This window comes from Zea mays, chromosome 6, assembly GCF_902167145.1.
Source record: "Zea mays cultivar B73 chromosome 6, Zm-B73-REFERENCE-NAM-5.0, whole genome shotgun sequence".
NCBI lineage: Eukaryota > Viridiplantae > Streptophyta > Magnoliopsida > Poales > Poaceae > Zea > Zea mays.
In genome coordinates, this window is record NC_050101.1 from 152,107,795 (window position 1) to 152,178,735 (window position 70,941).

Sequence of the window (70,941 nt, forward strand, 5' to 3'; positions counted from 1 at the left end):
TTTAAGGTTTCCACAAAATCTGCACGTACTTAGACCACATTTAATTGTTTGATGTGGTTCAAGAAAAAGAACCGCCCAAGCCTATCAAGTTCAAGGCTTCTACAAAATCCATACGTACATAGATCACAATTCATTGTTTGATGTAGTTCAAGCAAAAGAACCCTCCAAGCCTACCTACCAATTGCCCTCACACTCCTTGACCTCACACTCCTGGGAACTTTTCACTGATGAAATTGCGAGCCCAGATTAACTTGTGGTCGAATGGCAACTTGTTGAAGGCTCTAGCAATGTGAGGGTGCGCCACCAGATAATTGAAATACAGAGATATGTGGGTCTGCTCAAAACCTGCAAAGTTTTGCAAATTGTCAAAAAAATATGTTACAACATCTGAAGTTAAGAACAAAGCACACACACACCTGGAAGGTTTATCAAACTGTCAAAAAGATCATCTGGCACATCAGTGTCCCCTGTGGCAACCTTCTCAATAGCATTGGATAAGGTATCCCCGACACTTTTGAATGCAGCAATCAACCCCTCCTCTTCACTATCACATTTTTTTGTCTTCTTCCTGGTCTTGCTTGTAGAAGATGTTGTGGCATTATCATCACAAGTGGACATCCTTTTAGTGAAAGCATGTGCCATCACCTCTTCATTTTCAACTTCATCATCTTCGCCTAAAGCTGCACTAGAATCCTTTGCAAACTTACCTGTGGCCATGGTGTTTCCAAATATTATTTGCATCTCAGCGAAGTGTTCAAGAGGCTTGTTTAAACAATCAGCATCATTCTTGTGATCCTACATTTGGATTATTATAAATTTGCATTATGTGTACATAAGTCTGAAAGTTGAGATATGTGTAATAGGAAGATGAGAGAGTTGCCAAGAAGCAGTAACAAAGGAACAACCTGAGTACAGTGACTTATGTGTACATGAGTCTAAAATCTTACTGTCAATGATTGCTATGAAATCTAAAATCTTACATAAGTTATGTGCACATAACTGAAATCTAAAATTAATAGGTAGATTGAACACATATTGCAGGTAGCAGATTATAAAAAAACTATCTTCATCCCTGCAGATTATAAAAAATCTGATACCAGATTATATACCAACTACTACAAGTAGCAGATTATAAAAAACTAGATAGCATATTACACACATATTGCAGATTGAACACATATTGTAGGTAGAAGAAATAATACCTTAACATAGCCATTATAGTGCTCTTCATCCAGAGTAATAGTAAAACTATCTTCATCCCAGCCTGTACCACTCACTTTTCTTATCCTATTTATCTTGGCAAACTTTCTGGACCAAGTTTTCAGATGATTTTTAATCTGCTCGCCATTGAGGACAGTTTGGAATTTTTCATTGATAGCTTTTGCACAACTGTTGTAGTGAACTTTCTTAAAACCAGACGATGTCCTTTCGCCACTTGACACCACATTGGTAAGGTAGGACAACATGAAAGAGGACATTGCTGATGTCCAGGTAGCATGCCCATTAGTGAAGCCTTGTCCTTCAGCTTCCATTTCTTCCCTACAAGTTTCAGGATCATACAAATCAGCAAACAATACTTCTTTACAATAACATAGCAACATTAAAATTAGCAAACAATACTTCCTTACAATGACATAGCAACATTAAAATCAGCAACCAATATGCCCTTACAATAACATAGCATCCTTATAAATAGTTCTTACAAATAAAAGATAGTAGCCAATACATCCTTGCAATAACATAGCATCCTTACAAATGGTTCTTACAAATATCACAAGATACTAGTTTCCATTGTAGTTCTGATGGTCTGTCCACATCTGGTCTGCAATTCCTTGCCTCAAAGCACCATAGCAGCATGCTCACTTGCTTGGCCAACTAAAGATGTAGCATGGCTGTGACTAGGCCAATTAGAATCTTGTATAATAAACTCATCACTCCCATCTTGTATGACCCAATTATGAATGATACAACAAGCAACAACAATATCAACTTGTGTTGGAAAAGGGAAGAAAGGAGATGCATCATCTAAAATCTTGAATCTTCTCTTCAATGACCCGAATGCACGCTCAACTGTGACACGAAGAGATGAGTGCCTTAGATTAAACAACTCTTTCTCGTTCTATACGGGATTATTGCCCCATTCGTTTAAATGGTATCTCACACCACGGAAAGGAGGCAAGAATCCCGGTTTTGCTCCATATCCCGCATCAACTAGGTAGAATTTACCTAAAATATAATGATAATATATATATTATGGTCATAATTCCATAAACATTGTCATTTACAAGCAAATAAGTGAAACTATTACCTTGTGGAACGCGAAGGCCATTCACACGTTCTAAAGCATCTCGTAATACATTAGCATCATGAGCTGTTCCCTCCCAACCAGCCAACACATAAGTGAAGCGTAGATCAAAATCTACAGCCGCCATTACATTTTGAGTCGCATAGGACTTCCTACCACGAAAGGCATGCTCCATATCTCTAGGAACAGTGGCTCTTACATGTGTACCATCAATAGCTCCAATACAATCCTAGTTTAAGGGCAATACAAGCATGAAACATTAGGGCCGTTTGTGCAACATGAATATAGACCTAAAAACAAAAGAGTGATGAGTTTCACACCTTAAAATACGGATCCCATCTGTAGTTCCCTGCTATTTTGGTTGGAGTGTCCAATGAAGGTGGCCTAATTAGTTCCCCACGTAGCTCACCAATTGCACGAAGAACTTTATTGAGACATCGACTAACTGTTTCCCCAGATCTACCAAAATTCGTGCCTATCAACCTATTTCTAAGGTTATGACCAACTGTATTTAGAAACATGGCCACTTGTTGTTCAACACACATATGGATAGTGTCTTGAAGTAAACCACGCTCTCTAAAATGTTTAGTTAGGTGAAAGAAACAAGCCCTTTTCATTCTAATCATGTTTATACATGTTGTGTCATCCCTCCAAATCTTTGTGTTGAGATATTCAATTCTAGTTCTATCCCTTTCATGCATTGGTGCATAGGTAATCCCAGTCCTCCTTGCATTTTGTTTTCTTTTTCTAGAATGAATAATCATAGCCATCATTGACAGTAATTTATATGCAGCAGCAACACAAACTATAACCTTGGTCTTCTTATCCATATACATGTAAGCATCAAATCCAAAAAAAACATATGGCATGTCATGATCAATCTGGAATCATATCAATATTTGGGGAAATAATCTCAAGCAAACAACAATAATGTAGAATTGATATATAGGTGTACAATCAAGTGTTCATGCAAACTGTCCATAATAACAAAATATAAGTGTTAGGGATCTACGATTTAACAAAAGATAAATCATAGATATGGTACGATTTATCAAAATATAAGTGTGTGTGTTGAGCCATGTATAGGTGCTCATCCAACCTGTTTTTCACCATGCTAGTCGTGGCTTTTATGTTTATCAACACAAACTATAGATAGGCGAAGGTTCTTTTATGTTTTTATGCTCTCACAGTCATACAGAGGAAAAATAGCTCTCTTCTTTGTTGTCTTTTTCAGCCATGTACGAAGCTTTTGATAGAGCTGTTTTGCGAAACAAAAAAATTCCCCCCCAAAAATTCCCTTTTTCTCTCATCGTTATAGCCATCCATCACTGAGACCATCTGCATAGTGGAGCACATGATGTTGTTTTCTACCCGTTGAGCGCCATCACGAAATGATTTCTACCCATTGTTAAAATTTGATGGGTTGGCCAGGGCTAGCTCTCCTTGACCGAAATGGAGTCCAGCAGCCACTCACGTCTCATGGTCACGTACGCCGCGATGAAGGAAGCTGCTGTCAGCAACACTGGCGGCGCCCAGGCACCCATCCACGCCGCCGCCGCCTACCACCCATCCATCCCGGCCTAGCCAACGCTTCGCTCAACCACGTACCAGATCTCCACTAAACTGGACGAGATCTCCACGCACGGGGATGAAGAGGAGATCAGAGGGGAAGAGGAGAGTAAACGGGAAAGGGAACTCACCGCTCGTGAGGAACTTGTCCGCTCTGCACCTGGAGTTTGCTGCTCGCCGGCCAGTGGGGTGAAGGAGGCGGATCTGAGGATGAGGACGAGAAGGGCTCGTGAGGGGCTTGTCCCGCGGAGGATGAAATTATCCGCCCGATTCGGAGGGATGAATAGGGACAGCGTTTCAGTGATATTATTTTTCTAGGGATGGTCCCGTCTCAACCTTGACTCCCAACCAAACAGTCTAGTGTGTGGGATCATCCTGTCCCATCCCGTCCTGACCCGCAACCAAACACACACTAAGTTCCCGTCACGGGGTGGCAGAGCATGCAGGCCCACGGTACAGGACCTGGCTGAGCGGCTACACGGGCTCCGGACCATCCTATGGAACGGGATCCCGTTCTCTAGAGTCGGCCCCCAGGCTGTCGGACCTCCCTACTTTCGTGTCAGGGGCCCTAAACTGCAAGTCTGGCTGCTCAATTCAGATGTCGCCATGTCAGACAGATGGAAACCGTACGGGTGGATTAGCTAAAAAGTACTATCTGAAAGACTGCAAGGTAGGACCATGGAGCAGCAAGATGGAACTATCACAAGAGCATGGCTGAGGGGATAGTTTCTCTTTATAACTTGTCATGCATGTGTGCAGACCAATACACCGGGTTCATGGGAGCAGACCCCACCGGGTTGTCGTACACGTATGCGTTATCTAGTTACAAAAAAGGGAAACAGATTTGACCCCTTAGTCTTGCTCTATGGATAGAACTTACAGAGATGTTCGACATCAGGGTAAGGTACTCCTCCAGTCGTAGCTAGATGGTTGCCCCTGGGTCGGTGCATTACCATCACCTCGAAGGGTCCTTCTCAGCTGGGGGAGAGTTGCGGAGCCCTTCTTGGCATGGTACTTGCCATGGAGCTAGGTCCTGACCTAGGGTTCCCACATGCCTTTGACACGGGAGCCCTCGTCTCTGGCTGTGGCCACTTATGCATGTACCTGTCTGCAGCCCGGACCCGTGGGGAATCCGGAAGGGCCTCCGGAGGAAGGCGTGCTTCAGCTCCGTAGACCGGGGAACGCAGGGTCCCTCTGGGGTCCGTCTAGTTGTCTTCACCGAAGTAGGAACCTCTGGTGAAGATATCCTTCAGGTCCCCCTCGGGCGACTGATACCCGAGGTCCCACTCAGCCACGACCACCTCGCCGTCGTCCACCTTTTCCTTGTCGAGCCGGCGGCGAGACGGAGAGCCGTCTTTGGAAGACTGCTCGCACCGCTTGCTGACGCGTTTTGCGAGGTCAATGATCTCGCGACACTCTGTGGTGCTGTGGCGACCGTTCTGATGCATGGGGCATGAACCGCTACTACCCTTCTGTGGCCACGGCTGCGACCACCAGTGCAGTGGAACGCGGCTTCTGGTAGTCACGGTCCTTCTTCTTCTTCTTTCCGTCCCGGAGGACGGCCCCCGAGCCACCCGACTGGGCAGCTCCAGTTTGTGGGGGCGAGTGCCATGCACGGCCCTCGGTGGCTCTGGCGCACTTGTCGGCCAGAGCGAAGAGCGTGGGGACAGTTTCCACGTCATGTGTGGCCAACTTCTCCAACATTTTTTCATCACGTACTCCCTGTCGGAAGGCCGTGATGATAGAAGCATCAGAAATACAAGGTATCGTACCTCACACCTTGGTGAAGCGGGAGATGAACTTCCGGAGGGTCTCCCCGGGCTCCTGCCTCACTGCATGGAGGTGGGCCTCCACACCGTGCTGCTGGTAAGCACTGGCGAAGTTCGCCATGAACCGCGCGCAGAGTTCCTCCCAGGAGTAGACTGATCCCGGGGTGAGGTTCATGAGCCAGGTCCGAGCAGGTCCAGACAAGGCCACATGAAAATATGTTGCCATCACAACGGTGTTTCCACCTGCTGCCGTGATGGCGGTAACGTACACCTGCAGGAACTCTGACGGGTTCGTCGTTCTGTCGTATTTTTCCGGTAGGTGCGACAGGAACTTGGGTGGCCAGGATGCCGCGCGGAGATGGTCCGCAAGAGCGGCGCAGCCCACACTGGCCAAAGGGACACCCGTTTGGGACCGGGTGCCCATTGGTGTCTGCGGTGCAACCGCAGCGAAGTCTTGATCGAGGTTGCGGCCATCGATGTTCTGGCGGCGCTCGCGGGCCCTTTCCAAGGAGACCCGGGCATCCTCTCCCGCACGCCTGCGGTTGAGCTCTGCCCGGAGGTCGTTGGTCTGTGTGCCCCTTACTGAGGGCGAGCGCACAGATGTTGACGCCTCGTGCTAGCGCCGGGATGATCGTGTCTTTGATCTGGTCGAGGTAGAATGCGCCATCCCGAGCAGTCAGTCGACATCGTCCGCTATTGCTTCATAGCTCCTGGTGAAGCCGTGGAGCTTAGAGGGTGTTGCAACAATTCCCTGGTCGCCGATAATGCCCCCGGGGACGCCCTTGATGGAGTCTGGGACGTTTGCGCTGCTATGTGCTGCCGCGCGGCGTGCACAGCAGGAGTACCTGGTACTGGGCGACCGAGAACCTGCGGTGTGGAGGAAGCAGCTTCTCCCTCCACCGTAAAGTCTACCGAAGTTTCGGCGCGGTGCTCAATGATCTGCACCATCATGCTTGGGCTAGGGATCAAGCAAAAACCTAATGCCTAGTCCCCTACCTGGCGCGCCAAATGTCGGAGAGTAGATCTCCGGCCAGGTGGCGGAGTGCACCCGCCCTAAATCCTGAGATGAGGACGGGCTTAGGCGTTTTGCTTGATCGTTGGGATGAACGGGAAGAACTCAAGAACACACAAGGATTTAGAGTGGTTCGGGCCGCCGGAGCATAATACCCTACTCCACTGTGAGATATATTGCTTGTGAGCTTGTATGAGCTTGCGAGTCTAAGGTGTGACCTGAGATTGCGTGTGTGTGTAACGTCACCTGCCTCCCCTTTTATAGCTGAAGGGGCATGCACAAAGGTACTAGGCCCTGACATGTGGGCCTAGGGACATAAAGAATATGGCGCTTGGAGCCACTAATGCCTGATGTCGAGACAATCTTCTTGTGCCCTGACGCGCGCGATCTTCGTATCCTCGGCGTGCAGGGGAAGCTTCTTGTAGAAGGGAAGACGAGTACAGCGCGCCGCTCGGCACGGGTGCACTATTTGCCAGTAGGCTGAACAGACGTGCCGTCTGCTGGGCGGGTCTGACACCGTCTGCCAGCAGATGGGACATGGCACATTTAATGTCGAGAGGGCACGTCGTCCGTTAGCGTGGTGGCAGGCGGCGCGTCCTCTCCGCAATAAATGCAAAGGCTGCATGGCTGTAAGGACCTTGCATCAGGCTCGGTCTGCTGGCTTATGTCACGAGCCACATGCCACGCGGCAGCAGCGGGCCTTCGCCTGAGCAGGAAGCGTAGGGCAAGGCCTGGACACGTGTCGGCATCGGACCCCTACCCATGTCGGGGTCCTCCTCGTCTCGGGACCTTGCCAAGACCCGGACCTTACTGGGGGGAGCCTGGAGCTTATTTCGAGGGTCCCGACATGTCCTTCTGGGAGCTCTGGACCCGTTCGTACAGGGGTCCTGTGTCCCTCGGAGGTCCGGACCCATCGATGCGCCTCGGGATTTATTATCTTTCCTTGTCACGTGGTGCCCCTGGTCCTGCCCATGGGAGCCGCTCTCCGTATGACCTGGAGGTACGGGTGCAGCGCCTTCATACCATAGAAGAGGGTACCCCTGATTCAGGGTACCGACATTCACCTTAGGGCCATAAAAAGAATCTTGAGATATTTAGTTCTTACACCTAAGTTTGGTCTTTGGTACCCCAAGGGATCCACTTTTGATTTAATAGGTTATTCAGATGCTGATTGGGCAGGGTGTAAAATTGATATAAAGATCACATTAGGGACTTGTCAGTTCTTGGGAAGATCCCTAGTGTCTTGGGCTTCAAAGAAACAAAATTACGTAGCTCTTTCAACCGCCAAAGCCGAGTACATTGCCGCAGGCCATTGTTGCGCGCAATTGCTTTGGATGAGGCAAACCCTTAGGGACTATGGTTACAAGTTAACCAAAGTCCCTCTCCTATGTGATAATGAGAGTGCAATCCGCATGGCGGATAATCCCGTTGAGCACAGCCGCACTAAGCACATAGCCATTCGGTATCACTTTTTGAGGGATCACCAACAAAGGGGGGATATCGAGATAGCCTATGTGAGCACCAAAGAACAATTAGCCGATATCTTTACCAAGCCATTAGATGAGAAAACTTTTACCAAACTTAGGCATGAGCTAAACATTCTTGATTCTAGGAATTTTGATTGATATTTTGCACACATAGCACATTTATGTACCTTTGATCATCTCTCTTTCATGTGCTATGACTAATGTGGTCTTCAAATGTATTTCATGCTAAGTCCTAGATTGAAAGGGAAATGGAGTTCTTCGGCGAAGACAAGGCTTCCACTCCACTCCATCGAATTATTTCATCCTTCGCCGTCACTCCACATTGCTCTCCAATTTGGTATAATCTTCACTCACATATTGTTTGCCAAAGGGGGAGAGAAAGTAAAAAGGGCTTATATCTCACTCACAAGTATCCGTTTTTGGCGATTCATGCCAAAGGGGGAGAAAGTATTAGCCCAAAGCAAAAGGACCGCACCACCACCAATTTCAAAAATGTAGTCTTTCAATTTGTATTAAAGAAGTTTTTTCAATTGATATCTTATTTTTGATATAATTTCAAATTGGTATGACCTCTTTCAAAATTAATATCTAAAACCCTCTTGAACACTAAGAGGAGAATTTCATTGAGGGAGAGTTTTGTTTAGTCAAAGGAAAAGCATTTGAAACAGGGAGAGAAAATTTCAAATCTTGAAAATACTTCTCAAAATCTTATTCATATACCTTTGACTATTTGCAAAAGTCTTTGAAAAAGAATTTCCAAAACATCTGCAAAAACAAAACAAGTGGTACAAGCGTGGTCCAAAATGTTAAAATAAATAAAGCAATCCATGCATATCCTATGAATGTATAAATTGGTTTTAATTCCAAGTAACATTTGCACTTACCTTATGCAAACTAGTTCAATTATGCACTTATATACTTGCTTTGGTTTGTGTTGGCATCAATCACCAAAAAGTGGGAGATTGAAAGGGAAATAGGCTAAAACCTTTTCCTAATTGATTTTGGTGGTTGAATTGCCCAACACAAATAATTGAACTAACTAGTTTGCTCTAGATTATAAGTTCTACAGGTGCTAAAGGTTCAACACAAACCAATAAAAAGTCCAAGAAAGGGTTCAAATAAAAAGAGAAAAAGACAACCGAAGGCTGCCTTGGTCTGGCGCACCGGACTGTCCGGTGCACCAGGGAGAATCACTCCGAACTTGCCACCTTCGAGTTTCTGGGATTGCCTCTCCGCTATAATTCACCGGACTGTCCGGTGTGCCAAGCGGAGTAACGGCTACAACGCCAACAGTCGTCTGCAAAAGGTGAACAGTGAGCTACAGTGCGCGGACTGCGCGCGCAGAAGTCAGAGTAGGCACAGATGGCACACTAGACGGTGAATAGGACCTGTCCGGTGGCCCCACATGTCAGAGCTCCAACGGTCGAACCCTAACGGTTGGGTGATGTGGCTGGCGCACCGGACAGTGTCCGGTGGTGCACCGGACTGTCCGGTGCGCCCGTCGACAGCATACTTCACCAACGACCATTTTGGTGGTTGGGGCTATAAATACCCCCAACCACCACACTTCATTGGATCCAAGTTTTCAGCCAACACATTCAATACAAGAGCTAATGCATTCAATACAAGACACAAATAGAGTGAATCAAAATCTCTCCAAGTCCCAAATTCCACTCAAAGCAATAGAGACTAGAAGAGAGAGTTTTGCCGTGTTCTTTTGAGCTCTTGCGCTTGGATCGCTTTTCTTCTTCCCCATTTCTTGTTCCTAAGATCTTTGTAATCAAAGCAAGATACACCAATTGTGTGGTGGTCCTTGTGGGGACTAAGTGTCCCAATTGATTGAGAAGAGAAGCTCACTCGGTCTAGGTGACCGTTTGAGAGAGGGAAAGGGTTGAAAGAGATCCGGTCTTTGTGACCACCTCAACGGGAAGTAGGTTTGCAAGAACCGAACCTCGGTAAAACAAATCACTGTGTCATCCACCTTATTTGCTTGTGATTTGTTTTTCGCCCTCTCTTTCGGACTCGACTTTATTTCTAACGCTAACCCCGGCTTGTAGTTGTGCTTAAAGTTTATAAATTTCAGATTTGCCTATTCACCCCCTCTAGGCGACTTTCAGCTGAGCAGAGGAAGAAGGTCCCTGAAAAGGAGGAGGAGCATATGAAGAGGGGTGATGATCACCTGGAACAACACCAGGGGTAGGAGCAGACTGGAAAGAACCATCATCAACTAACTCTTCTTCTTCATCCTATGGGGTAATACATGGCACTCCATATTCTTGTTGATGCCACTCATTCAAGTTCTCTAGGTATGCATGCACTGGAGCATTGTGCTTGCGATGAGGCATGTTATATCCCATGAGTTGCAAACCACCTCACACGGTTATCATGCTCACGAGCTTCATGACGTTGCGGAAGGGAGAGAGAGAGAGGGAGAGAGAGAGAGATGGCAGTCCACAGGGAAGGCGGATCCGCGACGGTGCTCAAGCTCTGGTGCGAAATCACACACCACCCAACAACCTCCCTCACACTGTAGGATTCACTGTAGTGTTAGGCAGAAGATGGTAGCCATGATAAATTGGATGACGATAACCCAATCGGGGTTAGGCACCCAAGCCTTAGCGAAAGTAGGATGCGTGAGCTCGAGGGAGGGGGAGCGAGAGTCAGTGTCATACGAAGAGGAGCAATCAATGAGGTTGTTGAGGCATCAAGGAAGGTGACACGTCTAGTCGCCGCAGCAGTCATGGTAGTAGGGGAGGGGCTAGTGATGTAGAGCACAAGGCAGGGGCATTGGGGGAACGAGGTGCACATGATGTAGGACCCCAAGTGCTGGGAGATACTTTGATGTCAAGCATCGAAGGCAAGGTAGGGAGTTGTGGCGGGGTTGGGGAGATATGATCTGAGACATTCCTCGGGGGTGACAGGGAACTCAGAGGAGAAGCATTATTATCGAGCAGGAAGAAGGATTGGAGATGACAAAGGAGTAGGGGAACCCTATTTGGGTGAGAACGAGGAGGGCATGGAGTGAGGACACGAGAAATTGGCATCTTGCAGTAAATCTTGTGGTGACCATAGTCGTGGCTCCGAGGACAGCATACAGGATCGCGACAAGCGCAAACCGGATGATCTAAGGCCAGACAACAAAACACCGACGAGAAAGACGAAGAGGAGTTGGGATGTGTTTTGTGTGCTAAGGTTGTTTTGACTTGGGGGTGACGAGGGCTTTTAAAAATGGTGAATGAGGCGAGGGGGCATGGGACTGGCATCCAGAAACGACGTCCGTCGCGCACGGTTATATGGTTGTCACATCAGAGCGTGAATGCGGGATATTATCCAAGTAAGCGAATGCCAATCAATCTGTAGGGGAGGTGCCTCAAGCTAGTAGCTAGCTGTAGCGACGGAAGAGCAAGGAGACCCTCTAGCAACCATGGGGGTGGTAGGTGATGAGGAGTTACTGTGGAGAGCGGTAGGGGTGGGGGTTGAAATCACAAGTTTTACTAAAGAAGAACGGTGAACCGAGGATGGCGATGGTGCGTGCAACATTGTCGTCCTAGACGCGGACGTGGAAGAGAGATGGTTTAGGTCGAGAAACTTAGAGGCGATTGCTACCATTGGAGAGAAGATTATCCACTGCGAACGAGACGAGTTCCGTCGAAGTGCAGGGGAGCCCGACAACGGGGTGATCCAAAGGGAAACTAAAGCGGCAGGGGAGGGGACCGCATCAGGAGTTGGAAAGGAGAAGCAGTGGAGAAAAATCTTGCTGAGAAGTGGCTTATCAGATCTGGAAATGACGAGATAGTCAATCGTTAACGTGGGCGCTTGCTGGCGAGTTGATTCGACGGAGACGCGGGACATTGGTTTTGGCAAATGGCAGCGGCGATGTCTGGTGAGGGAGATTGGTTGGGCTATACTAGGCGGCGGTAGGTGAAGAGGAGGTGGTAGAAGCGGAGGCACGGGCGACGGTGGCGATGGTTGTTACCGCCGTGTCGCCAGCCTTAGAGGGAACAAACTCATGAGAAAGGTCCAATCTTCAAGGAGTGGATTGCTACTTACATAGGATCAAATTACATATAGAGGATCAACCTGAAGAAGAGTAATATGAGAACATTAGATCTAAGATGGATGATTGCGATTAAATGCCAGTCTTATGTAAGTACATAAAATGCTCTCATCGGGCGATTTTTTTTGGCTAACTAAAGATAAAGAGCTAGGTTATCTCTCTAGAGCGCATGTAAGATGAAAATATACTAAAAATGTTTTTTACAGAACTCTTTAAATATTAATTTAGAGAATGAGATTATAAGAGGCTCTTGCTAATTTATACTTAGACCATCCAGTGTTTTGCCAATCTGAACATGCTCTAATTAATAACTAGTTAGTTGCCCGTGCGTTGCTACGATTTCTATATGTATCATAGAGCTAAATCTTGTTTAAACATAGTTCTGTGCAGACAGAAAACGATTAATTAAGTCTGTTCAGACACTGGATTCACATTCAGAAATCCCTCCACATACAAACAGAGGGACAATACAAGTTGAGACATGTAGGTAAGGTTCACTCATTTACAGAACTACAATAGATGTAGGATAACAAAGAGCACTAAAGAGACCTTAAACATAGCACATGCATTTATGATCTGCACATGTCAAACTTTCTCTAGTGTTGATATCATATCATCGTCATTGTCTCTCAGTCTCTTAAAAAAGAAAATTTTGTGCGTGGAAAAAATGTGATAAAATGTGTGAGAACAGGAAATATGTCAAGCATCAACCAATAAGAGGGAAAACTGGAGAATACATAATAACTATCTTGACAGACTTAACTCATATGGATAAATAATAACATTCCAGTATCAAATTTATTTCTACAAAGATTTTATGTAGGTTTACCAGTTTTTGCTTCTTCACTTTTTGGGAGGGAAATAGGCTTTTTTCTCGATGTTGAAACATGGTTTTGTCTTTGGTCACTTGGGCTCATTTCATTAGAATTATATGGATCATCATTGGCAGTAATACCGATGCAACCCTGCTCCTTGGTGGCTTGGTATAAGGCTTCAAAATATCTGAAGTAAGCAAATCTGCTAGCCTCTCAAAGTGAGCCTGAGACCTGCAGACCTCAAAGTGGTGAATAGCTATGTGGTAATCATGTAAGAGTGCTATTATGTTTTATTTCAGACCTCAAAGTGAGCCTAAGAGTGTCATTATGTTTTATTTCAGACCTCAAAGTGGTAAATAGCTATCTTATAACATATATGAGAAATTCCACAACAATAAAGTTTCATCACAATCATTATAGTTAAGGGAGAAATATAACGAAAAAAGAGGGGAAATTCAAATCATAGAGTATCTAAACAAAATAGATCACAACCATGATCAATTGACGAATAAAATAAACTGATGGAATCCATGCATTATCACAGCGTGGTCACAACGTTTACCATGCCACCGTGTACGTAGTGCAAGCCTATCTACATATGGTTTTTAATAAGAGCCACATCTAAGCAACCAAATTAGTCAAATCAACAGTCAAGCGAGAGCGCGGAGACAGAGGTTCACACGCCTAGCAGAATCCTCCACAAAGAAAATAATCCTATAACAAAACCCCTCTAACATCCAGGCAGGATAAGACATGATAAAAGATAGTACCTCATAATACATATTATCAATATCCATCTGCATGTCTGTATGCCAATCATAGGAGGAAAAAGCACCCAAATATAGGCTTAGCCTCTAGTATTAGCAATTGCTACAAGAAAGTTTATTCAAGTTTCAAGGCAAAAGAAATGTGATAACAAATTTCTGGAGCAAAGAATAAAAAAGGCTAACAACATGATTAGCGACACATGCTCCTTCTGCTCCTGCTAATTGCCCCTCTAGTCATTCAGCTGCATGGATGGAACAAATATTAACCTTCATTAAAATTACGGACAACAGCAGCACACAATTATTTAGTTAACAATAATTTACAAGTAGCTAAAATTACTCATGTTCCCTAGTCTTGGGGGTATATGTCTAGTGAGTTTGTTGCCACATAAATAGCTGAAACAAAAAGTAATCAAACGATTAATAAAAGAAAAGAAGAGAACCTTGGGGAAAGAATGGTTGACTAAATGGTTGACACTGTTGCATGTTAGTCTAAATTGGAAATAATGGTCGACACTGAGGTTGATTGCTCTGAATTTGAAAGAATGGTTGACACTGCTGCTTCTTGGTCTAAAGTGGAAACAATGGTCGGCAGTGAGGCTGCTTGCTCTGAATTTGTAAGAATGGTCGACACTGCCGCTGCTTGGTTTGAGTTAGAATGATTGACTGAAATTGTTGCTGCTTTGTCTAAATTTAAATGAATGGTTCACAGCTGCTGCTGCAGTTTTGTGTCCAGGTGAATTGTCTGGTTTGTGTCGACTGAATGTTGATTGCAGCAGCAGCAGCAGGTGATTCATAGTGAGGAAGCAGTGAATTGGTGAAATATCTGTGGATGAAATTCAGTCAGCAGCAGTGCAAAGATGTGGGAAATAGAAAGAAGGCCACTAAGAGGAGCTGGGCAGAAAGGTAACCACATTTCTCATGAAACTCTTTACAAATCTATAGAGTTGTGAACATAAATCTTTTCAACCTCACGTTATGGTACATATGTATAGAGTAATTGTTGCAGAGAACACACGGTATATAAAAAATCTAGCAGACTGAAGTTAAATGTGAACAAGTCCAAATACCAATGGATGCTTTGATGGTCTGGTTCCCTTCAGACACAATTTGCGGTGTGATTAAACAAGATAATAACAAATTGATAAGTACTTCGCTTAATATTGAAAACAATCAAAATAAAAAACAAATTATCAGTACACAGCTCACCCGAGATCTTCAAAAAGAAGTATTTACAATAGAAGTATGAAGAATTGAGTTGGTATGCTTTCCTGCAGTTTGCCATTTGGTCCTGCAGATTCCATGAGCTACGAGTTCTGTCCTCCTCTCCCTCCTAATCTTTCTCTGAAATGGTATGAAGCAAGAGCATTTACTGCTGCCAGGCACCTCTCAACAACATTGCTATCCTGCACCAGACAAGTAAGTCTGAACTATATCAACTTAAAGAATAAAAATCCGCACTTGAGGATAGTTCAATTTATAAGAATGTTAGAAGTGAATGGGGTATGTGGGTGTCGGGCGAGCTGGTTAGTTCTTGACTGAATAAATAAAAATACACTTGGCTAAACAAATGGCGTATTTGAACACAGAAGAAGTTGCGGTAAATCAAGGACGACGACAGCAACCATGTTTGGATTGTCATGGTCTTGCCCTGAGTGTTCCCTACATCTGTGCAATGAGATGGGTACCAGTGTCGGGCAAGCTGGACCCGGTCCCACCACGGCGACACAACGCAGTCGGCGGTGAAGAAGTTGCGCTAGATTGGGGTTGCTGCGTCTTGAGTATTGAGGCACCGCGATGTGGCGGGGAGCAGCCGGGACGGGTTTTGGCATACCGGGGAAGGGAGAGGATCCGGGGTGGATTTTGGGGGACGCGGGTAGCTCGGGCGCATGCCATGGGTCGCGGGCGAGGTCAGATCTGGCCGCTGCAGTGATTACAGCGAGGAGCCGGGCTGGTATTGGGGGACGTGGGCGCACCTCTGATTGTGCTGACGAGTAGCCGAGGTCTGCGGTGATTGGGGGACATGGTGAAGCCGCCGCGGTGATTGCGATGGAGACAACGGAGGTGCGGTGGGGAAGGGCGGGGGCACGGTGAAGCGGGTGTGGACGCCCACAGTAGGTTCATATAGAGTAGTAGAGATGCACAATTGGTAGCAAAAAACCGTGGTCGTTGTGTTATATTCGGGTGTTACCAATTACCATCTGTTCTCCTTAAAAAGCGTTTATTACATTTACTAGGTATATGCCCGTGCGTTGCAACGGAGACATATAATACATAAGTCCCCGTTGCAACGCATGGGCACTCACCTAGTGAGAAGAATGAAGGCAAAAGCATCAGGTATCTTGCTGCCAGGAACACCGTCAGGGAGAATAGCAGATGGAGTTGTTGACAAGGGGGTCTCTCGGTCGTCGATGTTCCGCGCGGCCACTCGCCCTTCTCTATCTTCCGCCGCCAGGAAGAAGCGAGGGAGAAACAACCCCAAACGTACGCACGGCGAACCGAAACCATTTCTCCAGAATATATGAGGTATTTCAAGATTGAATACCAAGATTGCCGAAGCAGTATATGAGGTATTCCAAAACAAAAACAAAAATATACCACGGCTCTCAAAAAATCCAGAGTCAACACCGGAGTTATGCCAGCCAAACATCCCGTTTATGAATTATACTAAGTTGTACAGTAATGTCATCTCCCATTTTTCAGTTTGCATGATCCCTTTATCTCAAATGCTTGTGGAATAGAACTATGGATCCATGAGAAATCAGACGGTCCCAATTAATACCACGAAATTCGCATGTTCATCATGTTGAAAACAACGGTAGAGACGTCAAGTTGCGTGCATCGTGCACTCTGATTCGTATGAACTATGCATTTTCCTATGGACAAGGAATCTGAGTATTTAAGAACTCACGCCTGCTGTACATGTACCCATTTATTTGGCTTTTCTACTTTCCACACGCCGGAGCATCCCACACGCGAGATGCTTTGTGGCATGCCTTGAATTTGAATATACTTCAGGCTCCATCCACGGAGACGCTTACCTGTGAAGTGATCAGACACAATGATTAATATATGATACCCAACAGTACCATGGTAAGCATGGTGCCCTTAATATAGCGTGCACCATATTATTTTCTCAACTGGAGCTGAATCTGAAAATTTTGGCCATTGTTTTTAAAACTGTCCAAAGTAGGGTTCAAATGGTTGATATCTTGTGCATTGAAATAAACAAGCAGTGGTAACTAATAATAAATCTGCTCTGAGACATTCCAACGTTTAAACTGGTGCCACGGATGCTGACCCGTCCACCCCCACTGCAGCCTTTGTCAGGCAAGTGAGCGCCGAGCGCTGACCTTTAGCTGAAAATCACTGCCCGCCTGCTTCCATGCTCTTCTCCTCTCCTCCCTCTCCCTCCAACACCATTCAAAAAGACCTCTTCATCACTTCTCCAACCACATCTCCTGCAGATAAAAAACCAAGTGATAAGACAAACAAATCTTTTTTTCAACCACCAATAAGCATCCTATTAAGGACCTCGCAAACCCAGATATTCCTGAATGACTGGCTAATTCAGCAGCCGCACCTTAGACTATTTTTTCTGGCATCAAGCTTCTAAGTAGATGAGCGACGTAGAAAGATGGAGCGCAAGTTTGGAGTACCAAATTAAAAAAAGGATTAGACTTTAGAGCTTACGCTATCTAATTTTCTTTCTTAGTTTTCTAACTTATCTTCTTCCTCAAATTTTTTTTTGTTCAGACTTCAGAGGAGCTTCTGTAACGTTCAGGCTGCGCAAGGCTATATGTGTCTGAACATTCTTAAGGCTCATTCAGTTATTATCTTCTGCTCCTAGACTTCAGAGGAGCTTCTATATGAATCAGAAACATGTAAAAGCAATTCTCTGTCAACTGTATTTCAAATTCAACCTCTATATGAATCAGAAAATCGGTGCTTATAATAAAGCATCACCGATCGTCTGAAGGCGGCAGCGCGGTGGTGGGTGCTTGCTGCTGCTCGAATACTTTCCGGTAGAGTGCCAGCAGGTAGTGCTCCAAGTGCTTGATCTCCAGCTCCAGTGTCGCAACCTCCCTTATCAGCTGAGTAGGCGGACAAAGGAACGAGCAAGCTGATTGATATGATTAAGCGAGAGCTGTGATTAGGTGAAGGAAGGAGGAGGCACCACACCTTTAGCGCTGGGCTCTCGTTCTGAAGAGTGAGTGGACGTGGACCAGCGCCGTCGTCGTCGGGCTCAGGCTCAGGCTCAGGCCCCAGCGCTTTCTCAGTACTATAAAGAACTAACTGAAACTAAATAAGAAAACAAGAATCCTTCAAGAAGCTAGTTAAGTGTTGGGAATCTCAATGGCTTCAAAAGAGATTCATATAAAAACTATTTCATTCAATATCATAGTTTGCACTGATATATTGGAAAATTTCTTGCTGGTATCAGTGCTATCTTAGTACATGAAAGCTAAGGGTCTTACATCAACTTTGACATAAACATTTCATAATTTCACAAGATAAGGTTCCAATGTCCTTAAATTAGAAAATGGAAATAAGCACATTGTTAGAACATCTGCCACTCTTCTCGTAAAGCATAGAATGATGTCACTTGAACACTTGAACCAAAAAGGATCACCCATCTAACAGATTTATGAAATGGAACAGTAATTGGACACAGCGTCACGAACATTGAATTATTGAAGTATTATACCTTGCCAAGGATTAGTTCCCCAGTAGGGAGAGGCACAACTAAAGGAGGAGCGATCCTCCCAGAAGAAAACACTTCTGTTAGTGTCCCGGTCATGCTATTTATTATCATATATTCCCGCTTGATTCTAAGACATATGTTATCACCACACCAGGCCATTGATTTCAGAATATCTGGCACTCCAAATTCCTTCACTTCAACAAATTCTCGCCCACCTGACAAACAGAGACAAAGACATGTCAGAGTGACATCATTGAAATAACCAAATCCCATAGTCTATAACATCTCTTTTGAAGCCATTGAGATGTAATCCAAACAGCAGCATTACCATTTGTTATGTGTGTCATCAAAGATGAGGGACTCAATATCTTGCACCACATGATCATCTATCTCAATTCTCAGGGTAGAGTTATGACCCAACTGCACAGTTATGGACATTAGTAACTACTGTTCCATGGTAACAGAAAGATCCTTGATGCAAAAGGACTGACCTTGACAAAAGGCATCCTAAGAGCCCTGTTCTTATACACTGTCGTTCTATCAGGTTGTCTGGACGGGAGGATCCAATCTCTGCAGCCAAGTAGCTCAAGTATGTCAAATTCAATCTAAAAGAGACTTATGCTTAAGAGAAACAGAACTGACAGAGGTATGCATGCATGATACACCATGCTCCACTACCTTAAACAGAGTTTGTTTCCAATCTGGGCATGTACAACAAAGGTTTACAAACAGTTTTTATTATCATGCACCAGATAAAAGATTATGAAGTAATTGAAGTGAAATTTAAATGCTCGGTGCAGAACTTACTTGGTCCTTGTTAGAGCCACGTTAGTCCTCTGTAAGTTTGATAGAAACCCAACTGTACCAGCTCCATTACTCCTGACTGTTGATATGATAATTATATCTTCCTCCGCGCCTTGGAAACCATCCACAGATTTTACTTTCACTGAGAAATAATCATTCCTCCTGTAGGCCTTCCCAACCTTTTCCTGTATTGCTCTAACTTGAGCATTTTATGGACACACAACACCAATAGAAAGCTTGCTTCGTGTAGAAAGTGTCTCTACAATAGATAAAAAGGCAAAAACATTATAACCTGCCCAAACATAAACTGACTTGATCTTGATCAAATGATATAATACTTATTAGAGAAAGAAATGAAACATACAACTACAACACTATACATTATGGCTGCCCTTACCTTTTAACAAACTTTGCACTATCATCACTATAATATGCAACGGAACCGTACAATAACACGATAACAATATATATTCTAGATATGTGCCCGTGCGTTGCGATGGAAGTAAAAGATTTGTATGAAACATTGATACGGAGCAACACACATCACTATAATATGCAAAATACGTGTGGAAAACATTATCAATATCACACAAATTAGTTACAGACAAATGTGTCGACAACTGTTCACTAATCAGCTAATCCTTTTTAGCGATATCGACAAGTCTTTGTTGTATGTTTGCAGGGATGGCATATCGGCACGAATTGTCCTCATAACTTAAAAGATCAATCACAAAGTTTCTTCGAAGAGTCTTTGCATCCTACAGACAAAGAGATAAGAGAACAAAACATATTATCTTGTAGAACGAGATAGCTAGAATGTAAGTTTTGAACATAAAACAAACGTACTACACTCACCCCAACAAATTTCAGTCGTCTGTCATTCCCCCACATGGCCATAGCTTGTAGAACGAGGTAGCTGGTATTAAACCTATAGAATAATATTTGGGCAACTATGTTTTATACAATGATTATCATAGAAAAAATTTAAACTGCTGAGAAGATGGTACGAAGAAAATACCCTCTTAAGTCAATTGGAACACCAGTCTGAATTGTATGTTCCCACTTAAAGATATCCTCCGCCCATCTAGAACGTTTCTTGCTGTAAGCAATCTTATATTTTTTTTGAGGCCATGATAATCGCTTCCGCAAACCTCTTGTATGGCATGTGTTTACACCAATCTTGAGTAGGTGTAAAATCGATAAAAGTCACATGCTTTTTAACATGATCTATTACGAAAAGGGCGTGACATCCATTGAATTTCCATGGCATGAGAACCTGCAAAATATCAGTCATTAGGATCCTACAACAGAAGTGTCCTTTATAAATACATTCGAAATGAACACATACTTACATATCTACAACCCGTGATATAATAATTCATTGATGGCCAACAATCGAGTGTTTTGGCTAACTCTTCTGTTGTAGGATCCTGATGGTACTTTGGAAGTTTACCAAAACCAACCATTCTCTGGACAGTATATATACATGTACACATGATGATTAGATGTAGATACTATATATTAATACATTAATGATTGGAAACAAACTTACCCAAAAACGCATGTCCATATAATGCTTTCTATTATTTATGATTTCTTCTTTCGGTCTACGTGACTCTTTATTGGCAAGCAGCCGAACAGCCATATCAAAACATCTTAGAATCATATCTTGAGTTGTCGTTAATATGTTTTGCAGGTCTTTGACAGATATTTCTATCTTAAAAGGATTGAAACTTCGCACCCATGTTCTCCTGTAATGTAGCATGACGAAACTCTATATCAAGAATCTAAGTAGTGATATACATAAAATAAATAAATCAATGAGCACTTACTCTAGTGTCGTATCGTCTTCTATTGCCATGATATAATCACATAAAACATCTATTGAATCGGCTTTGGTCACTGACATGTCCTTTGTGGAAAGACCAACCATTAAAAAGTCATTGGTGCAACCATCGTTAGAGACTTTTACAGGAGCTCTTTTATCCCAATCATCAACAAACCACCTTTGCAAGTCTGCTTGAGTAATAGGGCCTTCCTCATCTTCAAACACTACTTCGCTATCATCAAGCACGTGGAGTAGTTTCCTCTTATTAGAATCTGTTGGGTTTTCTAATATCTCAACATCAGATGGGCTTCCAGAGTCAACTTCTTTTTCATTTTTGTATAACAGACACCCCCTTCTCTTATTCAGGGCTGAAGATAGTAATATAGCAGCCATTTTTTTCCTAAAGTGTGACATGTCATCCTACAAATAAGAAACAATTATTTAGCATTATATATGTAACACCAACTGTAGATGTCCATATATGTCATAGTAGTAATAATATACCTGGGTAAAACTGTCAGACAGTTCATCCCCTGTCCAGTATTCGATATAGTTCAAAAGAAAGAGGCCACATGAAGAGCTACAATATACATTAATACCAACATAAACATTAGTATGAATGAAGAAATTGGTAAAGAAGATCTTAGGACGTACCTATCTGTCTGCTTTGCATATCCCATGTCTATTTCTCTGAGCGGCCAAGAAGCAACTTGGAGGTCTGGCCACCTGTGGTCTTTTAACTCCTTACGTTGAGATATCATTTCTATTTGTCTTTGCAGTCCTTTAATCTTTATATATGGTAAAATAAAATTAGAGATTGGGATAAGTTAATATTGAATTCATAATTGTTTAGTTTGTGCATACTCACAGAGTCAGTGAGGTCTTTGCGGTCTTGTGAAGTACCAAGTGAATCGAGCACTTGTATCTCCATATTTCTTGCATGGATCACAACAAGATACCAATGCGTCTCTCGGATGTTTATCGGAATAAACACCTACAAAACAATTATAAATACTTGCATAAGAATAAAATACATATAAACACTAACTGTTCAGATTGCAAACTCATATGTACCATGTCATGGTCTAGGTAAAGTAACACCCTTCGTTCAGCGCTACATATGTGTGTCATGTCTTTAATTGGATATAGCTCCTCTGTTTTAATTTCAAGATCACCATCTCGCTTCAGGAAATTGAACTGGAAAGCATTTTCTATGTGAACGCGACCTCCAGATCGACACTTTAGATGCTTTTGGGCTTTTATCAAATTTATGTAACAGTCTATAACCTGCAAGTGTGTAAGTTGTGGTTAAAAATACCAGGATGAGTAAAAAAACTTATACATAACAACGTCGCCAAATATAAAAACTAAGCATGCATTACCTCGTCGCCTAAATATGCGCTCGGCTGAAATAAACACTCCATCCACTTCCTTTCAACAAAGGCATCATCAATAAGAACGACTTCTACCCTTGGTTCACAAGGGATTTCCTTGATAAAATCGATGAGAGCAAGATCACCTTGCGTGCAAATATAGTCTAGGAGCAACCAGTCATGAGATAAAACTAAAATTAGTTATTACAAAAAAAAACAAATTGATCCATACAGAACTATGAAAATTTTAATACCTTCTCGAACTATTGCGGTTGCCACCGATTTTTTTGGCTTGTTATGAGACAAGCCTACAAATAGAGATTCCATTCTCGCGGGACAAAAACCTACATTCATAACAAATTGTTAGATGCATAAAAATTATTATTGCTAATTTCACAAATGATCCAAAACTCAACAATACTTTAAGATAGTATGCATGCTCTAATAATACACAAACATGTGCGTCTCTAATAAAAACAATTGTAGCATGCAAACATGACTTGATAATACACCAGACCAATCAAACATAAGACAAACATCATCCTATTAGTTTGTTAGCTGAACATGCAACTCTTACCATGGGTCTAATTTGTTAGGACCTCTTTGTAGACGATGTTCTTGGTATATGTCCCACAATCTACGGTGGGGGTTTTCTTTACACCCTTCCTTGACTTTTTCCTCCCATCGACAGCTGGGATGACAAGAATCTTTATGTTCGATCGGGCCGTCGCTCTAGATAGAGCAACATATAGTTGGCCATGAGAGAACACTGGTTCAGGCAAGTATACACCAACATTGGGAATAGTCTGACCCTGTGCTTTGTTAACCGTCATTGCAAAGCTAAGCCGTACAGGAAACTGCTTTCTTTTGAACTGGAAAGGGAACATCTCTTCATCGGAGGGACACAACGGTATACGCGGTAGGAAAATCCGTTTTCCAACGTGTTGACCCAGTACAATCTCTGCGTCAATGCTATTTCTTTGGAAGCCACGAACGACCAACCTGGTGCCATTGCAAAGTCCATTTGCAGGGTCTATATTCCGGAGCAATATAACAGGACATCCAATCTTGAGCTTCAAAACATGAGGTGGTAGCCCATTAGGCGTCAATGTGTTTAGGAACTCAGGTGGGTAGTAGTTGTGGGGATCATCCATGGCGCTATCGAAACTATGATACACCATATGCTCCCCTTGAAAACGATCAATCATCTTAACATTTATCATATCAACCCAGTCGTTCCGTGTTGACAGTATCGCCCTTGAAGTGATGTAGGTGGAATCAGACATATTTTCGTTGAGATTTGGGAAAGCAAAGTCTATTAGGTTGTCAAGATCGTTGTCACTCCCACTGTAAGGCACACACACATCATCAGGAAGACGAATGTCGCCGTCACTATTTGTTTCCTCAGTTCCACCGCCTACGCGCAGCAAAAACTCTGCAAACCAAGGGTCATTTTTTGCTCTCATGTTGCTAACAAGCTTTAAGTGGGACATGGACTCCCATAGGTAAGACATTCGTAGCGAAGACGCGACCACTTGAGCCCTTGACCCTTTACGAACAACAGGCAAGACCTGTCTGAAATCTCCACCGAAGACAATGGTTTTACCACCAAATGGCAGTGCGGGGCGACCCATTATATCGCGCATGCTATTGTCCAGTGCCTCCACGGCTTGTCTCTTAGTCATAGAAGCCTCGTCCCAGATAATGAGAGATGCTTTTCGTAGCAACTCTGCTGTTCCACTCTGCTTCGTGAAGCTACATACAGCGCCATCGTCAATAGTGAGTGGTATCTTGAAGCGTGAATGGGCGGTTCTTCCTCCAGGCATTATGGAAGCCGCAACGCCAGATGTAGCTGTTGCCACTGCAATCTTGCCCTGGTTGCGTAGCGTCGCGAGCAGCACTCTGTATAGATAAGTCTTCCCGGTGCCACCAGGTCCATCCACAAAGAATAATCCGCCCTGATCGGTGTCAACGGCAGACATAATCTTATCATAGGCGGCCCTCTGTTCCTCGTTAAGAGAGTCTTTAAGAGCCACATCTTCCACTGTTGGTTGGATACTTTCCTCCTCGTAAACCTCCCTAGCAGTACCAATAGCATCGTCATACGCGTCGATCATAGGAGGTAGAGGGAATGTCTTTATGTCCTTTCCCATTGACTGCAGCATGTTCCTAATGTCAATCAATACCATCTGCTCAACATGAGTTTTGTTCTGACTCTTGTGTTGATAGTCCTCGGACATAGAATCTTTGTGTTTCTGCCAGAGTACAGCCACATCGCTTGGCTCACAGTACACCAGTATTGTGGCAAAAAGTCGTCGCAGCGACGATGGCATCTGGAAAAGAGCACGTTCAGTGAGACACTCATCCAGTGTGTTGTCCGACTCAAGTAGTCCCCTTCTCTCTGCTGCCTCACGAAAAGTCGGTAGGGTGACACCATCAACTGTCCTTAAATCCACATAGGAGGCGGCGCCAGTCACGTGGTTTAGGAGAACACGAAGATAGTAGCGCTCCCCCTCAGCCGGATGAGCAGAGACTATCCTACCGACTTGTCCACCTGTATCTCGTTTCCTCCGTTGCCATACTTTTCCCTTACCACTCTGCCAAGTGTACCACTCAGGGAAGTCACGATATAGGATGCCACGAGCCTCCTCGTGTAGCCTATTCGCCTCAAAATATGATGTGAGCATCGACCTATCAACACCTGGACGGTTGACGACTCGCTCGACCATTTGTCGCTCGTGAAACGCCACCATGTGCATGTTTGGAAGATGGAGTTGAAGCTGCATAACAGGTGGAGATATCTGACTAAGCTCAAAGCCGTATATCCTCCACAAGGTTTCCGGAGGAGTCACCCACCTTGCATCTCTATACTGCTTGATCTCATCAACATCATCATCTGCCTTGCTCGCATCTCTCATAACAACAGACGCACGATCATGGCCTTTGTATATGTATTTGAACAGGTATTTAACAGCCTTGATGCTCCCACATGCCTCGACATTGATGTGGCAGTTGAAGAGGCGAAGGAGGTATGGGTTATAAGGGACAACCCATCTATTGTCCAGTTTGCACCCTCGGACCTTTTCTTTACGGTCATCGTCACGACGTCTATAAATAGGGTACGAATCTTTCCCTTGCAAGGTTGTGTCACTGAAAGGCCGAGGGTAATGATTCTTGCACGATTTACGACCCTTAGTGCATGGGCAGTTAGGGTTTAGCGACCCACACGGGCCATGCATCATATGCTTGATAACCATCTTTCGTAGTTCAGGGTACTTGTTGCTTGGGATCTCGGCTGAGATCAAAAGGTCGTACTGCTCAGGACATGTGAGCTTGTACTTCCTCTGCATTATGAGTAGAAAATGGGCATGCGGCAAACCCCGCTTCTGAAACTCCACGACATAGACGTAGGCTCGGACCTTACCAAGAATATCCTGTTTAGTCAGCCGATGCTTTAACTCTTGTAGCTTCGCATGAAAGACACGCACTACAAGATCCGGACGATCTTGCGGTGTCTGCCCAGGGAGAAGCTCCCTCCTTATCTCATCCCAGTTAGGGTTACATGTCATGGTAAGAAATATGTCTGGTTTACCAAACTTCCGCACCAGAGCCATAGCATCCATATACCGACGTCTCATGTCACGAGGACCGCCAATAAACGACGTCGACAGCACAGTTCGCTTGCCAACCTTCTCTCCTCTAATATCTCCATCTAGCATGCTATCCACCAAGCCCTGGTACAGGTCTGCCCTTAACCGATCCTGATTCTTGCGTATGTAATCTAAACGAGAGTTCTCAATCTTTATGTACGTGTCGACCGCGAACTGCTGAAAAAGCCGCTTTCCATGAAGTATAGGATTGAATACCCCGGGGCGAATCTGGAATTTGTAGCAGTAGTAGTCACGTACAGACACACATAAATGGCTAGGAGATTCTGCATACGCAAGGATTATAAAGTGAGTGATGATGAAAAAATAGTTAATAATGCGCAAATATTTCAAAATATAAACAAACAACTAACCCGCATCTTCATCATTTGCATTACTTGCCCTATGTGTCGCACGGTATGCATCCACTTCGTCCATGGATACTCCAACCTTTGGGATATTTGCGTGCCAGCCAAGTTCACCTCTAGGGAAGAACAACGGATATGATAGTGCATCGTAGCATCCATGGTATGAGCGGATGCAGTGGCTTGAACTGTCCTTCCCATGGAGCATAACACTCTTGCTGAACTGGCCTCGCCCTTCGCTCCCTTCGATCCAGACAGCGGCCACCTCCGAAGTGAGAGGTGTGTTATATGTCTTCTGGTTCAACGTCTGGTCTAGGTTCAACGCGATACGATAGTCATCAAGGTTCTCAACGTGACCCATGGTCCTAAGGTGCTCGGAGTACGGGTTTCCACGTAGTATGTCGACTATCTGTCGAATAACCTCTTTGTCTTTCTGTTGATGCTCTTCGCGACACTTACGATACCGATGCTCGAGAGTGGGATCATCATCATAAAAGTAAAGCTCAAGGTGTTTATGCTCTGCCCCACCATCCCTACCAAATGACTTGATATTGTGGTACATCATGCCCTATGCTCGGAATGTGTATATACCAGAATCCCTTACATTAGTTGTCATACTATCGAGGCAACAGTATAGGGAAGTGAAAGAGAAATGGCCATTAAAAAACCTAATGTTATCACGAAAGTGCCTAGCATCAGAGTCTGCACTATCCCACAACCTCTTGAGTTGGGGAGGGGTCTCCAGTGGGGCTAGCTCAACCTTCCCACCACGACAACAAAAACCAGGTGTCTCATACTCAAACTTCTTCGCGGTGCAATAACCGCAATTGGGAACAGTCTTGAGCATATGTGTTTCTTCAGGAATGTTGTTGTACACCTTGTCGTACGGGTCAGAAACATCAGTGGCAGTCGATTCATCTTGACTAACATCGACCTCTATATCCTCATCGGTATCCTCATCTGATATTTTTTGGAAACAATGAGTAAGACATATGTATTTATATTAGCATTTGTATCATAAAAAGATTGAAATTAGTACATTGCCCAGCGAATAGGTATCCCTCATTCTCATCAGCATCGTCTTCAAATACGACACCGTCATCGTCATCAACTGGAACGTGAAAATACAAGCCACATAAAATACAAGGGCATTCAGGATAACAGGGTGGGGAAAATATGTAACCTGAATAAAGATTCTTAACAATTACCATTGGAAATGACCCTTGGCTTTGACTGGGTATGATCCACCCCACTTCCTTGTTCGGTCATACTTGCACTCTCATTTGTTGCCACGATAGCATCATGGCATTGATTCCTACATTGTACTGATGGAAACACACGTTTAGTCGAACTACACGCCAACAAGGGTCATGCTGCATCCATTTAAGATAGGATAGTAATCATTGTTTTCAAGTCATCCGATCAATCGATAGTGGTCACGATTAATCGTCCAAGTCGATCAGCCAAAATGACCGACAACTCGTCTGACTTGAAAACAATGATAGTAATTACCATTGTTGTTGATCTTTGCAGTCATATGGGGTTGTGTCCGATCATCCCCTTCCCCAGCGTCACCCATAGTATCCTCAGTAGCAGTAGCCTTGTTCCTTGAAATGGATGCTTCAAATTGCCGGTTTCGACGGGCTAAGATAGCTTGTCTTTCACCACGTGGCACATGTTGTTTATGTCTTAGTGGTCTAGTAGACATATGAAGTGAATCGGCATCCTCAGTATGTGTTGAAGCTGGCAGGAACGGGTTACTGGCGATTTCAGGGATAACCCAGTCGCAGGGGGTAATTGTGGATCCATCAGGTTCAATTGCATTTGTTGCAGGGTGTACAACCTCAGGGGTATATGTTGGGGACTCCATGGCGATGGACTCCTGACTCAATGTGTCAGCCAACAATGCTCTACGTTTTCTTATGTACTCTATCTTTGACCCTTTCCGCTTTGGTGTATTATTATACAACCTAACGCGTTCACGCCTAAACTCCCTCTCGGTGGGAGTTAAGTTTTTGTACCGCTCTCTAAAGTAGGCGGCCCTTTCCAAATTATGGTTAGGCGTGGTACCAACAGTTTCTTGCACACCACCTAGAATAAGGCATGTATACGTTAAACCGCCTGAAATCAGCTATTTTGCAAAATTAGTTGAGTGAACAGTCATGTACCTGGTGTCAGTAGGTCTCTAGTTGTGAAAACATCGTCTGCCTTGAATGTCTCGTTCCTATGCAACCAATCGCTATCATCATCTTGATTCGCATTTACATTTTCGTTTCCATCTAAAAAACAATGCACACATTACTTTCTAAGTCTAGGTTTATGCAAAGAATCGTTAATTTAAATTTGACCTGTTTCATCACCTCCTAACACAGTGGACATCATATGTTGTCCCTTGTTTTGTTGTCGCGCATCACGACGCTTCTTATTCAACTCGTTCCTTTGGTCTACTGACATTTTTGCACGTCTTTCTCTATGCCTTTGCCTTTCTCGTTCGTTAAAATTATCGGCCGGTGAAGTGTTATTATTTGGAACTGCCAAATCAACAGTGGCAAAATGATTTTCATGGCTACAAATCTCCCTAGCAGAAAACGATGGGTGAAAAAAATTGTGATTGGTATACCCGTTGTAGCTTGTGTTGCGAAGTTTGTGAAATCAATTGTGCTACATCCATCTGAAAGACTAACTATGAAACACAATGACAACCAAAAATAAGATTAATAGATATTCACTAATCCACAAGAGGATCTATTGAAATAATTGTTACAATGATCATATACCTGAACCAAGATGATCATATACCTCTGTCTGTATAGGAGGTCCTTTATTTCGTTGGCTTACTTCACGACGCTTTCTACTTTTCTCGTTTTTTTGTTCAACGGTCATCGCGGCATATCTTTCCCTTTCCCTTTGCCTCTTACGTTCCTTAGCATCGACAATTGGACCAAGCGATTTTGATCCATTTTCATCAGCTACAATATAACCTTGTGTATTAGTGTTCCCCTACATACTACGTTTCAAACGTTAATCGACACGCGTGTAATAACCTTTACCTATAGTAATGGTGTTTGAGATGTTTGTCAATGGTGTGCGACCATCATTATGTTCCATCTGATCTGTTTCTATTGGTTGTACGTTCTCCATAAAGAAACCCTATTATGGACAGTGGAACGTTTCTTCTAGTTCAAACTATCCTAAGTTTGATTAATATCTGTATCACATGAGAGAGATAAATTATGAAACTACATTTGATAATGGTATTTACTCAAGCATAGGGCAATCAAAAATTGTGATTCAACAATGTCCAAATATCCAACATGTGCAAAAAGTACTAAACACACGGTCCAACAAACACATGATAATATTAGAAAAGGATGCAGTTGGAGCTAGTATACCCGCTAATGAAGAAGCAAATTCCACAAAAGAGACAGTCGATGAGCAACTCATGAATTCACTCATACCCTCAAGAGACAGTCGATGAGCAACTCGAGTAGATCCTCCTTGAAAGAAGATGCAAATGCCATTGATGAACAAAATCATCATGAAGGGAAAACATACGGTAGAAGAAGGTTCAGTGGAAAGAACCATGTAGAATATGACAAAGACGGCTACCCTGTAGATTGGACTCAACGAAGACACGGAGAAGGAACTGTTGTGCTGATCGGAAGGTGCACTCAGAGATAAAGTTTGATGATTCTGAGGGACTGTGTTCAGATTCCGAAGTTGAAAATGATGTGGAAATTTAGTCTGTGGAAAGGCCATTGCCTCCTAAGAGTGAGTTGTTTTCAGTAAACCGTCACTTTGAAGACGAAGAGCCTGATCAAGATTTCCCTGAATTGCCGAAGACAAACCTTCATTCTCGTGTTCATCCAAATATGCCTCTTGACTATGAATCTCTCACTGGACGCTAGGCTCTCAAATGATTATTTGAACTGTTCGCGTATATAAAGGTTGGTTGAAATGATAATTTGAACTGTTTCTACGATCTGCTCAAGTCTAGCAGTCTTGTTGCGTATGAAGCAACACCTCACGCTAGACATTTTTGTTACTTTAGATCTACGCTTTATAGAGCTTTAACATGAACACATCTCGTCCGATTTGAAGCTCGTGATGCTCCCAAGGAGTGTTATGAATTGGATCCAGGCTCAACTCCACAGGAGCTTCTTCATGTAGTTACACCATTTGGCGATGCTAAGTAAGTTTGCACTAATTTTTACGGGAATTCAATTTTTCGCACAAAATATTTATTAATCATGGGAACAAAAAAATCCACAAAATATCTCTTATTAAACCCATGTCATAGGTATTACAAACAAAATTCATAGACATACAAGTTTGCCTCATGTTGCTTTTGGTTGATCAATAACAGTACGACACGTATTCTATCATTATAGAATCACAGGAGGCCTAAACATAGACCCAATTATTGCTCTTTGTGAATTTGTAGAATCTATCTACGCCTTTGTTCTTCAAGAAATGTAACGGCAAATTGACGGTTGTTCAGCGCCACCAAAGCTTTTTGAATTGCTGCAATGAATGCCACAATTAATCACATCTACACGTAGTTCATGATATAATGAGAACAGTCACGATTTAAATGTAACTAATTTTTTAGAATATACTTACGTCCAAAATGATGGGTGTTGTGATGGAACGGATTGAAGTGTATTGCGGTATAATCCGAAGACTCGAGGCACTCTAGAATTACACATTTAAATCTCCGTTACGAATCATTATAAAGCAAAACTTAGTGACAGAAGTTTTTGAAAGGCGTAAGATATGTTGTACCTTGTCTTCTGAACCGTCTAAACATAGTCCCAATTATTATGCCATAATCCTCCTTAGCCAACGCCCAGCGTAGTGCATTTTTGTTTAGTAGGTCACCCCAAACTTTAATGATATGTAAATACCCTCTACGACATTGATTTTGGTAAGAATAGGTTAGTAATATTTAGAATTGAATATATATATATATAATATACAATTAACGGAATATACCTAGCATCCATTATAACAATCTTTCTGAAAGGTCCCCACATTGTGCGATGAATTGTATCCAAGTGGACTACAATAGCCATAATGTCTACAAAAATAACAATTTATAAATGGATTAATACTGAAGGTTGTGTAAACGATATTTTAATAATATTAAGAGATCGATATATTCTTACCGACTAAAGTCCTGTTTGGCAACTCGGCAATATCAGCAAGGTTCAAGAGTATTTGTTTTGGGAATGGCGCCATTTGAATTGGAACAATGTATGGCTCCACGATAGTTTGTTGGTCAAGACACAATTCCATGGGACCATTTAGATGACGAAAATTAAATTCACCCGGATGAAGACTGAACTTTACATTATGCATCTTGTAAACATGCTTTTCATGGAGCAAATTGTCGAAATGTTTGACTGTCTCATACATATATGTTATGGCCTCGATCTTGGCTCCCTAATAGTATTTCAGTAGGAGAAGAGGCGATGGTATGAAGATCGAGTAACTTTGAAAATGAAACTTAAAGAATTGTTGGCTTACATTGATGTCATAAAAAATGAAATGTTGTCTGTCACGGAAACGTGGTTCCTTCGGGAATTTAACTTCTACCCGAGCGACAATACTGTATTTCCGCGGTAGCCCATAAAAATCTTCTTCACGGTAGTCGTCGAACAACCTGAAGCTATATTAAACATACGACTAAATAACGGTCATAACTTTGATAGACAAATTTTGTGTAAATATATTTTATATATATAATAACTTACATAGGCATCCGTTTTAGGCGGTCCATTGCGGCTCTATCGCGGTTCAATACGACCGGTTCCATCAAAACCTTGTTGCATTAAAATTTAAAAATTTAAATAGAACACATGTCATACTTTCGCGGTTCAATATTCTGGTAAAAATATTATAACTGGGGGCAAGAAGCCTTGGAACAGTAAGACTTTCTTTTGCAATTGGTCACTGAATCTGTGATGTTCCTTAACAGTGAATGCCCGCAAGAAGCCTTGGAAGCTGTGTCTACTCGAATATTTGCTGCAGCTAGATTTCCTGATTCGCTTTGATAAAGAAACGTGTTTATCCACAGAGACATTTTTTCCTTTCAGTTGCGAGTAATGAACCTCCAGAATAAATCATTTTCTGTGCAACAGTTTTTCTTATTCACAGAGTTAAACTCCACCAGCAGATAACTTGTGGCACTCAGTGAGGCATACTTGTGGCTCTGATACTCATTAATCCTTCTGTAATTGACAAGGAGGATGCAAGCAGATCATTTGCTAGAGTTAAACTCCACCAGCAGTCAACTAAGAGAAGTCAATGTTGTGAGGAGGAGCAGGTATGTAAGGAAGGACGTATGCTTCATTACTTGTGTTTTGTTCTGAAGACATGCTTCTCTGTTTTTTGGATTCTTCATATTTCAGGCATGTTTGAAGGCTTCTCAACTTTTAAGAAATTAGGAGTACATCAGTTTATTCAGTTAGTACCGAGCAGCATGTTAATCACTAATCCTCTACAAGATTACCGATGGAGAACAACATCAATTTTTTGCCCATTGTACTGTGAATAAACACGTTCTCCAGAATAAATCATTTACTGCTGAATAAATCAGTTTGTCGCTTTGATAAAGAAACATGTTTATTCACAGAGACATTTTTTCCTTTCAGTTGCGAGTAATGAACCTCCAGAATAAATCATTTTCTGTCCAACAGTTTTTCTTATTCACAGAGTTAAACTCCACCAGCAGATAACTTGTGGCATTCAGTGAGGCATACTTGTGGCTCTGATACTCATTATGAATCAATACTGGCCTTTCAGTGGCAAAGTGCTGTGCTTATGAATAAATGTACTCCTTTCCAACGGTCATTATGTTCATGCATTATTAGCTGTTTTGGATATATCCATGTTTTCATAATTAGAGTATTTTAATATGGTTTATAATACGGTGTATTATTTCCAGTGGCTTGATTGTATCTCACAGTTGTTACGTCTGTACCCATCTGCATTTCAGTTTTCATCTGTAAGCCTTAGGGCCTGTTTGTTTACCCCCATGGATTATATAATCTGGATTATTTTTGGAGGATTATATAATCTGGATTATATAATCTGGATTATATAATCTGAGTAGTCCTGTTTGTTTACCCAGATTATTTGAGTTGTTAATAGGATTCTTTTGTATGAGTAAGACAAGAATGCCCTCTATATTTGTACTAGGTTGAAACTCATATATGAAAAAAAAATTCAATTGACATTGACAAATATTGCATTAGCAATATTATCACGGAAGGCATTCATGTCACCTTCTTCATCCCCAAATTAACTAGTACTAGGCACAAAAACGATTCGGTGGATTATAATGGCAATGGTGGGTAATTTCTAGGAAACTTGAAAGGGTAGTGGGGAAGTGGGAAAAAAATAATCTGAAATAAACACCTCCTCACTTGCTTATGGATTATCATAATCCAAGGGGTTAGATTATATAATCTGGATAAATAAGCTGGACTGTTTGTTTGCCTCTTAGGATTATTTAATCCAGATTATATAATCTGGGGGGTAAACAAACAGGCCCTTATTTTCCTCCACAATTAGAAGGGTCAGCTAGAAGTCCCATTAAATACTCATAATCTTTAAAGTGATTTTTTTGCAGAAATTCCTAGAATTCTCAGTCCTAATGTAAGAGGCCCTCCTGCACTTATTGGTAAAGGGCTGGGGTAGAATGCGTGACCGTTGGTAATTGCAGTGCTATTGGTCATAGGATACAATGCGTGACCGTTAAGGAATAGGATACAGTAAGGCACATGTTGAACAAGAAAATGAGGATTTGCGTTCAAGTCTCAAGGAAATAGGATACAGTAAGGGACATCTTGAACAAGAAAATGAGTTGTGTCAATGATAAGCTGACTGGACTAACCAATACCATCGGGGAGGTAATTTATGGAAGTTAAAGAGGAACCTTGCAATGACAAGCTTACCTTAGAAAAGAACATGAAGAGTAGCAGATGACAAAGAGAATTGTGAACGGATGCAAGTGCATCGAACTCAAAGTATACTACCAGCTAAGCCTCCCCACGCACAATTTTAACTAAAAATTGGCATCAACCGATATATACTGGAAGAATGCATATATAAACATTATACCCCAATAAAAAACCCCAATACACACAAGCTCAGCATACTGGAAGAATGCATATATATAAACATTATACCCCAATAAAAACCCCAATACACACAAGCTCAGCATACTAAAGAATGCATATATAAACATTATACCCCAATAAAGTTATATTATGGGAAGCACTGAAATTCACTCTTATATACTGCAGGCTACTAAAGATCGGTTGCATAGACAAATTGACTTGAAAGCTTACCTTGGCCTGAGAAGTCGCGAAGCCGTCGCTGAGTTGTTGCGAACCCTCGGCGGTGTCCTGCCGTCCGTTCCGGGTCAACCAAGCGCCTCTCCCTTCCTTCTTCCGCACCACCTCGCTAGCCGAAACAACAGGCTACTAAAGAACGAACTGAAAAAAGTCATAAAATCTACCACATCAGGTGTGCAAACAGTGGACATTGAAAACAAGTCACTTCCTTTTAATTTAAAATGTGGCCTTGCATATATACATTTGAAACCATGAAAGGAAGATGACCTCTCGAACAAGACAATGATTACTTAAATAAATGATGCTCAAATAAGTACAAGGGCCAACTGTTTAAAGAAATTAGGTCTGAAACCTAATTTGTTCTAGAACAATTTTATCCATAAAAGTTGCCATAAAATCCCAAACAGTCAGCAGAAACAATGTTAGTTATGTGATTAAACTGAACCAATGCCACAAAAGAATGATATTTGGTTCAACTTTCGTGGCTACTGTTTAAAGAAATTATGTGACTGAGAGTGCAACAAAACGATGAGGTGGATGAAGCCACGAAAGAATTGATTATTGTATAAGCAATTGATCAAATGTCCACTTTGATACTAATAACTTCAAACAAGTATTGTGTGTTTAAACTCCTAAGAATTGATTATTGTATAAGCAATATAAGATTTCAGAACGCCTCATCAGTTTATTTTCTCTGCATGTTATTAACAGATGAAAGAAACAATCGCAGAAAGAAATGGTAGTCAATCTGCACATCATATCTACTCATCTTCATCCACTCAAATCAATATAAATCTCACAGTTATATCAGTCTGAAGGTGTTTATTCGGTACTTTTTAGTGAACGTGGATCAGGATCGAAAAGAATCAGATTGAAGAGAACTTCGAATAAAAAGCTTATCTGAACATGTTCGAAATAGTTGGGAGGGAGCCCAAAAATGCACTGAGGTTTGGCTGTACAAAACTGACAGTTTGGGGTGGCTCAATGTGCATTTTCACTAGTGATACCATATATCTATAGGGTTCAGGTAAAAAAACTGTAGTTTTATGGGCAATTCAAGTAGAGTAAAAAGAATTGTTTCCTGATGCTGATTATTAATTCTAAACGTTTTTTTTCTCCATGTCGGTAGGATTTCAGTTTAGGGACACAGAATCTATAACAAAGAAACCATATGCAGCTGTGTTATGACATACTAAAAAAGAATCACATGCATAATGTAAACTCACCAGACTACTGTTCATATGCCTGACTGAGTGCTAAGTGCACTGCATCCGCTCCTCCTCTCCACTGTTTGGTGAGCGGTGTGCTGTCAGTTGTCGGCTGTGAAGCCGGAGATGAACAATACTGATTAGAGAAGCAAGTAGAATAGAAAAATTCAGAAAGTAGAATAGAAAAATTCAGAAAGCGTTGTGCAGATTGTGCTTTCAGATATTTAGGCTTGTGCAGATTGTGGTTTCAGAAATTTAGGCTTGTGCAGATTGTGTTTTCAGAAATTTAGGATTGTGCAGATTGTGCTTTCAGAAACTTAGGCTTGTGCAGATTGTGCTTTCAGAAATATAGGCTTGTGCTTTGATCAAAATTAAATTTAGGCTTGTGCTTTAGAGCTTGTGCTTTCAGAGCTTGTGCTTTCAGAGCTTGTCCTCCTCTCCACTGTTTTAGAGTTTGTGCTTTCAGAAATTTAGGCTCGTGCTTTCAGAAAATTAAAGTTGCACAAACTCTAATCAGTACTCAGGTACAGACAGAATAGACTGCAAATCAAAATTATGTCTGCAGATCAACCATTGTTAAGTAGTAACATGTGAACCAGGTAAGGAATAGACTGCAGATCACATGCGTGAAGACCAACACAAGTTTAACCGTGAGGAACAACACAAGTTAAATGATATTGGGCGTACCTGGCAGAGCGCCGAGAATGATTGGCAGAGCGCAGGTAGATTATGAGAGAGCGCCGAGAATGATATTTGGTTCAACTTCCGTGGCTGCTTTATTGTTCATGACAGTGTTGGTTCGGCAGGGAATCCGTGCGAACCTGGAGAGCGGGGAGCAATTTGATGCCGTCGATTTGGGCGAAGGTGGTGCGAACCTGGAGAGCGGGGAGCAGGGAATCCGTGCGCAAGCAGTTTGATGCCGTCGATTTGGGCAGGGAATCAGTGCGAACCTGGAGAGCGGGGAGCGGGGAGCAGGGAATCCGTGCGAGAGCAGGGGAGAGCGCGGATCGAGCGGCGTTCGCGAGGCCTTGCATTCCATGTAGATAGCGAGAGATTTGGGCGCCGACGATTCACCTTCCATGCGCGGTAGCAGAGGAGACCTTCCATGCGCGGCAGCAGAGGAGATTTGGGCTGTGATTCACCTTCCATGCGCGGTTCACCTTCCATGCGCGGCAGCATAGGAGAGCGGGGCGAGAGAGACGGCTGGGGCAACGGCCGCTGGGCTGCGGGGGCAACGGCTCGCGGGGCTGCGGGGGCTGCGGCCGTGGGGCTGCGGGGGCAACGGCCGCGGGGCTGCGGGGGCTGCGGCAGGGACGAGCGCGGGAGGGACGAGCGCGGCAGGGGCGTTGGATGCGGGTTGGACGGTCTGGATGTGGTAGAACCGTGCACCACGGTTGGCTGTGAACGCCTACATTAGGTGCTTAATTAGTAGTAGAGATGTACAAAGAAAAATAAAAGAAAGTTACTGGCTAGATCTTATCGAGAATTCAAGATGGGCATCTAACAGATGCGACGTCACTTTCGCCCGCCGACGCGCTTTCCAAGCCTCAACTTCGTGAGAAAAGAGGGGAACAAACGGCTCACTAGAGCTGGACCCGGTGCACGCAGTAACTTGAATCCCTCAGTTCCAGCGCGTGGTCCGCCAGGTCCACTGTCCGTCTTTCCTCTGGCGCTCACGATCCTTTTCCCTGCGTACGCCGAGCTCACGCAGGACAGGAGGGAGCGGATGAGATAGACAAACAGAAAGAGCCCGTGTGCGTGACGCACGGACGCCGTGACTCCGCCGCAAAGAGAGGGAGAGTCCACTCTCTGAAGAAGCAACGGCGACGCCTCCGACGACGAGCACAGCTGCCCAGCAAACTAGCAGCGCCCTCGTCAGTTCCGTCTCGTTCCCAACCTCTCCCGGATTCGATTCGATTGACCCGTCCGCTCCAAATCGAATCTAATCAGCAGTTTTGGAGTTGCGGAAGGGAGAAAGAGAGAGAGAGAGAGAGGAGAGGGGCATGGATCAGGTGCTCAACAAGGTGGGGAGCTACTGGTTCAGCAAAAGGGCCAGCAAGGAAATCGACTCCATCGGCGACGACATCAGCGTAAGTGCCCGCCTCCTTCCTCCTCCTGCCGTGCGCGCCTCGTAGCAACTGGGGTCTTCACCTGCATTGCTTAGCCTCCCAGAGTAACCGAGGTTCTGGATCTGGCCTCTTGGTTGTTGGGGATTCCTCCGTCGCTACGGGATTTGCGGCGCAGCGGGTAGGGATGTAGAATTTGGGTTATAATCAGGACTCAGGAGCGGACTGCGGGAGCCAACTTAATTTTGGAATGTTGCTCGCTTCCATGAGTTAATGGAGGAGTTGGAGCAATGAACGTCAAGTCATCGTGACGATAAATGCAAATGGGAGTGGGATTACACTGGTTTTTAGGAAGTTGGGTTGGTCTTGGTCATCAGTGTGGTTGCTGCAGATTAGTTCAACAGATTCCTTAACAAAGCATCAGAATCAGATTCGCTGATTCGTATCTTGAAACGGCTTTGCTTACTATGCATGGTTTATGTTACATCTGGCCTTTGAGTTGCCCTTAGCTTGAGTTGCTTATGCTTTTCTTCTATTGGTTAAGCATAACTTGTGTATGGCTTGTGTGAATCTGCCTGGAGCATTTTTTCAATAACCGAAGCATTTTGGAATCAAATTTCAATAACACGGGCTGTTTGGATCCCTTCATATTGAAGTAATTGGAATTTACTTAATACATAGGTTATTTGGCTTGGAATTTGACATTCCACCATTTTCCAAAGTTTAGATATAATTCTATCCCAAATTCATAGAATGAGGGGTTAGAAATTGATTTTGTGTAGTATTACCATGTTTCTTCTTTGCAACTTATAACACGTTCTTCGGCTCGATCCCCTATAGTAGAAATGTAGCATATAAATATCTCCCTCATATGACCTACAATAGTATATAAATATATTTTGTATAAAACCATATTAGCTTAATTGATCTATGTCTAAATCACGATTATTATAATGGAATTCAATCTCAAGGATCCAAACGGGCCTAAGAGTAAAGTCCACACTAGCTGTGGCTCAAACTTGTTCGGTTGTGTCATCCCAGTCCTTGAACTCCCAAATGAGTTTTTTGGATCCCCAAATTTGTTCATCTGTGTCATCTCGGTCTATATAGACTCACAAATTGCTCATTTAGGTTCTTAAACTTATTCGGTTTTGTCATCTCAACCCCTAAACTTGCAAATCACCTATTTAGTTGATCAATTGTGTCATCTTGTTCCCTAAATGTTGTAAATGCTGTAAACTTGTAAATTCAATGTATATTTATAGATTTGTCCAAAAATTGTAAATCCAATTTTGTTGGACTCTTGATAACATGTACTTTAAATTAGAATAAAAGAAATCACCCGCACCTTTTGTTTTCAAAATTGCAGTTAAATAACTAAATAGGCACACACATTTTATATGTTCTGTGCTATAAATAAATCCTATAAATTTACCAGAGTGTTCTGTAGACATGTTCAATTTATTGAACACTCTTGTAAATTTATGGGATTTAAATTTATGGGATTTATTAACAACACATTACAACATATAAAAATGAGTGTGCCTATTTAGTTATTTAACTGAGAAGGTGATTTTTAGTCTAATTTAAAGTACATGTTACAGAAGTTTGGCAAAATTGGATTTACAATTTTTAATAGTCCTATAAATATATATTGAAGTTACAAGTTTGCAACATTTAGGGACCGGGATACACAATTGAACAAGTTTGAGGATTGAAACAGTTGATTTGTAAGATTGGGGCTGGAATGTCTGAACAAGCTTGAGAACCTAAACGAGTGATTTGCGAGTTTACTGACCAAGATGACAAGTAAAAAGTGTGAGGAATTGAGGATCTAAACGACCGATTTGCGAGTTTAGTGACCGGGATGACACAACCGAACAAGTTTGAGGACTGCTAGTTGACTTTACACTTTCTATACAAAAAACTCGGCCGGTAGGGGAAAGACCGTCCCCACAGTATATTAAGGATGCGTTTGGCTTTGGCTTTTGCCCCCTAAAAACCAAAAGCCAAACCAAAGGGCTGGAACCAGGAAGCAGTTTTTTTAAAAAGCCGACTTTCTCACAGTGCAAAACTGAAAGCACTTCTGGACCCACTTTTAGTGGCTTTTGGATGAAACTTGTCGGCGTTTCGACCCCGGGGGGTCCCTGGACCGACGAGTAAATTGTCGCCGCGTGCCCCAGCCCAGATGGGTCGGCGCGAGACGAAGCGCGAAGGGGGGAAAATGGAGCCGGAGGGAGACAGGCGTGAAAGGGGAAACCCGCGGCCTTCGTGTTTGTCCCGCGCCCAGGTCGGGTGCGCTTGCAGTAGGGGGTTACAAGCGTCCGCGTGGGAGAGAGCGAGAGGCTTATGCGCGCCGTCCCGTCCTTCCCCCGCGCGGCCAACCCTTTGTAAGAGGGCCCTGGACCTTCCTTTTATAGGCGTAAGGAGGGGGTCCTGGTGTACAATTGGGAGGTGTAGCAGTGTGCTAACGTGTCTAGCAGAGAGGAGCTAGTGCCCTAAGTACATGCCGTCGTGGCAGCCGGAGAGGTTTTGGCACCCTGTTCGTGTGATGTCGTGGCCGTCGGAGGAGCGCTGGAGCCTGGCGGAAGGACAGCTGTCGGGGCTGTCGAGTCCTTGCTGACGTCTCCTTGCTTCCGTAAGAGGGCTGAAAGCCGCCGTCGTCATGGAGCATGCGGGGCGCCATCATTACTTGTTTACCGGGGCGAGCCAGATGGGACGCCGGTTTTGTTCCTCGTAGCCTGAGCTAGCTAGGGGTAGGGTAATGATGGCCCCTCCTGTGACGTGGTCGGTCCGAGCCCTGGGTAGGGCGAGGCGGAGGCTCCTCCGAGGTCGAGGTCGAGTCTGTCTTCCGAGGTTGAGGTCGAGTCCGAGCCCTGGGTCGGGCGAGACGGAGTTTGCCGTCTTCCGGGGCTGAGCCCGAGTCCGAGCCATGGGTCGGGCGAGACGGAGTTCGTCGTCTTTCGGGGCTGAGCCCGAGTCCGAGCCCTGGGTCGGGCGAGGCGGAGTTCGTCGTCTTCCGGGGCTGAGCCCGAGTCCGAGCCCTGGGTCGGGCGAGGCGGAGTTCGTCGTCTTCCGGGGCTGAGCCCGAGTCCGAGCCCTGGGTCGGGCGAGGCGGAGCTTCCTATGGCGCCTGAGGCCGGACTTGGCTGCTGTCAGCCTCACTCTGTCGAGTGGCACAACAGTCGGAGCGGCGCGGGCGGCGCTGTCTTCTTGTCAGGCTGGTCAGTGGAGCGGCGAAGTGACGGCGGTCACTTCGGCTCAGTCGACTGAAAGGCGCGCGTCAGGATAAGGTGTCAGGCCACCTTTGCATTAAATGCCCCTGCGATACGGTCGGTCGTTGTGACGATTTGGCCAAGGTTGCTTCTTGGCGAAGACTGGGCCTCGGGCAAGCCGAAGGTGTGTCCGTTGCTTGAGGGGGCCCTCGGGCGAGACGTGAATCCTCCGGGGTCGGCTGTCCTTGCCCGAGGCTGGGCTCGGGCGAGGCGAGATCGTGTCCCTTGAGTGGACCGAGCCTTGACTTAATCGCACCCATCAGGCCTTTGCAGCTTTGTGCTGATGAGGGTTACCAGCTGGGATTAGGAGTCTTGGGGGTACCCCTAATTATGGTCCCCGACAAAACTGTGAAAATATAAATGGAAGAGCTTTTAGTGGTTTCCACTTTCCACCAAATGATTTTTAGTTTTTTGACAGCTCACAAACCATAACAGTTTTTTTTACAGCCATAGCCCAACCAAACAGACCTTAAGAAAAGCTCAATCGAAGCCCTGTCCGAGAAAGGTCACGAAAGCTGCCCTCCCTACACAAGGATCTGCCCCACATAGGTCAGTCCATCTCATGTGCACACAACCAGGGGAACCAGCGAGTGATCTTTATAAACCTCAGCCTAAAATTCGCTCCCAATGGGATTCGAACTCAGGTCAGACCACATAACCAACTCAGCTAGAGGCCGTTTCCTTAGTTTCTAGTTGGTCATGCTTCCTATAGCCAGTGGTGCATGTCTTATAGATTGAGTGTGGCGTGTGTTTGAGTGGGGCTGTTCTTGGCTAACTATTTTCTCCCTCTTAATGAAACGGCATGTAGCTCTCTTACGTAGTTCGAAAAAATAAACTACAACTTCTATTCTCAATCATCTCTAAGTGTCATGGCTGCAGGCGCAACATAGCCATAGCATACCTTTACAAAATGTAATTTCTGGTGGATTAATGTAGTTTGATCTTCGTACACAGCATAGCCAAAACATACTTTTTGAAAATGTATTTTTCGGTGGAATAATGTATTTTGATATTATCCGCTGTCTATTAATTTAAGTATACGGTGCAAATATTTTTTTGTGTTATCTGTGTTCCAAATTCTGCTGGTTGGATAAGTTAGCCAAGTTTGTATTATCTATTTCCCAGTTCTGACATTGAAATGTTTTCCATGAACCCAGTCGATCTCAAGCAGCATTGGAGGGTCAGCCAAATGGATGGTGAACAAAATTAAAGGTACTGCATATTTTTGTGTCTGTTCTTTATATCTTTATAATAGGAAAAGTGATGTGTAGCAATTAGCAAATAACCAAACCTCTTGGTGTATGGAATAGTGTGCTATTTTCACATACATAAATGTCAACATAATTTTTAAGTTCAGGATGAAGTATATACATGCTTGCGTGTGATAACTAAATGTAGGTTGTCAGTTCTGTATTTTTTTATTAAAAAAAATCAGAAAAGACAAATTGATAGTCCGCTATGGCAGTTATAACCATTGCTGCTTACGAAAAATGAGGTTGATAAAAGGAGGAACCTATCTTTAAGTGATATATTTCTAGAAGTCTTGCATTTATTATAATCACATAAGAATTTAGGGCTCAATAAGCAAAAAAAAAAACCCAATAGGTTCAAAGTATTGGAAAAGAAATAATGAGATTAATGTACATGCTTCAGACTTCAGAGTGAACAAACGAAATGAACTTTCTTAATATCTGGAGATGTCAGTCTAGGAGGAGGAGGTGGTAGCATTTGTTAAATGTGAATGTCCTACAGGGAAAATGTACGCTTATTCTCCTAGACGTCTCATGTACTGTACCTTATTCGTGCAATCTAAATGTGGGGTATTTACCTGTAACTATAATAACATGCAAGGTGTTAGTTGAATTGATAAGAAACAAAAACCATGATCATGGTAACATATTTTTTCTCGAACATAAAAAAAAAACTCGATCAGGAAGGGAAAGATCGCCCTCCCGATATTATATTAAGAAGAGACCGAAACATGGTATCGGCCGAGAAAATCCCTGGCCCCTGTCCCTCCATCACTAATGGTCCGATCAACTGCCCACTCTGCAACGGACCAGTTGGAGGGTGGTGCGCAGGATATCGATCCCCGAAAGCGGACAGGACACAGCGAGCGAGGGGATTTTTTTTAACCAAGCCCGAAATTCGCCCCTGAGGGGATCGAACTCGAGACATGGAGGTGATACTTGGAAGCCTTAACCATTACGCTTATGCTAGAGGCTCTTTCGCTTTTCTCTCACATGAAGAGAACTGCATATCATTATATAAAAAGAACATGCTAACATATTATTCTCAACCTGTGATGAAGCCATGAAGGGGTGTCAATCTGCTCTAATTGGAACCATTGGTTGCATAATTTTCTTGCTGAGTGATCACTGAATTTGTGGTCCATATTTTTGTTTGTTCAAGTGTCAATTGCACAAACGTTTAAGGTGAAATTACTCTCGTGTCAGAGGCCAACAGCCGAAATTTTTTCATATCCACTGATCTGATTGAAGCATGTCATGTTCACAGGGAAGATGCAGAAAGCACTTCCAGATCTCCTCAAGGAATATGACATGCCAGCAGGGCTCTTCCCACGGGACACGACTAACTATGAGTTCAATGAAGAGACAAAGAAGCTGACAGTGTACATCCCGTCAGCCTGTGATGTTGGTTACAAGGACTCGTCAGTGCTGCGGTTCTTCACCTGTGTGACCGGCTACCTTGAAAAGGGGAAGTTTTCCGACATCGAGGGCATGAAGACCAAAGTGCTGGTCTGGACCAAGGTGACTGCCATCAAGACCGAGGGCCCAAAGGTCCATTTCACTGCAGGCGTGAAGAAGACTCGGAGCCGTGATGCCTATGAGGTCGTCAGAGATGGTATCACCATAGACAAGTTCTAGAGCATATACCTGGCATGAAAAATGTGACGCGGTTATTCATATATGCTTCTCTCCTCTCAGTTGGTACACCGAAATTCATACAATATCGTGGGCTAATTCTGCATTTGTATGAAAGTTTAATATGCTTGACGTGTTAATCACACTGCTAGAGCATGCGATAAATCGCAGTTGGTTCATTATTAGGAAATTGCATTGAGCTGTAATCAGATATGCTTCTCTCCTCTCAGTTGGTACACCGAAATTCATACAATATTGTGTGCTAATTCTGCATTTATGTATGAAAGTTTAATATGCTTGACGTGTTGATTAAATAACACTGTTAGAGCATGCGATAAATCGCAGTTGGTTCATTATTAGGAAATTGCATTGAGCTCCGTTCTAAATTAGTATTTGTTTTAGCTGTTGGTTTTTATGTCTATATTCAAATAGATGATAATAAATTTAGACACATATATAAAACACATATCTTAATTATTGTATGAATCCAATAAAAATCTAAGACAAATTTAAATTTGGGACAATGGAGTATGTTAGAATGAATCTGACATTTTTGTTTCTTTCGCTTTAGTGAAAGACGATGAAATTTTGTGGTACCTTTTGCACATTTTTTTTAAATGGGGACTTGTTTGATTGGATGCAAGTTGTGAGCCGTAAGTCGTGGGCTTTGGGCGATGAAGTTGTGTGTGAATGTGTTGAGAGATGTGTGAAAAACCAAAAAGCTTTTGGTTAGAGTAGCTACGAAACTTTATGAGTCTGTTTGGTTTTCTACCTAAGTCGCTACAATCTGTCTAACCTTAGTCGTTCGAATCGAAAAACTAAAATTAGACAGAAAAGTTGGTAGAAAAGTTAAGCATCTTGTGACGCCTTAGATAGCAAACCAAACAACCCTTACGTAATGTTCAATAATGTTCAGAAAGGCTTGAGAACTTTATATGTAAATTTTTAATGTTTTCACTAATTCGTATGTAAATGATCATTTTAGAAGAAAAATAAACTTTGTAAGTTTTGATCAACTGGTGCATATAAATAGAACAACACTATTTTATAAAAAGGTAAAAGGGGATCAATTGGTCCATCAGAGTAATTATCCATGTCTTACACTAACAAACCATTATTAGTTATCCTACTACGAATAGTATTTATGGCATTCCCCTTAGCTCTTGGACAATATAAATGGTAATATTTACCAGAAACACACCGAGAAACATTGTTCATTATATGGAGCACACCGCAATGATAAAAAAAATTCTATTTAACAAAAAATTTTGCAGACAAAGTCTTGATGGAAATGGAAATTTTAATCGTTGTTGTGTGCTCCAGATAATGAACAATGTTTCTCACTGTGTTCCAAATAAATAGTACCATTTCCAGTGCCCATGAGCTAAACACATTCTTTGTCAGTGTACCACATATATTTTCCCTTAATCTTATCTCTCTGTATTTGTATCATGCCACTTGTATATTGAACCAACTACTCATTGGCATCATACCTCTCAAACTCCTTGTCATGCAAATTGATGTCACAAATTTTAGTCATGAATAAAATAATGTAACACAAGGCAAACCATAATGATATACTTCTGAGTACGAGGTGAGAAACTTGGCACCTACTTCAAAATACACCACTTCTGTTTTAAGACTCTAAAAGATCTTTTAATGACATTTCAAAGGTGTCGGAGAGTAAATCTCTCCGGCCGGGTGGTAGATTGCACCTGCCCTAGTTCCTAAAATGAGGAGGGGCCTAAGCGTTTTGCTTGTTACGAGGTTGGTGGATGAACACACGAGAGCACACGAGGGTTTAGAGTGGTTCGGGCCGCCGGGGCGTAACACCCTACTCCACTGTGTAATGTATTGTGAGTCTGAGCTTGGATCTTTCGTAACGCCGCATGCCTCCCCTTTATAGTTGAAGCCATGCACAAAGGCACCGAGCCCCGACATACGGGTCCAGGGACATAGACAATATAATACTTGGGACTATAAATATTTGCTGTTGGGGGCAATCTCCTTGTGTCCTGTCACCCGAGATCTGTGTATCTTCGGCGTGCAGGGGAAGCTTCTTGTAGAAGGGATGACACGGTGCGCTGCTTGGCACAGGCGCACTGTTCGCCAGCAGACCCAGCAGGCGCGCCGTCTGCTGGGTGATCTTGACGTCGTCTGCCAGCGGATGGGACAGGACGTATTAAATGCTGAGAGGGCACGTCGTCTGTCAGCGCAGTGGCAGGCGGCGCGTCCCCTCCTCAATAAATGCAGGGGCTGCACGGCTTCACGTCAGGCTCGGCCCGATGGCTTATGTCATGGGCCACAAGCAGCTGGTCTCCGCCTGAGCGGGAAGTAAAGGACAAGGCCTGGACACGTGTCAGCACCGGACCCCTACTCACGCCAGGGTCCTCCCTGTTCCGGGACCTTGCCAAGGTTCGGACCTTACTCGGAGGCTCCGAACTTATACGTATAGGGGTCCAGTGTCCTTCTGTGGAGGTCCGGACCCCACGATACATACTGGGATGTGTTGTCTTTTCTTGCCACGTGGCGCCCTTTGGCCTGCTCATGCGGCGGGGTCAGGCACCGTCCTCCGCGTGGCCTGGGGACGTCGCATGGGTGCGGCGTCTTCATGCTGTAGAAGAGGGTACCCCTGATTTAGGGTACCGACAGTGGCCCCCGGGCCCGCCTCAGGAGAGGATACGATCCTGTTGGTGGGGCTAGAGTCATATTGGCGGTTGGCCTGCTGCTCCTACGTGCCTATTGATGCAGTTGCTGTCGGCCCGACTATGGTCACGCTGACGGCCATGCCTGTTTTCACGGTTGACCGGCCCGTGAGTCTCGCACTTAGCGCGCACTGCTGGGCCATGCGCGGGGTGCCTCGAGTCGTCGCACTGGTTCTGAAAACTTATCTTTTCAGTTTTCCACGACGGCCCCGAGGAGTCGCGGCATTGGCGCGAGTGGCGGTGCGACTTTTCCGCACCCAGTGACCGGCACGCCGGTTGCATGACATGTGGGCCTGGGCCCCCATGTTGGACCGCCGGTTGCAGCGAAGCTGAGGGAGCGCATAACCGCGGGGCGGTTGTACGCTTCCCGCGTGGCGGTTCGACTTTTCGGCCGCTGGTTTCGGCGAAGATGAGGGAGCGTTTAACCGTGGGGCGGTTGCATGCTCCTTTGTACGGCGGTTCACCTTCCTGATCGCTGGTTGCTCCGAGAATGAAGGGGCACATAACTATGGGGCAGTTGCACGCTCCCTGCGCGGTGGTTCGCCTTCCTCGCGCTTCGGGTCAGTCGGTCTGACACGTGGGGCCTGGCCCCCGTGTCATAGAGTAGGAACCTTGGAGTACGTCGGGGGAGATTTTGCCCGTGATGCTTCAGGGCGCGAGTGGGGAGATCTGCCTATAAAAAGGGATTGATCTCCCGGGCACTAACCATGCATTGCTCCTCTCGCCTTCATCGCGCCCTTCCGCCTTCCGGGCCTCCAGATGGGGTGCACCAGTGTTTTCTGGAGAGGTCCGCGTCAGGGCCGCCCACTCCGGTGACCTCACCGCCTGATAGCTTGCGCCCATGGTGGTGCCGGCGGTCTTGCCTTCTTCTTGCTGCTGTTTAGAGGAGCACAACCTCGAGGAGGTTGGTGCTCTTCCACCATTGCTCGGCTTCAAGGATTTTCATCATGCAGCCCGGTTGCATCATCTTGGGGCAGTTGGCAATGAACTGGTCAGGTTCTCTAGATTTGAAGCAGCTGTCCTTTTCCCTCACCATGTTGTCGATTCATGCAGTTGTTGTGCAGCCGTGCGAACTGACTGGCCACACGTGCTAACTCCACATCCCCAAAACACTCAACCTACTCCTCTGAAATAGATAGCAAAGAGTACAAAGCGAACAAAATGGGTTAATGGTTAGCTAAAGAAGGACCACCTCTAGTGACAAGGGCCATGGTGGGTGCACCTGGGTTCTCAATGTTGGCCCGAGTCTGGTTCTCATAGTAAAAAAGCTTGTCCATAATAAGGTGTTGGAACTTGCTCTCCTGGGCAAGTTGTTCCAACGGGAAAGTGGAAAGAGTGTTTGCAAAGATTGTCGAGAGATGGCAAAAGCTTTGTTAATCTGCCTTGTGAGGGCACTGTACGGGGTATTTATAGGCACTCGAGTGGCCGCCTGTCCCTTGTCAAAGACGTTTATGCCCTCGAGTACCCGGGTTGTCCCCAGAATATTCCCACGAGGGGAGGTTATAGACAGTCATTACAGTAAAGGCTATTACAGACGCGGCCCATAATGCGCTTATCCTCGCGGGGCCCGTTACCATGGGCCGAATCCCGCATGGGCCCGTAATGCGCTTATACTTCGCCCCAACATAAGGTTCTCATAGTTTAGTGATTTTGTGATCACTGAGACCTTCACATTACAAACCTCCAATCTAGAGCTAAAATAGGCCACAAAAAATTCCTAGAACAAAACCTATGCAAATAAGCAATATAAAATGTGCAAACTAGGTTTTTTAAGTGTTGCTATCTCTACCGCAAAAGGAGTTTTGCAACCTAAGTTCCAATGCTAAATATTCTAACTAGAAAGGAGAGATTAAAACTTAAGTACTTAAAGTAAATGCGTAAGATAAAGAGCAAAGGTAGAGATACAAACTCTCGTGTATGACGCTAATATTTTTACCGAGATATCTGGAACCATAGCAAGGGTGAGGTCACATACGTTCATCGCTCAACAAGTTGTGGGGAATAATGTGCATGAACTCACCAAAGGTGGGAGTTCATGTGAAGTGTAAGGCTTACCAAAGGAGATGATTAAAGCTGAGCATTGCTTTTAGAGTTGGTCAAAATTTTATTAGCAGTTACTAAGTATAAGAGATACCAACCCAATTAATAAGAGATCACAATTGATAATAACACCCGTGGTGCAATGCATATGACACATTAAATTTAGTTATAAATTAATCATGCGAGAGTCCTAAGCTCCTCATGACCGCAAGCACGACTGATACACCAGTTTTACACTCTGCAGAGGTTGCGCCCTTTACCCACAAGTCGTGTATCATGTCTAGCCAGGGTTAGCTAGACCCTTAGACACTTCCGAGGTGAATGGCTAGGGATCTACTACGAGACCTTTACAAAGTTCCACTAGCTTCAGAAATCCCGCTACAGTTTCTAGGGAGGGCAATATAGGAATCCTTTGTCTGAAAAGCCATCGCACCATGATCGACCCGAGAACCTCCCTATACGCAACTCCCCTACTGCCCTTGCCCCTTTCGGGTAAGGTAGTCCTCCACTAGCTTTCCTAATTAGTCAGCCAAGGGCGTCCCATTCCACCCTTGTGGTAGCATGTGTTTCTTAAGTTAAGCTCCATGTTCCAATTAACACAATGATCTTGTCATGAATAGTAATTAAACAACAGTATAATTGGAACATGATCATAATGTAATACTAACCTATGTTTCATAAAAAAATAAAGTTAATAGATGATAAACAATATTATTATGAATCTAATTGTTGGGGGCCTTCTTCTTCGCCGAAGGTCCTCTAAGCAAAAACACCTTCGACAAGATAATATGCAAGCAGGCACAACATGAAGGTATATGCTGAAGCTACAATCGAGGGAGCTTTGGCATGATGACACGCTTGAGATGAAGGGCAACACCGACTTAAAGAGGAAAAGACCGCTTAGTCCCTGATAATTTGTGTCATGGTTATAATTAGTTATCAAGGACACAAATGTAATTTTGTTCGGGCTGCGTCCCGCGCCTATAAATAGATGAACGGTACCCCCGTACTGTTCACACTGACTTGTAATCACTCGCACGTCACTCTTGGATTCTTACCTTCTGTCATGCCGAAGGTACAAATGTAATCTAATATCATTAATGTTTGTTCATGATCATATAATGAAAATATAGATAATCTAGTGATTTAATATGATTATTCATGTTCTTTTTATGTTTCATATGTTCCTGCTTTTATTCTTACATATTGAGATGATGAAGGTATGTCCTTCATAACCTTCGTCTGAAGATCATTATATCCTAAGGGAGATAATGCTTCGAAGGACGAAGGTCTTTGACCATTAACATTTGTGTTGACTTGTTCTTAACTCATAGCATTTGAGAACAAGTGACCAACACTAATGCAACTGGAATGGGTCAAAAAGAGTTAAAACGAGAAAGATATGTATTTTACCATTTTCCAATATTATTTTCCTACTCAATTTCTTGATTTTTACAATTAAAAGTCACTAATGGGTGGTGGCTGCTATTCCCATGAAGGTCAGGGTGCTATCTAAAAAGAAATGGACTGATATGTAATTACTTTTGCATTCAGTAGGATGGCAGGTTGATTATTTAAGGAACCGAGGACTCTTTAGCAAAAGACGCGACCGAAAGGGGTATCTATGCACAAGAGCCGTAGGATCAAAATCGTGCACCCATGATTAAGTCGGAACCCATCTGAAACGGTACGCCATATGGACCGCCAGATCATGAACCCACAATTCAGATTTAAATACCCGAGATCACCACGGATCCACCCCGATCGAGATCGGACGGCCCAAAGTAGATCGCGAAGCGGTACACGATGCAGACCATAGGATTCGAACCCTACTGTTATGATTTTATAATAGTCGATCCGGTCCTAACCGTTAATCTATAGATGTGCGATCCAGATCTTTTCACGAAGGGGTACCAGTGGATCAATCTTGGGCGTCGGACGAGGATCTAACATCCCACATCATTCTTATACGCCCCGACCACCAGAGCGGCGATGCGTGCACGGCCGACGGTGGCGCCCCACCGGAGGAGGGTCATTATCCGCACAAGCACACAATCCCCACGAAAAACTGGTGCTACACGCAGAGGGCACCAAGGCAAAAACAACAACAACTGTCATACCGTTAATCGATGCGTCGAGCAGCCAGACCACGACGAAATACGGCATTAGCGGCAACCACAACTCCGTTGAGGAATCTAGAGCGCCCCAGTCACCAATCGAATCCAGCGAGGCCATGGGCACCCTCCCTGTGGCAAGCTTAAGTTCCCAAGCACAACTCGGAGGTGTAACACCCTGAATTTGGGGTATAAAATTTCTTTGCTCATACTCACAAATTCAGGTGTTACTCCTCTCTTCACATCTTCCCCAACCTCCTCTTTCTCTTTTTTATAGAAGAAGAGTGGTTATTTTTAAGTGTAAATGCAAGTATAATCTAATAGGTTAAACCCTAAGGGAACAATGGTTGTTGCATCATGTTGGAAAACATTTATTTTGTTTGTTTGTTGTTTGATGAATGGTTTGCTTGATCTTTCATTTAATCATTTGTTTGCGCATAGTGTCACACTGAAATAAATAGAAAAGAGAAAGAAAAAGAAAAGAAAAGGAGAAATGGATTTCAGCCCAACTCTCCTCCCTGGCCCATCTCGGCCGGCCCAGCCGTCCCCCCCTTCCCCCTCTTTCCCCTCCCCCGCTCGGCCCACCGCGTCAGAGCTCCCTCGCGGGCCCGCGTGCGCGCCAGCCCACCGCGCCACCCCCTCCCCCAGCCGCGCGGCCCACCGCGCCGCGGCCCAGCGCGCGCGCACCCATCGCGCCAGCCCCTCTATCCCCCCCTGCGCGCGCGCAAGCGGCCCAGCCGTGCCAGCCCAGCTCCCCGCGCGCAAGCAGCCTAGCCGCGTGGCCAGCCCACGCGCGTCCCCCGCCGCGCTCGGCCCAGTGGCCAGCTCGTGCGCCAGCGCCGCGGCAGCCCAAGCGCCGCGCCTGGCAGCCCAGGCCGCGCGCTCCTACGTGCGTTGCGCGCACGCAGCCGCTCGCCCGCGCGTCAGGAGCCAGAGAACACTGTTTTTCTTCCCCAAAACGGTTCTGCGCATTCCTCTCGCCCACGACGCCTCCAAAACCGCCCTGCTCGCGCACCTCGTCCAGTTTTCTCGCCCACGCCGTTTCTCCTCGCCTCGATCTCGACCTCCGCCTCGCCGTCACAGCTACGTCTCGCCCGGAGTGTCGCCATCGATGCCGTGTGCTCGCTGCGCAGTGAGTCTCGCCACCGCGCCCCGCTGCGGCCGTCGTCGTGCGCGCCGCCGAGGTGAGCTCGCCCTCCCTTCCTCTCTCCCCTTCCTCCCCTGCACTGTGCCGTCGTCGGAGCTCCGCAGCGTAGGTGAGAAACTCCCTTCTCTCTTTTCCCCAACCTTCTTCCCCGTAGCAGCCGTGCCGGCGAGCCTCGCCCCTTCGCGCCGTGGCCTAGTCGTTGCGCGCTCGCCGCTGCCCAGCCTCGCGGCCAGCAGGCCCTGCGCGCGGCTGTTTCCCTGCCGTCGCGAATCGCAGCACGCAGCAAGCCGGTGCCCCGGCGTGCAGACCCCGCGCGCCCTCGCCCTGCTCCTTCGCGCAGCCGCGTCGACGTAGCAGCAGCGTCCCTTCGCCGGCGAGCCTAATCCCTGCGCGCCGTGGCCGAGTTGCTGCGCGCTCAGCACGCCCAGCCGCGTTGACGTTTAGCGCCGTAGCAGCCGTTCGCCGTCGAACCTCGCCCCTGCGCGTCGCAGCTGCGTTGTTGCGCGCTCGCCGCTGTCCAGCTCGCCCCGGCCGTTCGTCTACCTTCGCCGTGCCTCGCTACTGTTACCTAGCGCATCGCGTACTCGTCAAGTCTCACGCGCGCGATTTCGCACGTGATCACAGGTATCGCGCGCGCCGTCGTCGTTGTTTGTAGAGTCCTCGCGCTGTTTCGCGCGTGTCGCGCGCGCAATCTGCGCGCATTAATTAATTACTTCGTTATAATCGTCCATACGCGTTAGTCATATAGTTCTCGTATTAATCATCGATTAATTGATAATTCATTTTTTATCTAAAATATTCCACACAAGTAGTTTACGTCAACTAAATTGAACTTAGAAATATAATTTTCGCGTTTAAACGTAATATAGGTTGTTCGTCGTCACGTCATTAATTAGCCACGGTTTGTTAATTATTTAATGTGTCGTGCGTCGCACAACGAGTGCGCGCGCTCGCGTTTGCTTGCGCGCAGTGCGTCGACGGGACTCCGTCTACGTTCGCCTACCCTTCGTCTACCCCTAGACGACTCTCGTCTACCCCCCGTCTACCCCCGTCTACCCCTCGTCTAACCCCCGTGTGCGTTCGTGTCGTTCGCCATCGCCCGCGCGTCGCGCAATAAATCGTCGCGTGCTGTTCGCGCGCGTTGCGCGTGCTGTTCGCACGTGTCGTCGTGCGTTCTACGCACGTTAATGATTCGCCTCACCTAGATTAGCTCGAGCTAATTAAATAGATATTTAAAACAACAGTTACTCGAGTAGCAAAGTAAATCGGGACTAAGTAGCGATTTTACTTAGCATACAATTAATGTCTGTCAATATGATTAAGCCGAATTAAATATTATAATTCATATTCGCTTAGTATACACGTGATATCCCTCGACCGTAGCATCAGTCGTCTCGGTTCCGTTCTCGCGTAGTCGTAGATGCGAATTCTATGTCGCGTGCATATTCATTTGATCTATATTGTTGTATGGTGTACTGTTTTCTACCATTTCAAGAATGTTGGATGTGTGTTTGCACTCGCGTAGATATCGGGCCGTTCGTGGAGTCTGAGGGAATTGCAGGCGAAGACCCTGAGCAGCAGCAGCTTGGTGAAGGCAAGTGTCCTCTGACCTATTATGTCCTATCTATTTATAATTCACTGTCCTGCACTACTTAATTGAGACCTAAGGATTTACTAGCTTTCTATCTACCTTGTCCTTGATTTACCTTTTGGGTTACTATGGTTAGCTACATGCTAGCGCTTTATTTTAATCAATGAACATGATGAGATACAATGATGATACTGTGATTTTATTCTGGATATGATGATATACTTGTGGTATTTAAGGGGACTCAGGCTGTTTCCTGAGTACCTCTCCGTAAGGACCTGTTCGTTGAGAGACCACCCGGGATAACAGTGCAACCATGAGGGTGAAATGGGATGCCCTTAGCTAATTAATTAGAGGAACTAGAGGTGTAGTTGCTTCGCCGTCGTGCCGTCAATGGGGTCCAGGCACAGTGCTTGCTCTGCCGAGGCTGAGTGCCGAGGTTCTTTCGTTTTGCTTTTGTTAGTCACTCTCCTGCGGGGAGGAGTACTGTGTTTATCAAACTGGAGAAACCTAACGGGCGGCTATGATCTCTAGGGAATCTTTGTAAAAGCTACGTAGTGATACCCTGCCGGACCACCTAGGAAGTGATCAATGGGGATTAGCTCTCCCCGGGCAGAACGGGAATCACGGCTCATGGGTAAAGTGTGCGACCTCTGCAGAGGGTAGTGAAACTGATATATCAGCCGTGCTCACGGTTATGAGCGACCTTGGGATCCTCTTTGATTAGAGATACAGATGGTTCAAGATACAATGGTTCTATTAATGTTGTTGGTTCGATGATGATCATGATGTTTCCTCAATGAGGAAATGACTCAGGGGATGGTTATATAATAAAACTTGGCTCCTACAAATAATAAATACCTGACCAACTAAAAGCAACTGCTCAGCCTAACCCCACATAAAGGCTAGTCCACTTCAGCCAAACGGGGCATTTGCTGAGTACGTTGATGTGTACTCATCCTTGCTTTACCACAAAACACCAGGTTGTCCACATTGCAACCACTGCTCAGGAGAAGACGAAGTCGTGGAAGGAGACTTCCAGGAGTTCCAAGACTACGACGAATTCTAGGTGTGGGTTGGCGGTAACCCCCAGTCAGCTGCCTGTGAAGGCCTTACCTTTACCGCGTTTCGCTTAGCACTTTGATTTATCAGTTAAGTTGATGACTATGTGGATGTCTCTGACTCTGTGATGTAATAAGTTAATACTCTTTTATGTTATAATTCGAGCATTGTGCGATGATGTTCATTTATGTAATCGCTGTGTACGTGAGTTCTGATCCTGGCACGTACATAGTTCGCATTCGGTTTACCTTCCAAAACCGGGTGTGACATAAGTGGTATCAGAGCCGTGCTAACTGTAAGACCGCTGACCTAGAGTAGCACTGGTCGTACTAAGGACTATTGACCTTCACCCTCACCTTGACCTCTGGCGTCACTTCAAAAGTCGGTCACCTCGACCAACCCTATGTTTTACTACATATATATATATACACTATATTATACCTTGTTAAAATTTTATTTTGTTCTGTCTATGGTTTACTCACTTGTCATATTAGTTCTGTTCTTACTCTTATGCTTACGGTGTCTTTTGTAGATGGCTCGACTTAGACACACTGCTCGTAAGTCGGTGATTCCTTTCCTGCCGTCTCGCCTTGCGGAGCGTCCTCTGCGCCGCACCGTGTCCGGTCAGTCGAGTCACCTGGAGAGGCTGCACCATCGCCTGCGTGAGGAGCAGGAGCGCCAGCGTCAGCACAGGGAGCAGCAGGGCTCTTCCTCCCCACTTGAGCAGGAGGTGGAGTCCGTGAGGCGCCGCTCCCCTATTCCCCAGCTGGAGGCGCCCCCTGCACCACCGCGGGACGCCCCGGCTGTTGGAGGAGCTACTGGAGGAGGTCCTGGAGGAGACCCCGACGACGACGACTCAGACCACAGCACGGAGTCCTCTGAGCCGCAGGAGGCGGAAGGATGGGTCGCCTGACCCATCACCCGTGACGCCGCTCGCGGTTGTCACTTCCACGACGCACTCGACACCTTACTGCGCCAGGCTTTCGACCGACACACCTGGTCGATCGAGTATCGTTGTGTAGTCTACCAGCACAGTCGCGGGAAGTACCCGGACCGCTGGGAGGCTACCTGCCTAGTTCGCCGTCCGGAGGATGACCTTCGGGGTGCAGAGGCCGTTTTGGAGCATTACTCCATCTCCGAGAGGGACACTGCAGAGGCGGCTATGCAGGATGCAGCACGACGTGCACTCTCCCAGTACTGTTCTTTGTTCGGTGGGGTGGCCGACGGTCTTAACCTTAGATACTACCCCCGCCGTCCTACTGGTAACACAGAGAGTGTGGTTGTCTCACCTGTTGGTGAGGATAACCCTAGGTTGAGCAGCACAGTCAACCTAGTCGCGGTGCTTAACACTGAGCTGGATCACTCTCTGGACGAGCTGAGCAGGGCTCGAACGGAGATTGCTGAGTTGCGTGCTGAGCTAGCAGAGCGCCGCCACCAGGAGGGTGGTTCTCCCGCTCCTGTTGGGACCCAGCACCCTTACCGCTCGCCGCCACGTGGTCACCACACTTATGGTTCCCCTGCCTGTAAGACCAGGATAGATCTGGATCCTTAGATCGTTAGCGTCGGAGTTTGTAATAAATCCTTAAGTCAGATGTCTCAGTCTTAGATAGTCAGTTTAGTTTGCTTATCAGTTGCTTCCATTCAGTTTAGTTTGCTTATCAGTTGCTTACATGCTTGTTATGATGAACTTGTGCTGGATTTGAATCTTTGTAATGACTGTAGCCAACATGTGGGTTTCCCCTGCAGTTTGGCTTAGCTAGTGATGTTAATGAAGTCAGTTGTTTAGTTGGGAAACCATTTACTTCTACTTTCCTTTTTATCTGAGAAGCTGTATTGGATCATAATGAGGATCAGTGAAGTTCTTTGTTCACTCAATGTCATGAAGAATTCTGTATTCCCTTTTCTTATGCTGAAGGATTGTAAGATCAATGCTGATGTGTAAATGTCTTCCACAGATGTCTGACAACAGGCGCCGATGTAACAGGCGTGCTCAGCAAGAGCAGCGTGCCCAGCAGGAGGAACATCGGAGGCAGCCTCCCCCGCCACCCCCGATGACAGTGGAGCAGATGTTCTTGATGCAAACTCAGGCAGTGCAGGCTATTGGGCAGACTCTGGCAGCCATGCAGCAGGCTCAACAGCAACCCCAACCCTAGTTGCAGGTGCAGATACCCCAGATGCCACGGGATAAGCGTGGCGAGTTCATGAGAGGGCACCCTCCTACCTTCGCCCATTCTGCTGACCCCATGGATGCAGAAGACTGGCTGCGTGCAGTGGAAAGGGAACTGCGCACCGCCCAGTGTGACGATAGGGAGAAGGTTCTATATGGTCCCCGCCAGCTAAGGGGAGCAGCCCAGTCCTCGTGGGAGTCCTACCTCGCCACCCATGCTGACCCCGAAGCCATCACTTGGGAGGAATTCAGCGAGAGTTTCCGCAGGTACCATGTTCCAGAGGGACTGATGGTCGTGAAGAAAGAGGAGTTCTTGGCTCTGAGGCAGGGACCCCTGTCTGTTAGTGAATACAGGGACAAGTTTCTGCAGCTATCTCGTTATGCACTTGAAGACATCAACAATGATGCTAAAAGGCAGTACAGGTTCATGAGGGGTTTGGTGGATCCCCTGCATTACCAGCTGATGAACCACACCTTCCCCACCTTCCAGCACCTGATCGATAGAGCAATCATGACCGAGAGGAAGCGCAAGGATATGGAAGATCGGAAGCGCAAGATGAGTGGACCACAGTCCGGGAGCATCAGCCGCCCCCGCTTCTCAGGCAGTTCATCTCAGCAAGGCAAGCATGGTCACCCACAGGGATATCAGCATCAGAATCAGCGTCCGTACCAGCAGCAGTCTCAGAGGCAGTACCCACAGCAGCAGCAGTATCGTCAGAACAGCCAGCAGGGAGGTAACCAGTATCAGAGGCAGAACAACCAGGCACCTCGCCTTCCTGCCCCAGCAGCAAATCAGAACAACCAAGCAGCCTCAGCACAAGGAGGGGGCAGAGGATGTTTTCACTGTGGAGAACAAGGCCACTGGGCGATGCAGTGCCCAAAGAAAATGGCGCAGCAGCAGACCAATCCCAATGCTCCAACAAGGCAAGGTGTACTGCAGCAGGCAGCAGGCAATCGTGGCCAAGCGTACAACCGTGGAAAGGTGAACCACTTGGAGGCCGAAGCGATCCAGGATGCACCAGATGTGGCAGTAGGTATGTTCTCAGTCGAATCTCATTCCACAAAAGTGCTATTTGATACTGGTGCAACTCATTCATTTGTCACTGCAACATGGGTAGAAATGCATAACATCTCAGTAGAGGCAATGATGCCGCCCATGAGGATTAATTCGGTTGGTGGCAAAGTGCAAGCAGATAAAATATGCTCAAATATAAGGGTGGAAATAAGGGGGATAGGGTTCCCCAGTGACCTAATAGTAATAGACACCCCTGGAGTAGATGTCATCCTAGGATGAATTGGTTAATGAAGTATGAAGCGAATGTTAGCTGTGACAAGAGGACCGTAACATTGAAGTCCCCGTCCGGAGAAGAGGTAGTGGCTGAGCTAAGGATGCCTAAATCAGCGGAGGGAGATTGTCACCAGATTTCAGTTGATAGTAAGGAGGCCAACCCGCTTGAGGCTATCAAGGTTGTGTCGGACTTTCCGGATGTGTTTCCCGAGGAGCTAACGGGCATGCCACCCGAGAGAAAAGTCGAATTTGCCATAGAGCTTATCCCTGGTACCGCCCCCATTTCTAAAAGAGCTTATCGAGTGTCTGGACCAGAATTGGTGGAACTCAAGAAGCAGATAGATGAGATGTTAGAGAAGGGTTACATCAGACCAAGTACCTCGCCTTGGGCCGCTCCAGTATTGTTTGTAGAGAAGAAAGATGGTACCAAAAGGATGTGCATAGATTACAGAGCCCTAATGAAGTCACCATTAAGAACAAGTACCCCCTGCCAAGAATAGAAGATCTGTTTGACCAACTCAGAGGTGCCAGCGTATTCTCGAAGATAGATCTGAGATCAGGTTACCATCAACTCAGAATCCGACCCTCGGACATACCGAAGACAACATTCATTACCAAGTATGGGTTATATGAGTATACAGTTATGTCCTTTGGTTTGACAAATGCGCCAGCCTTCTTTATGTATCTGATGAACAACGTGTTCATGGACTACCTAGACAAGTTCGTGGTAGTGTTCATCGATGATATTCTCATATATTCCAAAAGTGAGGAAGAACATGTGGAGCATTTGAAGATGGTATTGCAAAGGCTTCGAGAGCATCAGTTGTATGCCAAGCTGAGCAAATGCGAGTTCTGGATTCATGAAGTCTTGTTTCTGGGTCACATCATAAACCAAGATGGGTTAGCTGTGGATCCAAAGAAAGTAGCAGACATCCTGAACTGGAAAGCACCGAAGGATGTTCGTGGAATCAAGAGTTTCATTGGAATGGCCAGATACTATATGCGTTTCATCGAAGGCTTTTCAAAGATTGCTAGACCAATGACAGCGTTGCTAGCGAAGAAAGTTGAGTTTAAGTGGACCCAAAAGTGCCAAGAGGCATTTGAAGAACTGAAGAATAGATTGACTACAGCACCTGTGTTAGTTCTGCCTGACGTTCACAAGCCATTCTCGGTGTATTGCGATGCTTCCTACACCGGATTGGGATGTGTGCTAATGCAAGAAGGAAGAGTTGTAGCATACTCATCTCGACAGCTGAAGATCCATGAGAAAAATTATCCCACACACGACCTAGAGTTGGCAGCAGTGGTTCATGCTTTAAAGACATGGAGACATTACCTGTATGGGCAGAAATGCGACATCTACACAGATCATAAAAGTCTGAAATACATATTCACCCAGTCAGAGTTAAACATGAGGCAACGAAGATGGTTGGAATTGATCAAAGACTACGAGTTGGAGATACATTACCATCCAGGCAAAGCCAATGTTGTTGCAGATGCTCTGAGCAGGAAGAGTCAAGTCAATATGATGGCTACGTACCCAATGTCATATGAGTTAGCCAAGGAGTTCGACAGACTGAGTCTTGGTTTTCTGAACAGTACACAAGGAGTAACAGTGGAATTAGAGCCCACCCTAGAGCGGGAGATCAAAGAAGGGCAGAAGGATGATGAAAACATCAACAAGATCCGGCAGCTGATCTTAGAAGGAAGAGGCAAAGACTTTCGAGAGGATGAAGAGGGAGTAATATGGTTCAAGGACCGACTGTGTGTTCCCGACATCAAACCTATTCGGGAGCTGATCCTAAAGGAAGCTCATGAGACAGCCTACTCCATACACCCTGGAAGTGAAAAGATGTATCAGGATCTAAAAAGGAGGTTTTGGTGGTATGGCATGAAAAGAGAAATCACAGAATATGTCGCCATCTGTGATAGCTGTCAAAGAACCAAAGCAGAGCATCAGAGGCCCGCCGGACTGTTGCAGCCATTGCAAATTCCTCAGTGGAAGTGGGATGAGATCGGGATGGATTTTATAGTTGGCCTGCCTCGTACCCGGGCCGGCTATGATTCCATCTGGGTGGTTGTGGACCGCTTAACAAAGGTGGCCCATTTCATACCTGTGAAGACAACATACACGGGAGCAACATTAGTTGAGTTATACATGTCTCGGATAGTCTGCCTTCATGGTGTGCCGAAGAAGATAGTGTCAGATCGAGGAACACAGTTTACCTCTCATTTTTTGCAGCAGCTACAAGAAGCCTTGGGCACGCATTTGAACTTCAGCTCAGCTTATCACCCGCAGACAGACGGTCAGACTGAAAGAACCAATCAAATCCTAGAAGATATGTTGAGAGCCTGTGCGTTGCAAGACAAGTCAGGATGGGACAAAAGGTTACCTTACGCAGAATTTTCCTACAACAATAGTTACCAGGCCAGCTTGAAGATGTCACCGTTTCAGGCGCTCTATGGACGGAGTTGTAGGACTCCGCTGCATTGGGACCAGCCTGGAGAGAGACAGGTGTTTGGCCCCGACATCTTGCTTGAAGCCGAAGAGAATATCAAAATGGTTCGGGAGAATCTGAAGATAGCGCAATCAAGGCAGCGAAGTTATGCTGACAGAAGGAGAAGAGAAATGAGTTTTGAAGTGGGAGATTACGTCTATCTGAAGGTGTCGCCTATCAGAGGAGTCAGAAGGTTCGGAGTCAAAGGCAAGTTAGCACCCCGGTACGTTGGACCATATCAGATTCAAGCAAAGCGTGGAGAAGTGGCCTACCAGCTCAACCTACCAGAAAGTTTGTTGGCAGTGCACAATGTGTTCCACGTGTCGCAATTGAAGAAGTGTCTGCGAGTACCAGAAGAGCAGTTACCAGTGGAGGACTTGGAAGTCCAAGAGGATCTGACCTACATAGAGAAGCCAACGCAGATTCTGGAGTTTGCAGACAGAGTCACCCGGAGGAACACCATCAGAATGTGCAAAGTCAGATGGGGCCACCACTCTGAGGAAGAAGCAACCTGGGAACGAGAAGATGATCTGAAAGCCAAATACCCTGAACTTTTTGCTGACCAACCTTGAATCTCGGGGCGAGATTCTTTTAAGGAGGATAGGTTTGTAACACCCTGAATTTGGGGTATAAAATTTCTTTGCTCATACTCACAAATTCAGGTGTTACTCCTCTCTTCACATCTTCCCCAACCTCCTCTTTCTCTTTTTTTATAGAAGAAGAGTGGTTATTTTTAAGTGTAAATGCAAGTATAATCTAATAGGTTAAACCCTAAGGGAACAATGGTTGTTGCATCATGTTGGAAAACATTTATTTTGTTTGTTTGTTGTTTGATGAATGGTTTGCTTGATCTTTCATTTAATCATTTGTTTGCGCATAGTGTCACACTGAAATAAATAGAAAAGAGAAAGAAAAAGAAAAGAAAAGGAGAAATGGATTTCAGCCCAACTCTCTTCCCTGGCCCATCTCGGCCGGCCCAGCCGTCCCCCCTTCCCCCTTCCCCCCCCGCTTGGCCCACCGCGCCAGAGCTCCCACCGCACCAGCCCACCGCACCACCCCCTCCCCCAGCCGCGCGGCCCAGCGCGCGCGCGCCCATCGCGCCAGCCCCTCTCTCCCCCCCCCCCCCCGCGCGCAAGCGGCCCAGCCGTGCCAGCCCAGCTCCCCGCGCGCAAGCAGCCTAGCCGCGCGGCCAGCCCACGCGCGTCCCCCGCCGCGCTCGGCCCAGTGGCCAGCTCGCGCGCCAGCGCCGCGGCAGCCCAAGCGCCGCGCCTGGCAGCCCAGGCCGCGCGCTCCTGCGTGCGTTGCGCGCACGCAGCCGCTCGCCCGCGCGTCAGGAGCCAGAGAACACTGTTTTTCTTCCCCAAAACGGTTCTGCACATTCCTCTCGCCCACGACGCCTCCAAAACCGCCCTGCTCGCGCACCTCGTCCAGTTTTCTCGCCCACGCCGTTTCTCCTCGCCTCGATCTCGACCTCCGCCTCGCCGTCGCAGCTGCGTCTCGCCCGGAGTGTCGCCATCGATGCCGTGTGCTCGCTGCGCAGCGAGTCTCGCCACCGCGCCCCGCTGCGGCCGTCGTCGTGCGCGCCGCCGAGGTGAGCTCGCCCTCCCTTCCTCTCTCCCCTTCCTCCCCTGCATTGTGCCGTCGTCGGAGCTCCGCAGCGTAGGTGAGAAACTCCCTTCTCTCTTTTCCCCAACCTTCTTCCCCGTAGCAGCCGTGCCGGCGAGCCTCGCCCCTTCGCGCCGTGGCCTAGTCACTGCGCGCTCGCCGCTGCCCAGCCTCGCGGCCAGCAGGCCCTGCGCGCGGCTGTTTCCCTGCCGTCGTGAATCGCAGCACGCAGCAAGCCGGTGCCCCGGCGTGCAGACCCCGCGCGCCCTCGCCCTGCTCCTTCGCGCAGCCACGTCGACGTAGCAGCAGCGTCCCTTCGCTGGCGAGCCTAATCCCTGCGCGCCGTGGCCGAGTTGCTGCGCGCTCAGCACGTCCAGACGCGTTGACGTTTAGCGCTGTAGCAGCCGTTCGCCGTCGAACCTCGCCCCTGCGCGTCGCAGCTGCGTTGTTGCGCGCTCGCCGCTGCCCAGCTCGCCCCGGCCGTTCGTCTACCTTCACCGTGCCTCGCTACTGTTACCTAGCGCATCGCGTACTCGTCAAGTCTCACGCGCGCGATTTCGCACGTGATCACGGGTATCGCGCGCGCCGTCGTCGTTGTTTGTAGAGTCCTCGCGCTGTTTCGCGCGTGTCGCGCGCGCAATCTGCGCGCATTAATTAATTACTTCGTTATAATCGTCCGTACGCGTTAGTCATATAGTTCTCGTATTAATCATCGATTAATTGATAATTCATTTTTTATCTAAAATGTTCCACACAAGTAGTTTACGCCAACTAAATTGAACTTAGAAATATAATTTTCGCGTTTAAACGTAATATAGGTTGTTCGTCGTCACGTCATTAATTAGCCGCGGTTTGTTAATTATTTAATGTGTCGTGCGTCGCACAACGAGTGCGCGCGCTCGCGTTTGCTTGCGCGCAGTGCGTCGACGGGACTCCGTCTACGTTCGCCTACCCTTCGTCTACCCCTAGACGACTCTCGTCTACCCCCCGTCTACCCCCGTCTACCCCTCGTCTAACCCCCGTGTGCGTTCGTGTCGTTCGCCATCGCCCGCGCGTCGCGCAATAAATCGTCGTGTGTTGTTCGCGCGCGTTGCGCGTGCTGTTCGCACGTGTCGTCGTGCGTTCTACGCACGTTAATGATTCGCCTCACCTAGATTAGCTCGAGCTAATTAAATAGATATTTAAAACAACAGTTACTCGAGTAGCAAAGTAAATCGGGACTAAGTAGCGATTTTACTTAGCATACGGTTAATGTCTGTCAATATGATTAAGCCGAATTAAATATTATAATTCATATTCGCTTAGTATACACGTGATATCCCTCGACCGTAGCATCAGTCGTCTCGGTTCCGTTCTCGCGTAGTCGTAGATGCAAATTCTATGTCGCGTGCATATTCATTTGATCTATATTGTTGTATGGTGTACTGTTTTCTGCCATTTTAAGAATGTTGGATGTGTGTTTGCACTCGCGTAGATATCGGGCCGTTCGTGGAGTCTGAGGGAATTGCAGGCGAAGACCCTGAGCAGCAGCAGCTTGGTGAAGGCAAGTGTCCTCTGACCCATTATGTCCTATCTATTTATAATTCACTGTCCTGCACTACTTAATTGAGACCTAAGGATTTACTAGCTTTCTATCTACCTTGTCCTTGATTTACCTTTTGGGTTACTATGGTTAGCTACATGCTAGCGCTTTATTTTAATCAATGAACATGATGAGAGACAATGATGATACTGTGATTTTATTCTGGATATGATGATATACTTGTGGTATTTAAGGGGACTCAGGCTGTTTCCTGAGTACCTCTCCGTAAGGACCTGTTCGTTGAGAGACCACCCGGGATAACAGTGCAACCATGAGGGTGAAATGGGATGCCCTTAGCTAATTAATTAGAGTAACTAGAGGTGTAGTTGCTTCGCCGTCGTGCCGTCAATGGGGTCCAGGCACAGTGCTTGCTCTGCCGAGGCTGAGTGCCGAGGTTCTTTCGTTTTGCTTTTGTTAGTCACTCTCCTGCGGGGAGGAGTACTGTGTTTATCAAACTGGAGAAACCTAACGGGCGGCTATAATCTCTAGGGAATCTTTGTAAAAGCTACGTAGTGATACCCTGCCGGACCACCTAGGAAGTGATCAATGGGGATTAGCTCTCCCCGGGCAGAACGGGAATCACGGCTCATGGGTAAAGTGTGCGACCTCTACAGAGGGTAGTGAAACTGATATATCAGCCGTGCTCACGGTTATGAGCGACCTTGGGATCCTCTTTGATTAGAGATACAGATGGTTCGAGATACAATGGTTCTATTAATGTTGTTGGTTCGATGATGATCATGATGTTTCCTCAATGAGGAAATGACTCAGGGGATGGTTATATAATAAAACTTGGCTCCTACAAATAATAAATACCTGACCAACTAAAAACAACTGCTGAGCCTAACCCCACATAAAGGCTAGTCCACTTCAGCCAAACGGGGCATTTGCTGAGTACGTTGATGTGTACTCATCCTTGCTTTACCACAAAACACCAGGTTGTCCACATTGCAACCAGTGCTCAGGAGAAGATGAAGTCGTGGAAGGAGACTTCCAGGAGTTCCAAGACTACGACGAATTCTAAGTGTGGGTTGGCGGCAACCCCCAGTCAGCTGCCTGTGAAGGCCTTACCTTTACTGCGTTTCGCTTAGCACTTTGATTTATCAGTTAAGTTGATGACTATGTGGATGTCTCTGACTCTGTGATGTAATAAGTTAATACTCTTTTATGTTATAATTCGAGCACTGTGCGATGATGTTCATTTATGTAATCACTGTGTACGTGAGTTCTGATCCTGGCACGCACATAGTTCGCATTCGGTTTACTTTCCAAAACCGGATGTGACAGGAGGGCCCGACAACGAAGAGCACAAAAGGTAGCCCCAACGATGATTTCCTGTGTTTGACCTATGGCGATGAGCTTCTCGGTGTGGTGTTCAACATGAGAAATATGAGGAGGCAAGGGGGGCTCATTATAAAGGCAAGCACCGACCGAAGGAACGACCATGGCCGAATTCGACGGAAATCAAGTGAGTTCGTTCAGGTTCTGTTGCGTTCGGTACGAGGAGCAGGGCGTGGTTCGGTTGCGAGCTCAACGGGAACGCTGACGGCGTGGGTCCTAGAGGTCAGCGGAAGACTTCCAGTGCGCGTGTGAAAGGGAAATAGGCTTACACCTTTTCCTAAATTGATTTTGGTGGTTGAATTGCCCAACACAAATAATTGGACTAACTAGTTTGCTCTAGTCTATAAGTTTTACAGGTGCCAAAGGTTCACAACAAGCCAATAAAAAGACCAAAGATGGGTTCAAATAAAGAGAGCTAAAGACATCCCAAAAGGCACCCTGGTCTGGCGCACCGGACAGTGTCCGGTGCACCACCGGACAGTGTTCAGTGCACCAGGGAACTCGAAGCTGAACTTGCCACCTTTGGGAAAATGGGAGGCCGCTCCGCTATAATTCACCGGACTGTCCGGTGTGCCAGCGGAGCAACGGCTACTTCGTGCCAACGGTCGACTGCAAATGCATTGAATGCGCTACAGTGCGCACCAGAGTCAGAGCAGCGACAGACGGCGCATCGGACAGTCTACAGGACCTGTCCGGTGCATCACCGGACAGCCCAGAGGCCCCACCAGTTAGAGCTCCAACAGTCAGAACCCAACGGCCGGCTGACGTGGCTGGCACATCGGACAGTGTCTGGTGGCGCACCGGACTGTCCGGTGCGCCATGCGACAGCAGCCTTCCAACAGCCACTTTTGGTGGTTGGGGCTATAAATACCCCAACCACCCCACATTCAAGGCATCCAAGTTTTACAACCTTCAACACTTTACAAGAACTATATCATTCAATTCTAGACACAACCAAAGAGATCAAATCCTCTCCCAAGTCCGGAATCACTCCAAATCAAATAGTGACTAGAGAGAGCGACATTTGTGTTCATTTGAGCTCTTGCGCTTGGATTGCTTCTTTTCTTTCTCATTCTTTCTTGTGATCAAACTCAATTGTAACCGAGACAAGAGACACCAATTGTGTGGTGGTCCTTGCGGGAACTTTGTGTTCCGTTTGATTGAGAAGAGAAGCTCACTCGGTCTAAGTGACCGTTTGAGAGAGGGAAAGGGTTGAAAGAGACCCGGTCTTTGTGACCACCTCAACGGGGAGTAGGTTTGTGTCGGGGACCATAATTAGGGGTACCCCCAAGACTCCTAATCTCAGCTGGTAACCCCCATCAACATAAAGCTGCGAAGGCCTGATGGGTGCGATTAAGTCAAGGCTCGGTCCACTCAAGGGACACGACCTCGCCTCGCCCGAGCCCAGCCTCGGGCAAGGACAGCCGACCCCGGAGGATTCACGCCTCGCCCGAGGGCCCCCTCAAGCAACGGACACACCTTCGGCTCGCCCGAGGCCCAGTCTTAGCCGAGAAGCAACCTTGACCGGATCGCCACACCGACCGACCGTATCGCAGGAGCATTTAATGCGAGGATGGCCTGACACCTTATCCTGACGCGCGCCCTTCAGTCGACAGAGCCGAAGTGACCGCAGTCACTTCGCCGCTCCACTGACCGGCCTGACAAGAAGACAGCGCCGCCTGCGTCGCTCCGACTGCTGTGCCACTCGACAGAGTAAGGCTGACAGCAGCCAAGTACGGCTTCGGGCGCCATAGGAAGCTCCGCCTCGCCCAACCCTAGGGCTCGGACTCGGCCTCGGCTCCGGAAGACGATGAACTCCGCCTCGCCCGACCCTAGGGCTCAGACTCGGCCTCGGCTCCGGAAGATGACGAACTCCGCCTCGCCCGACCCCAGGGCTCGGACTCGGCCTCGGCTCCGGAAGACGACGAACTCCGCCTCGCCCGACCCCAGGTCTCGGACTCGGCCTCGGCTCCGGAAGACGACGAACTCCGCCTCGCCCGACCCCAGGGCTCGGACTCGGCCTCGGCTCCGGAAGACGACGAACTCTGCCTCGCCCGACCCGGGGCTCGGACTCGACCTCGACCTCGGAAGACAGACTCGACCTGGACCTCGGAGGAGCCACCGCCTCGCCCGACCCAGGGCTCGGACCAACCATGTCACAAGGGGGAGCCATCATTACCCTACCCCTAGCTAGCTTAGGCTACGGGGAACAAGACCGGCGTCCCATTTGGCTCGCCTCGGTAAACAAATAATGATGGCGCCCCGCGTGCTCCATGACGACGGCGGCTCTCAGCCCCTTACGGAAGCAAGGAGACGTCAGCAAGGACTCGACAGCCCCGACAGCTGTCCTTCCGCAAGGCTCCAGCGCTCCTCCGACGGCCACGACATCACATGAACAGGGTGCCAAGACCTCTCCGGCTGCCACGACGGCATGTACTTAGGGCGCTAGCTCCTCTCTGCTAGACACGTTAGCACACTGCTACATCTCCTATTGTACACCTGGACCCTCTCCTTACGCCTATAAAAGGAAGGTCCAGGGCTCTCGTACGAGAAGGTTGGCCACGCGGGTGAACGGGACGGCGCGCATAAGCCTCTCGCTCTCTCCCACGCGGATGCTTGTAACCCCCTACTGCAAGCGCACCCGACCTGGGCGCAGGACAACACGAAGGCCGCGGGTTCCCCCTTTACGCCTGTCTCCCTCTCTTTTGCCCCCCTTCGTGCTCTGTCTCGTGCCGACCCATCTGGGCTGGGACACACGGCGACGATTTACTCGTCGGTCCAGGGACCCCCCGGGGTCGATACGCCGACAGTTGGCGCGCCAGGTAGGGGCCTGCTGCGTGTTGACGAACAACTTCCCATCAAGCTCCAGATGGGTAGTCTCCAGCAACCTTTCCAGCCTGGGACGGTGCTCCATTGGTGCCTCGAGTTCATGTCCCTCGACGGCAGCTACGACATGATACTCCTTCCTCCGCCGCGCGACAACGACAATGGCGGCCGACAACCCGCCCGCCGGCGGCGGAATCAACGACGTCTTCCCCACATGGCGGAAGAACAACATCCGGGTTTGTCCCGTCGCCTCCCCCGCCGACGGAGGAGGAGGCGGGGCAACCAAGGCCAAGCAGGAGGCGGCACCTCGTCGGCTGTCGAGCAAGTCGACGGTGCCGGCGCCCCAACGGGGGACACGTCGGGCGTCGATCTCGCGTCTGAGACGAAGACGAGCGCCATTTCCCCGCAACACGCCAACTCCAAGCGGACGGACGACGCCAGCACGCTCGCGAGGGATTTGCTGGGTGTCACCCTCGTACCTGAGACGACGGTGCAGTCTGCCCCTGACGCGACTTCGTCACCGCCCGTCGACCAGGAGGTACCGACCGATTCCCACCTCATGCCTTTTGGATTCAACCTCGACCCACCAAGCGACTTCTCTCCGGTGGAAGCCTTCATAGAGGCATATCCAAACCCTCTGGGGTATCATATGCGGTCACCCTGGGACCGACTGACGGCCGTCTCGACCTACGGACTCTCGGGTTCCGAGGAAGATGACGAGCCCAACTTTTGTTGGGATTTCTCCGGACACGGTAACCCCAGTGCCATGCGGGACTTCATGACCGCATGTGACTACTGCCTTTCCGATTGTTCCAACGGGAGCCGCAGCCTCGACGACGAGGACTGCGGCCCAAGTCGTGAATGTTTCCACGTCGATCTAGGGGGTCCCGGCAAAGGCAACCATCTTGGTATACCGGAGAACGGTGATCCCCCTAGGCCTGCGCCTCGCGTTGACATCCTTCGGGAGCTAGCCGTCGTCCCAGTCCCTGCGGGGGGTCAGGACGCACAGCTCGAGCAAATCCGCGAGATGCAGGCTAGGCTCGACGAGGGAGCAGGAACACTTGAGCAGTTCCGGCGGAACACCGGGCAGGAATGGGCAGACCGAGCTCCGCTCGGAGAAGCGCGTCATCTGCCCCAGGGCATCCAGCTCCGCATTGCCGACGACGTCAGGGCAAGGCCGCCACTGGCTTCTAGTGGGGTCGGCCAGAACCTGGTTGCGATAGCAATACTACTCCGCGCGATGCCGGAACCATCGACCACCGAAGGGCGGCGTATCCAGGGAGAGCTCAAGAATCTCCTGGAGGATGCCGCGGTCCGACGGGCCGAAAGCTCTGCCTCCCGAAGGCAGGGATACCCCTCGGAGCATCGCGCCGCGACTTCCCGATTCATGCGGGAAGCCTCGGTCCACACCGGGCGCACGCGCAACACAGCGCCTGCGGCCCCGGGTCGCCTCGGCAACGAGCACCACCACCGCAACCGTCGAACCCACCTCGACGAGAGGATGCGCCGAGGCTACCACCCCAGGCGTGGGGGACGCTACGACAACGGGGAAGATCGGAGTCCCTCGCCCAAACCACCCGGTCCGCAGGCTTTCAGCCGGGCCATACGACGAGCGCCGTTCCCGACCCGATTCCGAACGCCGACTAATATCACAAAGTACTCGGGGGAGACGAGGCCGGAACTGTGGCTCGCGGACTACCGGCTGGCCTGCCAACTGGGTGGAATGGACGATGACAACCTCATCATCCGCAACCTCCCCCTGTTCCTCTCCGACACCGCTCGAGCTTGGTTGGAGCACCTGCCTCTGGGGCAGATCTCCAACTGGGATGACCTGGTCCAAGCCTTCGCCGGCAACTTCTAGGGCACGTACGTGCGCCCTGGGAACTCCTGGGATCTCCGCAGCTACCGCCAGTAGCCGGGAGAGTCTCTCCGGGACTACATCCGACGATTCTCGAAGCAGTGCACCGAGCTGTCCAACGTCACCGACTCGGATGTCATCGGCGCGTTCCTCGCCGGCACCACCTGCCGCGACCTGGTGAGCAAGCTGGGTCGCAAGACCCCCACCAGGGCGAGCGAGCTGATGGACATCACCACCAAGTTCGCCTCTGGCCAGGAGGCGGTTGAGGCCATCTTCCGGAAGGACAAGCAGCCCCAGGGCCGCCCGCCGGAAGATGTCCCCGAGGCGTCCACTCAGCGCGGCACCAAGAAGAAAGGCAAGAAGAAGTCGCAAGCGAAACGCGACGCCGCCGACGCGGACCTTGTCACCGCCGCTGAGTACAAGAACCCTCGGAAACCTCCCGGAGGTGCCAATCTCTTCGACAAGATGCTCAAGGAGCCGTGCCCCTATCATCAGGGGCCCGTCAAGCACACCCTCGAGGAGTGCGTCATGCTTCGGCGCCACTTTCACAAGGCCGGGCCACCTGCGGAAGGTGGCAGGGCCCACAACAATGACAAGGCAGAGGAGTTTCCCGAGGTCCACGACTGCTTCATGATCTACGGTGGGCCAGTGGCGAACGCCTCGGCTCGGCACCGCAAGCAAGAGCGTCGGGAGGTCTGCTCGATAAAGGTGGCGGCGCGAGTCTACCTAGACTGGTCCGACAAGCCCATCACCTTCGCCCAGGGCGACCACCCCGACCGCGTGCCGAGCCCGGGGAAGTATCCGCTCGTTGTCGACCCCG

General features: G+C 46.7%; 3 protein-coding genes, 1 long non-coding RNA gene and 2 pseudogenes across 6 annotated transcripts; 1 reads left to right on the plus strand and 5 right to left on the minus strand.

Moving 5' to 3' along the window:
* Positions 1 to 1,642: 1,642 nt before the first annotated feature.
* Positions 1,643 to 2,644, minus strand: LOC109940218 (protein ALP1-like; annotated as a pseudogene).
* Positions 2,645 to 13,763: 11,119 nt separating this feature from the next.
* LOC103630270 (uncharacterized) lies at positions 13,764 to 15,675 on the minus strand (annotated as a pseudogene). The gene is made up of 3 exons (NR_156182.1): positions 15,470 to 15,675; positions 14,225 to 15,187; positions 13,764 to 14,023 (listed from the first exon to the last, which is right to left on the minus strand). The product of NR_156182.1 is annotated as an uncharacterized protein (transcript).
* Positions 15,676 to 16,535: 860 nt separating this feature from the next.
* Positions 16,536 to 19,092, minus strand: LOC103630269 (uncharacterized). Of its 2 annotated transcripts, XR_554954.3 has the most exons (3): positions 18,978 to 19,092; positions 18,815 to 18,906; positions 16,536 to 16,822 (listed from the first exon to the last, which is right to left on the minus strand). It is a non-coding gene; the product is annotated as an uncharacterized lncRNA (long non-coding RNA). The 2 variants fall into 2 exon arrangements; XR_004850355.1 differs by having other exon boundaries at positions 18,815 to 18,995.
* Positions 19,093 to 19,917: 825 nt separating this feature from the next.
* Positions 19,918 to 22,373, minus strand: LOC109940635 (uncharacterized). Its single transcript, XM_035960189.1, has 10 exons — positions 22,193 to 22,373; positions 21,987 to 22,112; positions 21,773 to 21,906; positions 21,623 to 21,698; positions 21,123 to 21,538; positions 20,843 to 21,041; positions 20,643 to 20,759; positions 20,309 to 20,566; positions 20,146 to 20,218; positions 19,918 to 20,048 (listed from the first exon to the last, which is right to left on the minus strand). The coding sequence occupies exons 1-8, from the start codon at positions 22,247 to 22,249 to the stop codon at positions 20,402 to 20,404; spliced, it is 1,290 nt and encodes a 429-aa protein (XP_035816082.1). The 5' UTR covers positions 22,250 to 22,373; the 3' UTR covers positions 19,918 to 20,048; positions 20,146 to 20,218; positions 20,309 to 20,401.
* Positions 22,374 to 30,788: 8,415 nt separating this feature from the next.
* LOC109940636 (uncharacterized) lies at positions 30,789 to 31,986 on the minus strand. Its single transcript, XM_020540238.1, has 5 exons — positions 31,672 to 31,986; positions 31,499 to 31,583; positions 31,289 to 31,413; positions 31,127 to 31,198; positions 30,789 to 31,027 (listed from the first exon to the last, which is right to left on the minus strand). Exons 1-5 carry the CDS (start codon positions 31,919 to 31,921, stop codon positions 30,951 to 30,953), a joined length of 609 nt encoding a protein of 202 aa, XP_020395827.1. The 5' UTR covers positions 31,922 to 31,986; the 3' UTR covers positions 30,789 to 30,950.
* A 5,631-nt stretch (positions 31,987 to 37,617) lies between these two features.
* LOC100282145 (uncharacterized) lies at positions 37,618 to 44,676 on the plus strand. Its single transcript, NM_001155057.2, has 3 exons — positions 37,618 to 38,164; positions 42,573 to 42,627; positions 43,933 to 44,676. Exons 1-3 carry the CDS (start codon positions 38,078 to 38,080, stop codon positions 44,301 to 44,303), a joined length of 513 nt encoding a protein of 170 aa, NP_001148529.1. The 5' UTR covers positions 37,618 to 38,077; the 3' UTR covers positions 44,304 to 44,676.
* Positions 44,677 to 70,941: the final 26,265 nt, after the last annotated feature.

What these genes read in the sequence shown, in the direction of transcription:
- LOC109940636 (XM_020540238.1), bottom strand. Translation starts at nt 31,921, where the DNA reads ATGTATGAGACAGTCAAACATTTCGACAATTTGCTCCATGAAAAGCAT. An exon ending in ATTGTTATAATGGATGCTAG is followed by an intron (nt 31,414 to 31,498) that starts GTATATTCCGTT and finishes TCAATGTCGTAG; the next exon opens with AGGGTATTTACATATCATTA. An exon ending in TAGACGGTTCAGAAGACAAG is followed by an intron (nt 31,199 to 31,288) that starts GTACAACATATC and finishes GTGTAATTCTAG; the next exon opens with AGTGCCTCGAGTCTTCGGAT.
- LOC109940635 (XM_035960189.1), bottom strand. Translation starts at nt 22,249, where the DNA reads ATGACACACATATGTAGCGCTGAACGAAGGGTGTTACTTTACCTAGAC. An exon ending in GCAAAGACCTCACTGACTCT is followed by an intron (nt 21,907 to 21,986) that starts GTGAGTATGCAC and finishes CCATATATAAAG; the next exon opens with ATTAAAGGACTGCAAAGACA. An exon ending in TGTCTGACAGTTTTACCCAG is followed by an intron (nt 21,539 to 21,622) that starts GTATATTATTAC and finishes TCTTATTTGTAG; the next exon opens with GATGACATGTCACACTTTAG.
- LOC100282145 (NM_001155057.2), top strand. Translation starts at nt 38,078, where the DNA reads ATGGATCAGGTGCTCAACAAGGTGGGGAGCTACTGGTTCAGCAAAAGG. An exon ending in CCATCGGCGACGACATCAGC is followed by an intron (nt 38,165 to 42,572) that starts GTAAGTGCCCGC and finishes CCATGAACCCAG; the next exon opens with TCGATCTCAAGCAGCATTGG. An exon ending in GATGGTGAACAAAATTAAAG is followed by an intron (nt 42,628 to 43,932) that starts GTACTGCATATT and finishes TCATGTTCACAG; the next exon opens with GGAAGATGCAGAAAGCACTT.